The following is a 72,089-nucleotide window of genomic DNA, read 5'->3' as shown; positions in this document are numbered from 1 at the left end:
TGAGGGGTCAGTGTGATTGGAGGGAGCTTGGGTCTCATCTCAAGTCAGAAGGCAAACCCGTGGCAGACCTTGGGTGATGATTCAGGGTGCCTCACTTCCACCAGGCCAATCTTCCTACAAACTGACATGCTTCTCCCCATGGCAATCGAACACCAGTTCCAAAAACATCCCATGCTTTTATGGCTAGGCACAGCGGAACTACCCAAAAGGAAAGGACAGAGAATTTGCTCTTAGAGCACCATCCTACATGAGCCCACACCCAGTCATCCGCTGGAGAACGGCCTCCCCCGGCAACTCACCTTGGGGTCAGCTCACCAGAAATGTGCTTAGAGTCACAGCACAGCTGGCAGAAGATAACACCTCCCCTTGCCTTTGATCTGCGGGCATGGTGATTGTCAGACTGTGCATTGCAGCTGGTGATGAAAACACTAACAATACCCCAACCCCAACCCTTAACCCTGAACCACAGGTTGATAATGTTCTCTAGAGCAGGCATGGGTACGGTCTGGAGCCGGAGCCACAGCGTTTGAAGAAAAACCCAAATAGAGCCTCTCCAGTTTTTGGCCTGGCAGGATGTACCAGTGGTGCTGGGGATTTGCTCCTTTGCAGGCAGATGTCACATTCAAATGAAAGTTGTTTTATACACGGATCTGGAAAAAAAACCCCTAAGAATGTTTGCTATTAAACTCAGGCTGGCTGGCCCACCCCAAGCACTGAGACAATCTGCCTCTCAGATGCGAGGAAACTTGGAAGGATGTCTCCAGGCCTTGGCACAACACAGGCTTTCTGGGCCTTGGTGACATATAGGTGCTTTATAATGTAGCCCATTTGTTATGCTGTTTAAATATGTATATGCTGGGTACAGAAAGCTAATATCTGGAACAATAAGGTAATCCTATATGCTTTTCAATGAAAAACACGAGCAGAAGGCTACTTGCTGCCAGAATTCTGCCATTCTTACTTAATTCTGTCTTTCAGTTACATGATATCTCTGAAAGCATACTTTGCTAAAACTGCCTGGAGAAAATGAGCTACAAACAATATCCACTCTGCCTTTGAGAAGCAAGAGGTCAATGAGACATAGTTTTATTTGTGACTCAAAGAAACAACCAGAGACAAGTTGCAGCTGAAGCCTACTTCTGGGCTGCCTAGTCCCCACTCTCATTGACTGCTGTGCTTTGCCTAAAAGATGGTATATGTGGGGATGGGTGGGGAGAGAGGTGGGCGAGAAGAGGACGATGATGCTTTCCCACATACTTTGAAAAGAACTTCATAGCAGAGAGGCATCAAGGCTTTTTGGCCTGTGAGTGGCAGAAGCCTCCTCCTGGCCTAGGCCATATGTTACAGTCAGGGTTGGAACAAAGAGCTAAATCAAAACTGAAATTGGTGGGGGTAGGGCTGCAGGGAGAGGAGGTAGCGAGTCCGTAGATAAGCAGGTGCCCATCTGAGCTCTGATGATGAGAGGCTCACAATGGCCCTGACAGGCTCCCGCAGGCAGTGTGTGCTTGCTCACAGGTTCTCTTCTCCTGAGTGCTTTCTGTGCCTCCGAGATGAAACATACCCTGTGTGTACATTGGGGTGAGGTATTTATCCATCCTGACCTTGGTACCATTTTGAAAATTGAATAATGGTCTTGAGTATACAGGGTTGCTGTAAGAAATCAAAATAACTGACATAAAATTGCCACCTACAGTGTCTGATATAAACTGGGATGTCTACAAACAGGCAGCTGTCTCAAGATATATACTCTGAAGAAGTACTCCTCTAAAAACATGCAAGATGAAGCCCTACCAGGTACCTAAAAAACAGGACTCCGTTGACTTTTCTCCTTCCCTGAACATACCCAGTGGCCACAAAAGGATCTGGTTAGCTCGGCCTCACCTCCCGTACCAATCCCTCTGAGAAGCCTTCACCGATTCTCTAGGACAGAAAGCTTTGTGAGCCATTTCCCTGCTTTTAATATCACAGAATATGTTGCACTTTGTTGTGATCTCCTGTATCTTTGTTTCCTCCACCAGCCTGTTAGCTCACTGCAACTTATGTCTTATTTAACTCTGTGTCCCCCATGGCTAAAATAAAGAGACACGGAACAAGCACTTTAAACATATCTTATAAATAAATAAATGTATGAATAGATGAATAAATGAATAGGATTACATGAATAGCTATTTCCTCCATCTCCGAGCTGGAAGTTCAAACAGATTACTCAATCAGGAATAGGCTTCCCCAGTCTTGTCGCTAACCATGAAAACACAGGCAGGGAAGCCCTCAGCAAACCACATCTTAGAGAGATGACTTTGTGAGCTCTGTTCCTCCGGGTGACTCTCTACTCTGCGGAATCATGCCGTTGTGTAAACCACTGGCAGACTCAGAGGGGCCTGCTGCTGTAAGAGTGGGTGAGTTGAAATTGTTTCACAGCCAGAGTTAACTCACTGGAGCAAGTATCTTCCTTTCTCTGAATGTTTACAGCATCATTTAGCTGGGACTTTCATGGTCCAATTCTGTCTCAGAACAAAGCCTCGTTCAGGGCCACTCTCGTGCTTGTTGGCCCAGTTATACTCCCAAGAAGATATTTTTTTTTTTTTCAGAAGAAACATCAAAGCTCATCTATATTTGGAGGCAGCATAAAGCACACACCCAAATGACAAGTGTGCCTGATGTCTCCACAGGGCCATCTGTATCACCTTCTTTCTGGTCTCAGAAAAGTTCAGGAACAGATTAGCCATCTTGTTCTTGTGTTCACTTTATATTAAACACTCACCCCGTCTCTTGAGAGCAACTCTGATCTAAGGGATGTGGTAGACGGGGAAGACACACACCTACAATGGAGGTATAGACAGAAGAGGCAGCGGGTAAGAACATAGGAGTCATACCAAGAGTCATTTCAATCACAGAACATATTTTTGCCTTGTTAGACAAATAAACATCAGGAAAAGAAGAATCACAAGAAGTCTTTATACTTCTGTGCTATCTTTCATCTATCCACATTTACTGAGTCCTGACATGGTTTAAATGTCCATACATGGGTCTGGAGCTGCTTGCATCAGACCCTGGAGAATCAGGATTCCCTCATGTTCTGCAGGAGATTGACAGAGGGCTCAAAAAGTAAGTAAATGTTCTTTTCATCCTATGTTAATTCACGAGATACTTAGAGAAGGTAACTTTAGATTTTCAACTAAGTGGATTTGCAAATATTTTACCCCATTTTTAGACAAACTTAATGCCAATAATTTGCAATGATTAACAATTCTTTGAGTCCCTGAAGGGACAGAACCTTTTGCTCCAAGATTGCTCTCCAAACAATTGAGAGTGAACCAGGTACTTTCTCTTTAAGGAGGCAGGCTTCTAAAGAAGCACATGATGCTTAGTTCAGTGTCTTTTCCTAACTCGCAAATTGGGTAAGTCCTTCCTCCTCCAAAGAAGTGAAAACGGGTAGAGAGGACCGGACTGTTCCATGGACTAAAAGTCCCTCCATATGGAAATAGATAGACTCTATCATGTTGCTAATGCTCACACCTACCACCTTGGACTGAGAATGGCTTGCTCCTCTGCTAGTAAGGGTATAGCTAGTCCTACTTTGTTAGTTAGACCTTAGCAAAATCATGATGAAATAGCAGCCAGTGAAGATTACACCTGCTGTTGTAGTATATCCATAAAAAAACAAATAATCCAGCATTTAGGTAAATGTTCTTCTCTCTTAATGGGATCTTGTTCCCCTTATTCCACTCTAGGAGAAAAAAGTAATCACCAAAAAGCTGATTAATACCTGCTATTTATTCAGAATCATAACAGCAAGTTCTGGTCAGGGTCAACAAACACATATATTTGCCCAGTTTCTCAAAACTTCTGCAACTAAAATTATATGCCACAAATTTGATGGTCAAAATAATTATACTCTAGGAATGGGCCTCACACAGATTAAGGATATTTCTCAGAGACCACTTACTAAGACTGGATAATTAACAGACATTTCAGATATATGTTGAATGCTTAAGATGGAATTTATTATTTCTCACAAAGATTAATTTAAAAATTATTACTCAAAAATTTCCATTTTCCAAGCATTATTGCTAGCCTGGCTTTACTGCATTGACATTTAAAACAAATAAAATAGGGTCATGATTTCTGTCAGTTAAATAAATATATTCTGTTGAAGCTTAAATTATCATCCATCTTAGCAAAGGGTCATATATTATATTAGCAGTCAGTGACTGATTAGTTATTTATTCTCTTAAAGAGTAACTGAAGGAGATTAATATTCTGATAAGCTTGTCACTGATTTCTGGGGAGTGCCTGGCTTTCTTTCATCACATGAACTATAATGTGTCAGACATAAATTCCATTATAATTACAATTAGTGCTAATGCCTCCCAAATTATATTTAATGGAAAGGTCATTATTTTAACTACAAATAATTTCTTTCTTAAAAGTTTCAAATGGATTTACACACACACACACACACACACACACAAACACACAAAATCACAGTTAAATTAATGTCGAAGAAAGAACAGTAAGTAAATCAGAAGGAGATAGGTAAAAATAAACAAATAAATAAAAGACGGTGTATTTTGCTTATTTTTCCAGCTGGGTTTCATTTTTCACCCATGTTCCACCATGTTGGTTTTTCGATGATAGTGGAAGAGGAGTGGGAAGCAGGGGAAGAGAGGAAGAAAGAGAAGGTGGGCGCTCATATTGGCCAAGTACTGGGTATGCTGCCAACACAGGGCAAGATGCTTACAAATCCCTTCTTTTACTTCTTATAATACCCCCGTGAAGTAGATATGTGTCCTAGTTTACAGAGTAACTAAGTGATCTTCCTAGAGGTTAAATCCCTCAAGCAATTTTACGCCACCAGGGATATGAGGAAGTGAAAATTAAGCCAAGGCCTGTCCAGCTCCAGACTTCCCATTGCCATAGGCAATGGCTGTTGCTGCTCATTCTGTTGGGAATGACCACTGCTGGCAAGAACTCCACATTCCCAACTGGGTGGATGGGTAAAGACCGGACCTAGGTTATGCCAGGTTATGTGATGAAGAGACCACAAGGCTGCCACGTGGTAGTACTGAGTCCTTCTCTGATTCTTCTGTGAGCTGGGTTCCCCTGGGCATTTGTTACCAGATATTTCTAAAAGCATCAATGAATAGACAGAATACATGAGACAAACAATGACAATAACTGAGCCAGTGTCTTGGCAGCATGACTGTATTGCTTCTTAACATGAAAACAGCAAGTTATGAAATGACCATGTTGTGAAATGGCCATGAGATGTATAATTTTTTTTTTTTTTAATTTTTTTTTTCAACGTTTTTTATTTATTTTTGGGACAGAGAGAGACAGAGCATGAACGGGGGAGGGGCAGAGAGAGAGGGAGACACAGAATCGGAAACAGGCTCCAGGCTCTGAGCCGTCAGCCCAGAGCCTGACGCGGGGCTCGAACTCACGGACCGCGAGATCGTGACCTGGCTGAAGTCGGACGCTTAACCGACTGCGCCACCCAGGCGCCCCAAGAGATGTATAATTAAAAGAAGACCAAAAGAAGACCAAAGTTTGGGGCGCCTGGGTGGCGCAGTCGGTTAAGCGTCCGACTTCAGCCAGGTCACGATCTCGCGGTCCGTGAGTTCGAGCCCCGCGTCAGGCTCTGGGCTGACGGCTCAGAGCCTGGAGCCTGTTTCCGATTCTGTGTCTCCCTCTCTCTCTGCCCCTCCCCCGTTCATGCTCTGTCTCTCTCTCTGTCCCAAAAATAAATAAATAAAAAAACATTAAAAAAAAAAAAAAAAAAAAAAAACCAAAGTTTGAAGCCCTAAGGAGCTCAACGTAAATTAAAAACAAACAAAAAGGCCTATTCAGTATAGGTTTCAAAATATGCACATGCACCCACACATACACACACGTGACATAGAATTTACTTTGATAAACTATTTAGAAATAAGAACACATTGAGTGCCTCTAATTATACGACCTTGTACCAAGACACTTCTTGAGTCTGAGCCTCAGTTTCCTCGTCTACAAATAGAAAGATTGGGTCCTTTCAGTGAGAACAAGTGAGAACTTGTTAGAACTATGAATTCTTGGGCTCCACCCTAGAACACTAAAGTAGGTCATCTAACATGAGTCCCTATGAATCTCTAAAAGTGTCTACATCCAATAATAAAGGCAACCTCTTCACACTGTGCTTTGCAAATCATTTTAGTATAGAGTGCTTTATTTAGTGAGGACAACAAATGCTCGTTTAGCATCAACTATGTGTCAAGTGAAGGCATTCTTTGATATATGGCGCCTCAGCTGTCTATTGGGGAGGAAAAGGCAAGCCCACAGAAAATCAGGCACGACAAGTGCAATGTGAGAGGTAATCTCTGGGAAGACAGAAGAGGGACAAGTGACTGTAGGGAAGCACCTTAACTCTGGTAGGTGAAGCGGGAAGGAGAAGAAGGGAAGAACTCAGGTTATAATAGAAGGCTTCTGGGAGAGGGAAACTTTGAGGTCTGCACATTAAGTCCAATGAGAAAATTATCAATTTACATATTTTACAGGAGAAGCTGAAGATCATAGCAAAATGTCCAAGTTCACACAGCCATTGTATGAAAGAGATGAAATGTAAAGACAGATCTTTGGACTTAGAAAGTCCTATTTTATTTGATTTTGTTCTGATAGTAAAGCAACTATTAGGACACAATGGATCTGCAACCCCTCCCCCATCTCACGCTCCCGGAATAAAGAATAATCCCTATAGGTCTAGGGGGAGGGAAGTCCTTCAGTAGTCAGCGAGGCAGCAGTGGCAGAGAGCTGGGGCCAGGCAGTCACCAGTGAGCCTATTAAATGTATCAGATGTCATCGGTACCTCCTTTATCCTTCTCACTTTGGACCTCACAGGCTGATAAGAAGGGGAAAGCGTTATAACCCAGAAGTAAAACTGTTGCGTGATTATAACCCTGACAGCCTCCCTCTAATGAGCTTCCCTGCAGATAGGGACAGGGGAGAGTGCTTTGATCTCCATGAGCAGAAGGCTGAAAGGACCACTGTTTGGAGCAAAGCCGTCTGATGGGGTCCAGTCTTCCAGTAATCAAAGTCACAAGCTACCATCTGAGCCATTTGTGAACCACAGATAAGATTAGCTGCTCATTTGATAGATCAACCACCGCCATCAATGGAGGCTAATTGTATCTGAAATATGACCAGGGAAGTGTCAGCTCCTGGAGACAAGAGCTTCCTTTATCCTGGGTTTGAAGCAGAAACAACATTTTTCGCTTGAAAACTTGAGCAACATGTTAATGTGTGCAGCACTTTTTTTCCTTTTAGCCCCCGCCATAAGACAAGAGGAAATATGGGGGTTCGTGGAATGAGATATCAATCTGCACACATATTTTTACAAAGATCCTGCATTATGGTGTCAAAGAATATGTAATTTGGGGGTGAAAGGCTGTGGGTCCAGGAATACCTGTACCATGGAATTCTTACATAGTTTCCAAATAAAAAAAGGGAAGTGCCCAGACTTTGGAAAATCATGTCTAGGAATACTAGCTTTGAAATTCTAAAGTGTTTTAGGCTGTAGGAAAAGAAGAGATGACCCGGTCATTCTGAATTTGAAGGCTTTATATGGGTAGCATTTTGCTTTGGAAGCTGATGTGACTGACAGCTTTCCTTTTCTTCAAATTTATTCCCATGTCTGTAGAAGCTGAGGTCTAAATGAATCATGATCAGGCAACTTGGACAGCCCTTACACTCTAGCAAATGAAGAAAGCTCATTTTTCGACTCTAGACCCACTGAAGATGGTTCTTTGCTGCAGATCACCCACTCTTTGCATTCTCCAGGCGTATTTCGGTACATGCATGAGGAAATTTGGTTTCTCATCCTCTGAATGTTTCTGTGTATGATGGTAAGCCATTTTAGCCTTCCTCTTTTATTCCCCACTCCCATCTCTCACCACTGCAGTCGGGCCTCTATTTCCGGCCTAGTCCACTATAGCTCTTAAATTGCTATGTTGTTCCCGTGTCCAGGCGGCTAGTAAAGGCTGCCTGAAAATGGCAAGGTATGATGAGAAGCACCTCATTATGGCTCCCAAAATACATAGACCCAAAATAGCTCTGCACAGTTGGGGTAAGAAAAGAAGGAGGAGACCGAGAACAGAATGTCTCCCACCCTGCGTAAGAGCTAGAGGAAAGTTCTGTCACCTTCTCACAAAGATTCAAGCTATGATGACCTTGCAGGGCTCATTTTCATGGACCTTCGCCTGCTTGGTCTGACACCCTGTCCTGCGAGCATCTCACAATTCAGGTTTAGAAATTACCTTAACCTTGCAGAAGATGGTGATTATGGTAATAGCTCTCTAGTAGAACCACCAGGTCCCGCTCTCAGAGCCACAGAACATTACAGGAGGAACAGCTTTTATAATTAACAGCACCTTATAATGAAGCAGGTACTGTGCAAAGCATATTCCAGTCTATAACTCTTAATCCTCACCAACTTCTGCAGGAGTTAAAGTTATTATTTCTGCCTTAAAGAGGAAGAAACGAAGACTCAGAAAAGTTAATCATATTGCCCCAGGAACACAGCTAGTAAGTGACTGGTACGTGAAACCAGATTAAGAGCACAGCTAGGAACAACTCTGCAACACAGATGCGTAGCCACTTTTCCCAAGTTTCATAATCACTTAGGAGATAGCCGGAACTGGTACTCAGTACTCTCAACTCCCAGACCATTTCCCTGCTTACTCTGTGGTTGCTCCAAAGCATGGGGCAAATCCACTCTGCACTTAGGACACACTGGGACGCTGTCTGAAGGGATGGCAGGAGAAAGCCCTCCTATACCCAAGAGGACTACACAAAACATTGAGAACCGAGTGTTGATTACTGACCACTAATATAAAGCATGAGTTTACTTTTTAGAACACTCTATGACTCAGAGTTATAAATCCCCCATTCTAGGATTCTAGATAACTAATAATTGCACTACTTGACCCAGTTATTAACTTCACATACTACAATTCTGAGATTTGGGGATCTTAGTACCTCGCTAGGTCCTGTCTGAACCTTAGCAAACAAGCTCTGAAATCAAGAGACTAAACTGAGATGCAGTATAAGATAATCCATGACTGCCATATCCTGTGCCCTCAAATCTCAGGAATTAAGATGTGCAGAAAGTGCTCTGAGGTCAAGGGTAGATAGGTCCTTTCCTTCAGCATTGTGGGTGAAGAAAAGTATTTGCCACAGGATGGGGAACACTACCTACTGTTTGAAGAGCTTCTGCAGGCCTGCCGCCCGATAACTATGGCTCCCCTATAAGCATCTCAGGTTGCTACAAGGAATCTGGCTTTTTCTTTTTCCCTTGACCTTACTCACATTTTCTAAGTTCTTACCCCTCCATGCAGTTTTGTCTCATATCTGGCAAAAGCTCTTTAGCCATTCTCACCATTTTGGCTCTCTGGGGCAAAATTTAATTTAACTTAACAGTGCTTATAGAGCAGGCTCTGTGCCGGGGCTCAGGAAAACACGCAGGGCCTAGTCCTCCGGGCATCATGGGACCACATCTAGAGGTCAGACTTCCCCAGGAATTAAGTTTCCCCAGGATTCCAAATAGGACAGGAAGATAATTCCAACACTGCCTCCAAAGTCAAGAGGTCTGGGTTGGTGCTAATTCTATCTCAGTCAGCTGTCTCACTTTGGGCAAGTCCTGGTTTTCTTCTCTGGACCTCAGTTTGTGCATTTCAAAAAGAGGGGACCCTTTGGCTCTTACTCTAAGTCCATGTGATTCTAAATCTTTCCATATCATCTCCAGGGCACATTCTGAAAGAGGCTTATTCTCAAAAGACACTAAAAGATGAATATAGAGGGACATTCTACAAAACAGCTGACCACTAGCCTTCAGACATGTCAAGGCCATGAAAGACAAGAAGGGACCACGAAGCTGTCCTGGATTGGAGGAGACAAAGGAAACATGACATCTAAATGCAATTCGTGGGATCCTGATTGGATTCTGGAACAGAAAAGGGACACTGGTGGAAAAACTGGGTAAAGTCTGTAAGTCCACAGTTGAGTTAAGAATATTATGTCAATGCCAATTTATTTGTTTTGATATCATTGTTTTAGGTAAGATGTTAGCATTAGAGGAAGCTGGGTGAGAAGTATATGGGGACAGTCTACAGTATCTTTGCAAATCTTCTTTAAGACAAAGATTATCTCCAAATAAAAAAATTAAAAATAATAAAAACATGAATATCTATTTTCCCAAAAAGTGAGACTATAAATTTCTTAAGGGGTCTTCTTTTATCTTTCAGTATATTTCTTCAGGCCTAGCATAGAGGTGTCTTTCAGTAAGTTCCCAAACCATTATTAGAAGTAAGTGGGTCGAAAATTATTTACAACCACAATTTAACTGGAACAGAGCGACATGTAACCTTGTCATTGTTATAAAAAGTTAATATTGCAATTGTGGTATTTCTACAACTAGAACACACAAAAAAGTCTGGGAAAATGCCATTGTTTCCTGGTACCAAGGCAAAGAAATCTCTCCACGTTCAAGGCAGATAGCCAGTCTGATTTCGGAAAATAAAAAGGAAAGAAAGAAAAAGTAACAACACAAAAGATCAAGTGGCTCCTTTTAAAAAACCATCATCGTTGCTATTTGGACTAAGCCAGAAGCTCCAGATAACAGTAACCACTGAAGAAGAAAAGGAACAAAAACCCTCGGAGCTTTCAATTTGTTTTTCATAATAAATGAATTGCCCCCACCAAAATGCAGCCTTGAGGAGTTAATTAAACAGCTGCCCCCACGGCTGATTCTGAGATGTTAGAAGGCCCGTGACAGGCTGCTAAACAAATGGGGCAATAAAGGTGTGGGCTGTTTGGCTTGATTGAAGAGCCTGAGTTTTTCACCCCTAGTCTCTAAACCATCTGGAAGTGAGTTTGTGGAATGTGGGATGGCAGCCTCTCTTCCCTTATCTACTGATAAGATTCTCAGCCTCAAACACGTGTACTGGAAAGTCAGGGAGCAAATATTTCAGACCTTAAACAACTTGCAGATCCTCCCTCTAAAGTTCATGTTGTGCTATAGCACGGAAGGAAGGACACTCATCTCACATTTTCCCCCTCCAGATCTCGGGCTTTTGACGTCAAAATGAGCCAAGACTGCAAAGTTGACTTAGAGGAAAATTGCGTTTTGGTTCTGATTCATGAGTGTCACCCACCTTCTCTGAGTCCCACAGACGTTAGGCTACAAAAGTCAGCCTTCTGAGAGCTGTCCTTGGATGAGACTCCCATGCAAAGGAGGTTTAAGTGAGCAAAGAATTTGAGGATGAGGGCCAGTATCTATGTTTATGACTGCTGGTCTAGCTGGATCCTAAAAAACAAAATATCTGATGATGGCCCACAGGCTACAGCTACACTGACAAGGGGTTCAGGTTCCCGACATCAGAAAGGCTTGGCTGTTGGGAATGAAACAAATCTGGAAATTATCCTTATTGCTTTTAAAGCCTAAAAATGAGAGAGTGTATGGGGTGTGTATAGCTATGGTGGTGGGTATGAGGTATGAGGCTGTATATGGGAGTCAGGGTACAATTAAACTGGGCTGAACACAGTAAGAAAAAAAATCATAATTAGATGAAGCCATTAACATCATGGGTGAGACACACACACACATATATACATGCGCCACAGACACAGAAGAACTGAAGGGATGCTGTAGCTTGAAAAAAAGCTTTCAGAATTCTGTCATTTAATCTTTCATTCAATCCTCTATTTTCAAGTCCCTAGATGTTCCAGGCACTAAGTGCACCCCAGGAATATAAAATCAGATGATACATTTAAACCTTGTCCTTGAGGAGTATGCCATTCACTGGAAAAGGCAGAATAATCCAACAGTTACAGGACATAGTGATAAGGGCCACCATAAAAGCAAGTTAAGATTGTCCTGAGAGGCCAGAGGTGGAGTGACAGTGAACAGAAAATATCTACTGTGCCATCTCTTTTTCAAAACAGGAGATGATTCTCCCATTACTGGCTCATCCAACCTCAAACTGATCTTTAAACTCAAAGAAATAGTAAGACTTTCCTATTGGTTTGTGGAGCTGGAAACATGCAATGGCAAACTTGATCACAATTTTTCTCCTCTCTGGTCTTAAAAATCTCATGCTTAAGCTGCTTGAGTGACTAATAAAATTCTTTTTAAAACAACAGAAAATCACCAGTCAATTTCATTTATCACTCAAATGTTCTTTTAAAGTACCTACTCTGTGCCCAGTGCTGGCTCCTTCAATCTTAACTCTTTCAAAAGGGGACACTCTGGTCTTAACTTCTTATAAAACTCGGTGCGTCTCCTCCAGCACGATAATTTGAGAGCATAAAGAAGGATGATATTTTTAAAAAGACTTAATTGGTTTCATAGTGGAAAAGTGATCCTATTTCCCTTTCTTGACGAGAAGCAAAGTGATCATTTTATCTACACAATCTCGCTAGAGTCACCCGGGTTGTCTAATGGCATTATAACTAATTGCAAAGTAAAACAAAGATAAGGATAGTTTATTGGACAAAACAATTTCAAACAATCCCAGCTCTAGTGAAACCAAACCAATGGAGTTCCTTTACACACTGCTGTGATATTAATACAATGTTCTTGTGAAACGAACACCAGGCAAATAAACAGGCAAGCACAGCAGACATGAAAGATGATCTGTGATAAGCTTATGGTGAAATCAACGGCTCTCCTGAACCTATTACAGCTCTTTAAGGGCCCCATGTCTGTACTCTCTCACAAAACCCAACTAACTCTGTCCTCTGAGTTGATAACTTTTTTATATTATATTCGTACAATACCCTGAAAATGCCCAAAACAGGCATTCTAAGTTCCCTCTACAGATCTTCACATATGAACTCTGTTGATTTTCCCAATTGTGCTCCCGGGTTTAGTTTCTCTAGCTAAGTGAGGAAAAGGCTTCTGCTTCCAGAGGTCAAGCATTATCTTGATTTAGCAGGTTGGGCCCCTGAATCACTGCTATGCTCAGTAGCAAAGAATGCAGGCTGGGAAGGATTAATTACCAAAGCCAGTAATCCTGACTCCAACCTCCAAAAATATGGGGAAGTCCAAAAAAAATCTTGAAAGTGATTTGCAACATTCTGTTCAAATCAGCCTCATGAGTAATGTCACTTTGACACCTCTTACCCATGTAAACATAATTATCGCAGACACATCAGCTATTCCTCTGAACCTTCTCCTTTTCACCCTAAGGCTCAATTTCCCCTCCTCTGAAAGAAGATCAACATAGTTTTACTAATAGCTTCTTCCTCAGTCTATCTAGTGAAACAAATATACTCAAAGTGTGAGAATGCCAGTAGCCTGTTTTATGACAAATCATGTGTACTCCCACAGGCATGGGCAAAAAAAAAAAAAAAAAAAAAATTAATTATGTACTTTGGTCTCAAGCCCAGGGGACATAGATTCTCTTGGCAAATTCTGGAAAGTTGGACCAAACCTTGCAATTCCTGTCATTCCATATCAGTGAAATCTCAGTTTATTAGGAAGTAACCATAGAAGAAATTCCCAGTTGACCATTAAAATGCCTGAACAGGTACTACTTTCTTTCACTTACTTTGATCTGGGCTCAGTGAGCTCAAGTGTTGCCACAAGACCACATGTCTGCTGGTATCACAGGAGTAATTCTATGAATGAAAATATTTACAGCTGAGGTTATTCATCCATTAAGGTAAATAAAAGGCATCACTGATGTGATGTGTGTGTGTGTGTGTATATAATACACATATTACATACATACATACAATGTCCCGCTGCCTAAGCAAGGGTCCTAGGCTGAGAATGCTGAAAGTATCTTAATACATCCCCTCCATCCATACAAGTTAAATGAATTAGAAAAATTAATAAGAAATGTAGAAAAACAGTATCTCACAATAAATGGTACAAACATGGTTTACTTAACATTTGGAACCTAATACCATAGCTAGTGTCTGGGCATAAATATAATTAAATCTAAATAACTTAAGAAGAAGAAAATGTGTGAAAACAGCTGATATGGGAAAGAACGTAATTGTCAAGGGATGCTAAAATGTCAGTTTATTATGCACATGAACCCAATACGTGTCACATAAGGAATTCCTTTCCTTCACAATAAACCATCAGGGATTTCTAAAAATAATATTGTACCAAAGGAACGGCTTGATGAACTTCAGATTTAGAAACTTACATCCATGTCCACTGTGTCCAGCTCATGTTTTGGAAGGAGGCACATCCTGAGACTTCATGGAACGAAAGGTGATTCTAGTGGCTGTGTGCTCACTCTGTTGGTCCTTTAAACATATCTGGAAATTAACATTGAAGAATTGTTATTACAAGTACACGTTTTTTTCTCCTTTGAGCCTGCATCATATATATAAGATTATATTTTCATCCATCATTCCTTTGGACAAGGTCAAGTGGGAAGGCAGGTTTGTTCTATAGCCTCAAGGGAACCAGGGCATCAGAGTGGAGGGGGTGGTGGCAGGTGTGTTAGGTCACCTCACTCCTAAGTGTTATGCTCAAAGCTCGATGTTCCCTAAACACAGGTGAGGGGCTGTGTTACATGATTACCTGGAACTGGAACTCTCTTGTGAACTTACGTTCTCTAACACCTCATTTTGTGTCCAAGAGAGTCCCACTGCTCTTAGGATTGTGTTCAAATTCTTAATCAGTCATTCAAGGTGTTTAGCTCTAGCTAAACACTGCATCCTCTTCCCTCACAACTCACTCCTACTCCCCTCTATTCTCTCACTTTCCACAAAACATGCATTCATGTGTGTGCTTAGTTAGTACTCATGGCAGGCTTCTTATGTTCCAGCACTGATCCAGGCCTTGGGGCTACAATAATGAACAAGACACTCACGGAATGTCCTTCCACTCATGGAGTTTATATGGGGAGAAGGGCACAGTGAAAGACAATAAACACAAAAGCCAATAAGTAAGTGAATAGTTTTTAAGTAACAATAAGTGTTAGGGAGATAAAGAGGGAATTTCCATGAGGAGGCAGAGAGAACCTCTCTAACTAGAATGGTCAGAAAGACCTCATTGTGGACGTGATGTCTAGGCAAAACCTCTATACAAATAGAAGGAATCGCAAATGCAAAGGCCCTGAGCTAGGAATAAAGTTGGCTTGTTTAGGGTGCAGAAAGAAGCCCAGTTTGGCTGAAGTAGAGTAATTGAAAAGATTACAAAGGTTTTTGACAGTTGATGGCAGTAGAGGAATCCTAAGATGGCTCCCAAGATTTCTCACAGAAAATGACCTTTTCCACTATATTCCGTCATATTCCCTCTTGTCCATGATGTATGAGATAGCCAGAAGAAAGGTTATCTGGAGTTTTTTCTGCATATCCAAATATATTTAGTTTCATTTCAATTGTTTTATTTATGTTACTTTTTTTAATTTTTTATTTGCCTGTTTAAAAAATTTATACAGGTTTATGTTTCTTTTAATGAGATTTAGTTCTTCCCTCCCTTTTTGTACTTACTAAGTGGGCCATAATTCACAAGCTGGGTCTGAGAATGGGTTAATCCCTTTGCAGACTGGGTATAGCTGAGTTTCCGCCCTTGGTTCAAATGCTAAGTGAACCTGCATAACCAGCTTCAGGTGCAGTTTAATCTTTGGGCCACTGTTTATTTGTCAAAGGCCTTGCTGTGCACTCCTGTAGGTCAAAAGGCGCAGAAATGAGAGGTGGCAGAGAGGTCAGGCCCTGGGGAACTGTGGAAACAGCCAGGACTCCAGTAGGCTTGGCCGTTAGCTCCCTGTGTGGCCTGAGCCAGGCCCCACGGCTCTCTGAGCTTCAGTTTCTACTTTTGTGCATGAGAGAGCCACAGGCCAGAGAATCCCTAAGGATCTCCCCCTCCTCCTCCCCCTCAGTACCTTACCTAGAAGACAGTGAGCTCTGAGGGACAGGAGGAGGCCAATATAACTGTTAGAAACAATTACTATTGGCTTGATCGAACTCTCCATTTGCTGAAGGACAGTCCCTAATACTGGTTGAATGTTTATTGGGTGTGGATCTTTGTTAATTACCTCAAAACATTATCACATTTCATCTTTACACAACTCTCTGGAATATGTACTGTGATTCTGATAAATTTTAGATAATAAAATATAGACTGAGAGCGTTTAAGGAATTTCCTCAAATCACACAACTGGAAAGCGGCAAAGATAGATTACCTCAGTTTTTACATGTACCGTGTTTTAGTGTTTAAGCTCTTTTCCAGCTATTATGTGGTAAAATACGAATTAAAAGCAATGTCCAACTACACATGGGTCTTAAAATAATATAAATGGCATATGTGGTACCAAACAACACAATAGATGTTTTCCGTAATTTTTACTGCAAAGAATATATTTCTAGTCCTCATTTTTGATTAGAGAAACTAGGATTCGGAGAGTTTAAGCAATTTCTCCAAAGTCCCACATCCAAACAGTCATGAAGCAAACTTGCTGGTCTGTCTGCAAAGCTCATTTTCTTCTATGGCATTTTGTCGTTCTTATGTGACAGAGATCAGTGGGGAATGGGACCACGTGTTATACAGTGAAGTTAAGGCACATGGTAGGTAGAGCATCAAGGTCACAGAGCCTCCCACAGAGCGAAGTGTGGGTTTGCTATGAAGGGTAACCCAAAGGTATTCGAGAAGAACCGTCTACTGATGAGAGGCATCAGCAGGAGGCAGTGGAAGTGCACAGGGTGTAGGTAAGCAGAGTGGGCTGGCCAGACACAGAAAAATCTTTTTGCACCCAGGTCAGGCTCAGGGTATGACTCTCTCCCACTGCCACACCCAAAGCAATGCCTCCCCCTTGTTCCATACTCCAGCGACAGAGACCAGGTCCTGAAAAAGGAAAACAAAGGTGAACTCTCTTGCTGCCCTTTCCGATAGTTAATCTTTTATGCGTGTGACCCGGCACAGTCAGAAATGTATGTCCTGCCAGGAAATCAAAGATGGTCCAGACCCACTCCCAGAAAAGCCTTGGTCTTTGTCCAGTGCAAACTGGGCAATTCTACATAGAATAAAAGACACACATTCATAAGCTCTCTATCCTTGGGAGTGTGCTCTAGGTCTCTGCTACATGGCTACTATGCTGGCTGGAAGAATTTGCCACAGTTCTATACAAAGGGCAGTTATTATCCTCTAACTTAGAATTCAGTTCTTTTTGCAGGGTGGGGAAAGGAGTACATTTAAAATACTGAAATCAAGGCAATTTACTTAAATAGGAAGGCAGACGTATTAGCAAGATTTATGGCAAACTAGTTTTATAAATGATATAAGCCACTCAGGGTGCCAGGGTGACTCAGTCCGTTGAGCGTCTGACTTCAACTCAGGTCACAATCTCACGGTCCGTGGGTTCGAGCCCTGCATCGGGCTCTGTGATGACAGCTTAGAGCCTGGACCCTGCTTCGGATTCTGTGTCTCTGTCTCTCTCTGCCCCTCCCCTGCTAGTGCTTTGTCCCTCTCTCCCCCCCCCCCCACCTCTCTCTCTCTCTCTCTCTCTCTCTCTCTCAGAAGTAAATAAAAAGTAAAAAAATAATTAAAAAAATAATTGATATAGGTCACTAACATGTGTTTCTATTATTTAATTAGAATGCTATCACATGTTCTGGTCAACCACTATTCTCAGTGGGGCATTATGTATATTTTTGCAGAATAATAATTAGTAAATAGCTTTTAATGTGTAAAACAGCAACTACAGCAACTTTCCCTGTCCTGTAGCATTTTGCTTAAGGCCAGTCTTAATGGTGAAGTTCTTGGTATTTAATTAGAAGAAAAGACATAGGTGTTTTTACCATTAGTGTCCACCCAATTTGTACTAATTCATTATGTATTGTAAAACACCCAAGGATAAAGGGAACAGTATGCCAGCCCCCATATGTTCCTCAAAGCTCTCACTCATGATATAGTTGCCTGGCATTTGGCACCATGAACACTGGGAACATAAATAGTAATACCTAAAGGATTTACTCTGGCCACCAGGTTCCTGTCTTTCTGCAGAAGGCTGTTGGTGCAGGGATGCTAAAGTATAATTGCTTCCTTTCTTTCTGTCCATTGTTGAAAGCAGGGCACTGAATTCTCCTATGATTATTATAGTGTCTTTTTCTCCCTCCAGATCTTCTTGTATTTGCTCAATATATGCCAAAGAAAACGAAATTACTACCTCAAAGAGATATCTGCAACATCATTGGAGCATTATTCACAATTGCAGCATTACTCACTATAGTCAAGACATTGACACAATGTTAAACATCCATGAATGGATGAATGGATAAATAAAATGTGGTGTGTGATATAATAATTATATATATATATATTTATATTTATATATAATATATATATTTATATATATTTATATTTATATATACATATATATTCAGATATATATATAATATTATATATAATATATAATTATATATATAATATATAATATATAATATATATTATATATATTTTATTTATATATATTTTATTTATATATATATTTTATTTATATATATATTTATATATATATATAATTCATCCATAATAAAGAATGAAGTCCTGCTGCCATTTGTGACAATTATGGATGGGCTTTGAGGGCATTATGATAAGTGAAAAAGCTCAAGATAGAGAAATGCAAATACTGTATGATCTCACTTACATATGGAATCAAAAAAAGCCAAACTCATAAAAAAAAAAATAAAGTAGAATGGTGGTTTCCAGGGATTGAGTGGGGGTGGTGGTGTCAGGGGAAGGGAGGTACAGGAAGTGAAGCGATGTTAGTCAAAGAGTACAAACTTCCAGTTACAAGATGACGAAGCTCTGGATATATAACATACAGCATGGTGACTATAATTAGCAATATTGCACTATAAACTTGAAAGTTGCCAAGAGAGTACATCTTAAATATTCTCATCCTATACACAGATGCACAGACACACACACACACACACACACACACACACAGGCAATATACGCATATATCAAATCATCACATTGTATACTGTAAACTTACAGTGTTGTATGTCAATTATGTCTCAATGAAGATAGGGGAGAAGTTAATGCAGTACTAACATATTACTATGTCTGAAGTAAATACAAACTCAAGTTATTTCACCAAAAAATGAGATTGACAAATATACCTTTGGTATGTTTTAACAGACTTAATCATTTGCCTTTCTATCAAGAATATATGGAGTTTTTGAAAGAAGTTCGTCCTAAAGTGTTTTGGTCATTACATAACCTGGTGGTGATTAAAGAAAAAACAAAAGATAAGGAATTTTAAAAGATAATTTGCATGAACTCTGGAAAGGTTTAAATATTGGCAAATGCTCGTTCCCTCAAGGTAAGCCCCCCCTTCTCAGTGTGTCTTCAGACGAGTAATGGCATTGCCATCAAAGGGTAGCTTGTTAGAACTAGAGACTCTGTGGGGTGCCTGGGTGGTTCAGTCAGTTAAGTGTTCAACTTTGGCTCAGGTCATGGGGTTTGTGGGTTCGAGTCCCATGTCGGGCTCTGTGTTGATAGCTCAGAGCCTGGAGCCTGAATAATATATTATTCTGTATTTTTATCATGTTTAAAATATTATGATTAAAAAAGGACAATTTAGAGAAGTGGGAGATTTCTAACTAATAAAAGAAAACAAATAGCAATAACAACAAAAACACTGTAAAATTAAAATAACTATCCCTAGAATTACTTTATTTAAGAAAGTATGGTTTTTAATGAAATGAACTTTTCAGAAATATTTTTAACCTAATAATAATGACTTTTTCACCTGGAAAATGATCAAATTACCTCCTTGTGCTTGCCCCATGGTCTCATTTGCTCTGCAACTTGTATGACAGAATCAATACTGATATATGGAAACTTCTGTGAGTCCAAAAAGGCACCAGTGGTCCAGAACCACTGAATTCAACACAAATTTAACCAAAGTCAGAATTTTCTTTTTGACCCAGGTTGTAAGAAGGATATACGTCTCAGAATGGATTTTCATGAGGAACCAGATTTCATGCAGGCTGACAGCAGACCTCTAAACTGCAGTTCAGTCAACTGTGAGTTGTATGATATTGAATGAAATACTTAACCTCATTGAGTCTAGGTGGAAATAGCAGGTCATAGTGTTGTTATTAGTACGAAATGGTATATAAAATACTTAGTACTGTATTTAGCTCATAGTAAGTGTTTTATATATGATGGCTCACAGTAATAATGATGGTGGTAATAAAACTATGGCCAGGGGCGCCTGGGTGGCTCAGCTGGTTAAGCGGCTGACTTCGGCTCAGGTCATGATCTCGCGGTCCGTGAGTTCGAGCCCCGCATCGGGCTCTGTGCTGACAGCTCAGAGCCTGGAGCCTGTTTCAGATTCTGTGTCTCCCTCTCTCTCTGACCCTCCCCCGTTCATGCTCTGTCTCTCTCTGTCTCAAAAATAAATAAACGCTAAAAAAAAATTAAAAAAAAATAAACTATGGCCAGTCTATGCTTTATAAGTGTTTTTTTTTTTTTTTTTGTTTTTTGTTTTTTGTTTTTTTTACATTCAGGACTGTAATATTTCATGAGATATATGTACTTTATTTTGCAAGGCAAATGAACAAATCACCAAAATAAAACACTGCATTGATCTGGCTTTGGTTCAGATATAAAGATGTGCCCAAGAAGACTACTAGCTCTTTCTAACTCACTCTCCCTTCTATTCTATATTTTCTTCTTTCTCTACCCCAAGTGTAGGTTCACTTGGATTCTAATAAAATCTGCCCAACTGACCTGCTATTAGTATATGAACCAATAGATGAAAATGCAAATCCTAAGGTAAGAGTTTTAATTTTTATTTGATATTTTATTCAAATAATTTTTTTTAAAAACTTGAACTCTGATTGATTTTTTAACATGATGTTTTCATACATAAATTAAGAAGAAACAACCGAAGGTTTTGCCCAAGGACACATTGTCTTGGGTGCAAAGTTTTAAATAAGAAATGTATGATGTCATGACCTTTGTTAACCAACACCTACACATCAGCTTTTTTCGGTGACCGCAGGATAAGCTTATCCTTGGCCTGAGCCAGCCCTGTAGCAAACAATGGAGCTGTGGGTATGAACAGAGTTGGAAAACCAAGGGCAAGATCATGGTGTCAGTTGGCCTAGAACTTCTGTGTACAGGGCGTGGGGTGGGGTCCTCTCCACTTGTCCTTCATGGATTAATGGCCACGTATTATGCTATCTGCCACCCACTTTCCTGCCTCACCACCAAATGGTAGCTTTGTTTCTTAAATGAATGAATGAGACTTTTCCCATCTTTTCTTCAGAATAGAAAGAAGCCCTAGAGATGACAACGTGATATAATATCTCAAGGCTTCCCTTTGAAAATATAAAGCAGAGCATTCCTTTTCCAGAAACCAAATGGAGTTTGGAAACGGCAAAGGACAACATTGTTAAAAGATCAAAAGCTAATCTCTACAACCAAGTCCTGATGCTTTCATGGCCCCACTCAACATGCAGCTAAAATCATTTGTGAAGCTTCTGTAACCCAAGGATGTCAGGCAGCTCAGATATACAAGAACAATATGTGCCTGGCAGGACAGAGGAGCTCTGGCCAGGAGAAAGCACTTGTGACATTGACTCCTCTCTACTATATTTTGTAAAAAGAGATCTGAAAATGAAGGGCTCCTTCTGTTTGCAAAGCTGTCCCAAAATGTGGCTAATTGATGTTTTCTTAAGAAAATAACCATGGAGAAAGACCAAATCCCCCTCACTATGAAGTTGGGCATAGCTCACTGAAAGAGAAGGGAAGTGAAAGTGAATAGCAATCAGGGTCCAAAAGCCAAAGGCTTCTCACTTGCAGCAGCAAATTTAACAACGGGCATGGTAGTGCACAGGGGGAAGGAAGAAGACAGTGAGGATGGGGGTGAGAGGACGGATGTGAATGCTCGTTAGTTCTAGTCCCAAGACTGGTTATAGGAAGGTGACTTATTTTAGGACTGAGGAAGAAAGGTGGGAAAGGAGAATTGTGCTTGAGGGCACAGGGGTATGAAGAGACATAGAGATATTTATTGAGACATTAATGAATTCCTATATTGGGAAACATTCTATCCATTTTTTGTTCTTCCAAAAAAAAGTAAGCAGTTGCCAAGGATAGGGTGTCAAGCAGATTTCCTATAAAAAGCTTTCCTAATAAATTATGTACTTGGTAAGAGGAATTGCATTTTACATGCTATGGCCTTACTTCACAGTTTTACAGATTTCTTTAATCCTGACTATATTTTCCCTGGTTTTATATGAGCTGCTGACACTGGGTACTAGTGGTGGCTGGTAAAATTGTACTTTTTCCAGGGTTTTAAATCTAGAAATGGTAGCTAGAGAAGGAGGAATGGAACTGCAAAATGGCTGTGGCTACAGCTTTTATGATTCCAAGGAAAAATGAACATGTCTTATAATATTCAAAGTTTCCTTTTCCTCATAATTTTTAGAATGATCTCATCAAGAAATGTGTTATCACTTTAAATTTTCAGAAGAAATGGGAGCAAATTATGATTATCTGAAAATTCAGGAGAGACTAGTAAAGCGAGTTTGAAGAAGTCCCTTCAACATACGTTAAGCACTCTTTGATTAAAGCCATCAGTACTGCCTCCACAGTGCCAGATCTTTCCTAAGATGTCTTGGAAAACTTCTGGATGTCATTCCTGAATTCTGAAAAGGTCAATGATAGAATATGAAATAAAATTTTTTCTACGTTAGAAATACTGAATATGATGTTTCAGTTAGAAGGCACATATGGAAAAGCACAGAAGTGAAATTCACTGCACCTTCATGGTGATTTAGGAACAGTTTTCCAGCAAGGGCTAAATGGTCACCAGGAAGCAAGAGCAAAAATGAGCACCTCAGGCACAGGATCATGCCTGGGTAGTTTACTGGGCTGTAGACCAATATAAGCTGAGGGATCAATTGCCAATCTCGATGGCTTCTACGAGAGCTGAGTATTTAAATCAAAACTCCACATTTAGCATGTGTGAATGTGTAAGATTTTTTTGTGGAAAACTTTAAGCACTTGCTACCACAAGGACTCTTCCAGACTGTCTTCCCTGGGACAATGGAAGGTCAGTGGAATAGAGTCAAGAAACCTCAAATCCAAGTTCATCTCTGCATTCAATTGATGTGTGGTTTTGAACAAGTCATTTCCCTTTCCTCCTCCTTTTCCCTGTCTGAAAATTAGAGATGTGTCATGCACGCTACCTAAGTTCCTCCTAATTCTAATGTCACATGGCTGAAGATAATGTGTTTATTTTGAATTTCAGGTCAATATAGTTCCATCTTCCCTAGGAATTAAAGAGTCTTTGGAAATTAAAACTATAAAGAACCTGAGAAGTAGTCAAACTCAAATCCCCTCATCCTACTCACAAAGAAACCGACCACTTGTGTTTGTTGGCTTTACTCCCAGATGCCAGTGAAAATATTTGGTTGTTTCAAGTAAGTGCAGCAACGAAACTCCTTTTGAATCTGAAAAATTCAGTTTCACATTCTCTCACACAGGAATAATGTCATTTCACTGTCAGAAAAGAATACAAGTTCAAATTATACTAGAAACAAAATATCCATCTCAAACGAAGATGGGGTTTTCAGCATCATAGAATTAAATATCCCTACATCTGTCCCAATGGTGAAACTTGGAAAGAAGCTGCATAATGCATCAGCTATTCAGCTTATCTATGGCACAGTCTTGGGGTCTGGACCCAGTTGGTGGAGCCATGTCTGATAAGGAATACCCACAGTCAAAACAAAAGTACCTGAACCTTCCCATATGTTTAAGGAGAACTCTGGAGCCCCAAACAAGGACATGTGGGGACAGAAGGAAGAATAAAAAGCAACTAGGAACAAAGCAGAAAGTATAAGACCATTACTAGAAGGAGCAAAGGGCCCAAGCTTTTCTTCCAATTAGGAGCCAGCCCAGTGGGCCATGTACAGAGAAGCTTTAAAATTCAAGGTCAAGGCAGGCAAGAGTGATTATGGTAGATGGCTGCCCCCACCAAATTATTCATTTGTTTTTATTATCATGCTTGTAGAAAGTAATTGCCATAACTTGGTACCGTGTTATGATATTGTCTTTGAATCTTCTAGTGGCAGATAAGTTTGCAGATGCCTGTGTCTTGTTTCACTAGCTGAAATATTAGCTCTTTGAGGATCTTATTAATTACTGTATTCCCACAGGTAGAGGCCTGTTATAAAGTAGGTGCTTTCTAAATGTTTGGCTCGTTCCATAGCTATCAAACGCTCTGTTTAGTTGAGAGTTATATCATCAGGCATTTTATTATATTATTAATGAAAGTTATTTCACAAAGTATGCATTTTGTATATTTTTCTAAGGGTTTATAAGTCTTTACAGGAGTATTGTAGTCACTTGCCAGTTCCAGAGATCTCTGGGTATGGAACATGGGGTAATCCAAATTTATGTGCATTTATGTATTTAATAGTTGGCTTAAAAATGTTGGGTATTCAGATGAACAGAAAAACTGCCCATCTTTGTTCATTACCATAATTTTGTGGAATTCATGGTTCATTTATTTGAATGGTATTCTGAATTTTATTTACATGACTAATGTATATAGCCACCTCCATACACACAAGACTACTATTTCATTTATATCCTTAAACTTTGAATACCTATGCAGAGAAGAGATTCATTCTGTACTGCCCTAGTCTTTTGCTATTCAGAATGTGGAGAACCTCACAGGAATTGCTTATCCTACCCAAGACCCACTGAATAGTTATCTGATCTGTTTAAAAGAGAAAGATGTATACTCTTTTCCTTCAGTAGGGTTGCCCCTCCATTTATCCATTCACTCCCCCTTCAGACATCCTTTGCTCAATGTCTTTTACATGGAAGATATAAAGGAATGAATTAGGCACACAAAAAGAAGCTAGAAAAAGAATCCTTTGATTTCAAGGCATTGATATTCTAGAGATTAGATAGATAAACACATGATCACATGTCCCTTGCTATCCTCTACTTGATATCCCCACTTATACAATCCTGGGTGCTAGTAGGCACTTACAAATCATTCACTACCCAAATGGGCCAATAAATGTAATTATGAGAGCTGGACACAGTGGGCACATATGTGGCCAATAAGCCACTATCGGACACATTTTGAGATTTGAAGGAGGCATCTTTTAGATAAAATAAAATCATACCCTGAATGGTATCCATTCATGGTATTCATGTGTTTATAAAATACGGAGTTTGTTTTCTCAAGAATGGTTTGATGTTCATGTAGAATCAATCCACAGTGGATGTAAAAGGAAATCCCTAGCATTTAAAATTAATGTAGGAGAGGTTAACCTTGCAGATTCACTTCTAGGAGGAGTCCTGCCAGAGCAGAATCTTGGGTGGGTAGGCAGATCATGGTGTTTGCCCAGCTGACCATCGCCCCATTATTTAGCTGTGTGCTAAGCAGGTCCTATGCTCTCTTCATAGAACAGAAAGTGGCTGACATCTCCTGTGTTTCCTGTCCCTTAGCACATAAAATCACAGTGATACAGAAGAGGAGCTCAAGACATGAGTACTTGCCTTTCAACCATCCAAAATCTACACCTACCCTGTGTGACCTTCCCTGGGATGGCTTCTCCAGTCTGCCCTACGTGAGAAAGTGTGAAAAAAAAAAACAGGCTTTGCTGAGGGTACCAACAATCCATGAAATGGTGGTGCAGTCTGCAAATTCTGTAACAGTACCCGTTTTGCAGGAAAGGTGGTGAGACATTGACAACCTGCTAATATAATACAGTGTAGGACTCAGGAAGCCCAGCCTTCCCCCAAAGTTTCTCCCAACAGAACAGAAGGACCAGGTGACAGCAGAGGTAGAAATCAAGCTGCTGAGCCAGCACCAAGTCCATGCAAAAGGGATTGTCCAGCTTATTTAGGCTTTAAAACATTCCTGAGCTGAATGTAACCCAGTTAATCTTTCCATCAGGCTCAGTGCTGCACTTCAAGATAAAAGTGTCACTCATAAGTCATCAGGCACTGGGGTCTGGCAAGAAGCCAGATAACACTTCTGTGAAACACTGGTTCCAAGCTTTGCCATCTACTTCATCCCCTACACATTCTAACCCAAGGCTGGGAGGTTTAAGTAATTCATAGCTGAACCAAATACAATTTATTCAGAGGATACACTGTGTCTCTTGACTTGGGAATGGAGTAGTCATGGAGAGACAGACCATGGAAATTAGCATTTTGTTGGAATAAACGTACCCTGGGTCACCCTTATCCTGTACCATGGAAGCAAAGACCACATCACTCTCAAGAGACAAAACCAGAACCGTGAGACCACAGCACTCTCCAGAGATGACACACTACTTCCCTCAGCAACTTCCAGGTTCCTGAAGCTTCATATTTTAGTGGGTTTTCTTCTCCCACTCAGTGTCCCATGAGGTGTCCACCATTGGAGCAATCATTGCCAATCTCTTTACCCCAGGGAGTTGAGCTGGCAGAGACCATTTGAATGTTTATTTTTGAAGTGTGACATGACACAAATGCCATCAATGATGTCTCTACCTCATCGTTCTCCTAAATCCTTAAAAATTTTAAATCTATGCCTCGGTGTGAATATTTTTGACTTGCTCCTGTGACTGTGTAGTGTATGTCAAGCATTGTTTATTTATATGTGTGTGTGTATATAAATTATATATTACATATATAAATTATATAAAATATGTTTATATATAATTTTATATACATAAATTATATATAAACATATTTTATATAATTTATGTATAAATTATATTATATATAATATTTATATAAGTATATAATTTATGTATATATAAATATATATCACTCCTTTGGAGATATATATATGTGTGTGTGTGTGTGTGTAGAGAGAGATATATATATCTCTATATATCTATATCTATATCTATCACTTCAAAGGACTTCTGAATATTTTTTACAGGTAACAAAATCGAATGTCAGGAAGGTAAACTTGTCTAGAATTATAAAAGTAGTTGGTAGCAGAGCTAAGTTATGAATCCAGGATTTTCTATCAGTAGAGCTGGACTTTTTTTTTTTTTTTTTTTTTTGCTAAAAGCTGCCTTCCTTTTTCTCCGTGAGGCAAGATGAAGGAAGGATGACATCTTGACTGCTGTGGCCTGCAGAAAGAGTGAAGAAAGAAACATGCTAAAAACATGGTAGAAATGTTCAGGACAAGGAAATCTCAAGATAAATTTAGCCTAAAGTACAACTTTGAGTGGACATGGCCCACCGAGTGGAGCAAGTCTGCTTCTGAACCATTATGGGGGAAATAGGTGTGTTTCCATAGAATTAGTGTGGGACCTAGACTCCAAGTGTGCTCTTAAAGGTGTATATTTTAGAAGCAGCCTCTAATTATTTATCTACTCGTGTCGTAAAATAAAACATCCCTAGGATCCATCTCTGCTTTTATCAAATCCTTTTTACTTGGACAAATCTCCTAACTCGTTTTCCTGAACAAATTTTATTCCTTGCAAACTTTGCAGCTAACACCAAGGAGATTTGCTAAAATGTGAATCATACTGTGCAGTGGCTCTGTTTAGAATCCTTTGAAAGCTCTGGGGAACCCGAAGGAAAATTACCAAACTCCTTAGCATAACACACTCCACTAGGCAGCCATGCTGATTTTCTTGTGATGCCAGGAACTTTCATGATGCTGTGCTCTGCCACAAGCACTCCCTCTACCTGCATACCTTCCCCTCACCATCTGCCTCAGTTTGCATGACGCTTCCTTAGGAATCCCCTGAATGGTAAAAAAAAAAAAAAAAAAAAGGAAGGAAGGAAGGAAGGAAGGAAGAAAGAAAGAAAGAAAGAAAGAAAGAAAGAAAGAAAGAAAGAAAGAAAGAAAGAAAGTTACAAATGGTATCCACCTGGAACACCACCTTCTATCTTGGGGATCCTACTTTCTGAGGACATTGTTTGAGAGGTTAGAGAAACATTTCCCTGGAAACTAGTTGATGGAACTGATGAGCTAAGCAGGAAAAAAATGAAAATTAAAGACAAGAAAACTGATAAAGAAATATCACAGGAAGAAGCAGGTTATTGAGGAGGTTTGTTGAGTATGGCCCAGGAGTCAGAACCAGGATCTGGTGTGGAAGTAGTCTAAAGTCAGATTTAACATATTTTTCGAAAGGCTTTCTTGAGATTAAAGATTTATAACTAATTAAAGATTATAACCAAATATAATTAAAGATTATAAACAATACTCCTGTAGAAAACTCTGGGTTCCAGGTTTCAAGAGAAGGCTAGATGATGCCATAGAAGACATTGCTACAGGAGTTAGGAGAATAAATGCTCAGCTTTTCTCACAGGCATTGACCATCAGGAATGACAAAGAGAAATGGGACAGCAATGGAGTGGAGAGGAAACCAGCTAACCTATTGGAGCCTACAACCTCCCATTAACTCCTCCATGTACAGAGTCACTAATGAATTTAACCACAGCATACAGCCTCCACATAAGCCCTGAGGATATTACCTTCTCCAATCTTATAACTGTTTAAAATATATATATTATTAACAAGAACTCCATGACCTCTACTCTCCAATATTTGTGGGTAAGGAATTTACAAGCAACATTATTGGGGACATGCATGGATATTTGGGTATACAGACACATCCAGTAGAGAAATGTTTTTATGTAAAGGCATATTTTAATGTTGGCATATAAATTTGTGCGTAATTTACCCTCTAGTAGTCAGCATGGTTATTGCTATATTCATTTAGGCTAGAGCACAGTGATGGTGCAAGACTTAAATATTACCTTGCAAAAAAGTAGTTTGTATACCTCAGTGTCATAATGCATCCCGTGCCCAGTGTACTGGTGGGATGCACTACAAGTAGTTTGTTATTAATGGTAGGTAAAGTCTGAAATTTGTGAATGATGTAATTTTAGAACACTATAAATCAGATACAAGATTATTCCCCATATAATGTAATTCTCACTCACTTGCTTACAATATACTTTCTGAAAGAGAGAGAAATGGGTGGAGTTTTAATTAGTACTTAGGAAATTGCACATAGCCTCTGGTGCATCCCATGGAAATGTGTGATACATGTCTTCTGTTATATGTGTTGTGACTGATAAGTTGAGAACTTTCTTCTGAAACACTGAGTATAAGGTAACACACTGTTCACCTGTCATCCCAAAACTCTACATTTGCATGACCTTTAAACTACATGTGATGGACAGAGGAGCACACGCTGAAAAATGCTTTTAAGGTAAATCTTTCCATTCTCAATTTCACACAGTGGTAGCTAAATAGAAACACATAATGTATATTAAAAACACAAAAATAATGCATTGACTTTTGGAAGAAACTATAAAACCCTTATCGCTTTGTAGTATGTGCACACATTTGTAACCTGACTATCCCAGTTGTCCAAAAAGATAGAACAGATTGAATGACAGCTCATGGCCAAATTTCGGTAGGAAATAGGAAGATGATTATATGTTTGCTTTTAGTACTGTTAGGTTATGCAATGCCTTTGTTCATTTAGTTAGCCACTATATTAAGAGCGCTAGTATTCCTCTGCACAAAAAAACAAAAAATAAGCACTACTCTCTAAGAAAGCAAGAGACAGATGCAAATGATGCTAGGGAGGCAAGTAGGGACTAGACCAGGTAAAATCTCGAAATCCTTATATTTTATCTTTCTCCTAAACTCATTCATTGAAACATTGAAATACATTAAGCAGGGTTTAACATGATAAAATTTTCACTTCAAAAATATACTGTGGATGTAGTTAAGAATAGATGTGGGTTATTAGTTTAGGAAACTTTCACATAAGTCCAGGCAACAGACACTAGAATAGAATGGTGGAAATAGAGAAAAGTGGTTGAAATGAAAATACATTTAGGAGATAAGGCTGAAAGTCCCTAGTAAGGCATCAGCGATGTGGAGGGAGGAGGGAGGGCTTAAGGATTACTCTTAAGTGTCTGGTTTGCACAACTGTGGAGGAATTGCAAATGAAGGAGCTGGAGAACAGAATGAAAGGATCAGGTTTAGGGAAAAAGATAACGGATTGGATTTCAGATATATCGACCTTAGGATGTCTTTAAGACCTTCAAGAAGAGATGTAAAATAGTTATTAACATATATTGTGGAGCTCAAAGGAGAGGTCTGAGTTGGAGATGAGTATCAAGTTCCACAGTCCCATTTGTTTATCCTTACTCCAGGCTCACTCTGTTCTGATCACTATGGCTTTACAGGAAGCCCTGACATCAGATACTCTAGGTACCTCAATGTTGGTCTCCTATTAAAAAATCATTTTCAGTATTCGAGATCCTTTCCATATTTGTATGAATTTTAGAACCAAGTCCTCAATACCTTCAAAGACAGAAAATCTTGCTGGGAGTTTTGCTGAGATTGCATTGAATGTATAGCTCATCTTGAGGAAATTTTACATCTGCCAATTCGAATCTTCCAATTCAGTATAATGTTATATCTTGTCATTTACTCAGGTCTTCTTTCCTTTGGCAATGATTTGTAGCTTTCAGTGTAGAGGTCTTACACATATTTTGTTAAACTTATACCTAAGTATTTCATGTTTTTGATACTATTGTGAGTGGTATTTTTAATTTTTAATTTCCCAATTAGTTTTCTAGTATACATAAATAAAACTATTTTTATATGTTGCTTCTGTATCCTGAGATGTTGCTTATTTGTTTGAGTAGGGTGTTTGGTTTTTTTGTTTGTTTGTTTATTTGTTTTGGGGAGATCCTTTAAAATCTTTTAAATACATGATCATATTTTCTGTGAAAGAAATACAGTTTTGCTTTTTCCTTTTCCTTATATTTGCCTCTTATTTATCTCCCTTGACTTAATTATACTAGCTAGGGTCACCAGTAAAATTCTGAGTAGACCAAGTTGATCACTGGAGACACCCTTACCTCCCTTACCTTATATCTGGTTGTAGGAAGGAAGTGTTCAGTGTTTCACAATTAAACATGATGTTAGCTATAGGTTTCTCACGGATTTCCTAAACAAGATCCCAGATATCACATATCAGGACATCTACACTGAAAGCTACAAATCATTTCCAGAAGAAAGAAGGCCTGAGTAAACGACAAGATATAACATTATACTGAATTGGAAGATTCGACTTAGCAGATGTAAAATTTCAAGATGAGCTATGCATTCAATGCAATCTCAACCAAAATCTCAGCAAGATTTTCTTTATTTGGAGATATTGAGGACATGATTCTAAAATTCATATAAATATGAAAAGGATCTAGAATACTGAAAATGATTTTTTAATAGGAGACCAACATTGAGGTACTTAGAGTATCTGATGTCAGGACTTCCAAATATCACCATGTTGGGAGTGTGGGCTTCAACATAGGAGTTTTGGGGTAAACCAGTTTAGTCAATAGGAGTTTGCTCGTTTAGCCTTTCCCATTTCTGGCAATCTGCTCCACAAATTCCAGCCACCTCAGTCTCTCCAAGCTATTTTATTTTCCTTTTCATCTCAGTGAGACCACCATGCTGTGTTTGAGTTTATCCTCCATGCACCAAGTTCTCATATCAACTGGATAATCTTGAATGAATCATAGTATTGCATTTCCTGTGTGCATTGTCTGAAACAGTCATTTCAAACATTTAGAACAGTTCTTATAGTGTTTATAGCAAGAATTCCCATCCAGTAACTCTAATTAGGCTGAAGTAGAAACCTAAGCTATGGATTTTTGAAAGTTGGGGATCACATAAACTGGTGGAACCAATGAATTTAATGGTATGGTGCAAAATTAGTTGATGTACAGGACAGAAAAAAGCATATGAGAACTCATGATTTTGGAGATGGTGCAGCTATTAGCAGTGACACAGTGTCACAATGTGATAGGGTAACTTCCTCTCCTTCTTTATTTGACAGACAAATGGTATGAAAGAAGAAAAAAAATCAATCACCTAATTGGTAGTATCATGCATACATATTTACATATTCACTCACTAAGCATTACGTACATTCAATTATTTATTCATTTTTTTTTCAGCAAACATTCCTAGTTGTCACTCAGGATTAAGACAAAAATGTATAAAAATTCAGATAAAGTTTAGCCTGTGGCTAAGATGAGAGCCTAGGAAGGAAATTAGTCTTAGAAGAAGACATCAAAACTAAGCAGAATAGAATTTTGGGAGTGAAAGTAAGATGTCCTACTTAATGCAGTTGATGATTTTTAACAGAAATATTCTAGATACAAATACTTTACTATATTTATAAACTTTTATATCCGTAGGCAGTCATCAAATTGCATCCTATTGAGGAAAATAAACCAGTCCATCCATCTATTTCTCTGTCAATGCCTCGTAAAATAGCTGGTTTATGTTTCAGACATAAGACAAAACAAAAGTCCATGGAGTATTTTCCTTCCCAACATGTTCCAGAAATTTACAAGTTATATTCTTTGGAATTGCCTCTCATATTATCAAAGGATTGCAGTTAACCAAGCATAAGCCAGAAAGGTGATATTACTTAGTGAGTCAGATGGAATGGATTCCAATCCTGGCTCTGTATCCGAATAGCTCAGTAACCTTGGGCAAGATGCTAACTAGGGGAAAGAAATAAGATACAGATTCAAGAGATATGGAGGGAAAACGGAAAGGAATAGGGTCTGTCTGGCTATAAAGAGAGAAGAGTCAAAAGTGATTTCTTGTTTCTGGTTGAAGGATGTGAGAATATTGGTATCATAAACAGACATAGAAGAAGAAGGTCTTAAGGGAAACGACTAATATCAATTTAAGATATGCAGAATTTGAACTCCTGGTAGAACTTAATGTTGAGCTTCTAGGTGGAGCTCTCTACTAGAAATTAAATGGCTTGATGTTAAATCCTGGAGCTCAAAAGAAAGTCATTTATACATTTTTTTTCAACCAACAACAGTTATATACTTAATTTTCCAGTTACTGCGCTGGTTGCTAGGGATTCAGAAATAAGAGACTAAGCGACTGCCCCCAAGGAGCTTACCTCAGTGGAACCAAAGTTTATAAGACAGTTAGATCATGCGATCCTAAGTGCCAAGTTTTGGGGGCTAAGGTAGAGGTAGGGGCACAGTGCTGTGCAGATTGCCCGCCTAGGAAGCAGGAGGTGAGTAATCAGAGAAGGCCTCCAGAGGACCTGAGCTAAGTCTTAAAGGAAGAGTAGGAATTTGTCAGTCAGAGAAATTGAGGAAGGACTTTCAGGCAGTGGAGGCAGGGTATGTAGAAGTACAGAAGTTTTCACCTGTAGGACTGACTTTGAAAACCTCAAGAAGTGCGTACATAATTTCCAGTAATACCACCTTTCTCATTTTATTCCTACATCATTGTCTATTCCTTTTTATTATCCTTTTTACCATCTTCTCTGCTCAGCCCCTAAATGATAGCACTCTTTCCTGGGCTGCTTCTCTCTTCTGTCTATATTCTCTCCCTAAATGTTCACACCTATGGCTTCACGTATCATTTTCATGCCAATGGTTCTTCTCTGAGCTCCTGACTCTTATAATCCTTTGACATCTCCACCTTACAACACTCACCCAGAAAAAAAAAAAACAAACAAATTTGTCCACTCAATTTCCGTATATTTTTCCCAAACCTGCTCCGAGTACCCTCTTCTCTATTAACAACAATATCATCTACCAATTATCAAACCAAAACCTTGGAAACCATCTATTATTCTTCCCTTTACCTCACCTCCTACATCAGATCATTCAGGGAATAGTCAATTTTTTGTCTAAAATATCCTCAAAAATAACCTGATATTTTCCATCTTCATTACTAGCACTCCAGTGCTAGCTACCAACTTCTCTCACTTGGACTATTGCAACAGATTCCAGGATGATTACCTACTTTCTTGTTCTTGTACAGTCATTTTCCCATTTAACTGTGACCTTCGATAGGGGAGTTTCAGAGGCAGTGGAAAAACTTGACCATAAGGATTTTAGAAGTGAGTAATGAAGACTTTTTATTTGCTCATTAATTCATTTACTCATTCATCTAATTTGAGAGAAACCTAGGCATTCTTTGAGAAAGATGTCAAAGTAATAGTGGAAAGGGAAAAAAATGAACATGCAAGAGAATCATGCATAGAACTGAAAATCTAACGCATTGAAGAGAAGCAGGATAGCACAGAAGTTGGGAAGATATGATGTGGAGGTAGATTATTTTGTTCATATTCTAGCAATATGACATTGGGCAAATTATTAAGCTTGCTGGGCCTCAATTTTCTTGTAAGTGACAGGGAGAGGACATGTGGTCATTGTAGATAGTGAATGAGCTTCATGCATAAAGGGCTTAGAACAGAGCCTGGTGCAAAGGAAGTACCCACCAAATATTCAACACTCTTCAAAATTGATTCGATATATGAAAATGTTTTGAGGTGAAAAAAAAAGTAGACTTCAATCTCCTTTGTAAAGTAAAAGTCATAGTCATTTGTAAGGAGTTAAATGGAGGTCTTGGAGATTGAATAATAATAACAATAATAATAATATATTACCCTTTATTGATGTGTAAGGCATAATGCTAAGTACCTTACATACAGTTATTTTTGTCCTCCTAATAACCCTGTGAGTTCAATTCCAACATTACTCCCACTTATAGATTGTGAAATTAAGGTTTAAGGAGGTAAAATAATTTATCCAAGTTCACACAGATAACGAGTCAGGATTTGAACCAAGTCTACGATATTTTGTGTTTTAAACTGCCGCACTGGGGCGCCTGGGTGGCGCAGTCGGTTAAGCGTCCGACTTCAGCCAGGTCACGATCTCGCGGTCCGTGGGTTTGAGCCCCGCGTCAGGCTCTGGGCTGATGGCTCGGAGCCTGGAGCCTGTTTCCGATTCTGTGTCTCCCTCTCTCTCTGCCCCTCCCCCGTTCATGCTCTGTCTCTCTCTGTCCCAAAATAAATAAAAAACGTTGAAAAAAAAAATTTTAACTGCCGCACTATGTTGCCTGTCAATTTCTTACTCTGCATATTTGAACAGAAATGCCCCCCAAAATATTAAAATCACTGCCCTTTCAATAAAATCAGAATAGAATACTATTTTATACTGCATATGTTGATACTCCCTCTTTATTGAAATATACTTCATACAACTAATCAAATAAAAACAGTCTGACTGTCCTCCAGAATTCCTTTTGAATCTGGTTTAGTCTTCCACAGAAAGGAACAAATTTCACAGAGCAAAAGACAAAAGCACCCACTATCAAACTGCACCACCGCTGGTGGCTCACAGAGAAAGCTGTCCCGGGGCAATGATCCCATGAAGATGACAATAACATTTTAATAGGGAGTTCTAACATCAAAACTGTGTTTTCAAAAGTTTCTTTCATCTCTAAAGCATGTTCTAAATATTTGCTATTCAGGCTTCTGTAATAGACCTACCATGCCTTTGCACACAATACACAAAAATAACCTTAGACTGACCTGGAGGGCCTGGGCCTGGCGAGTGATAAATCTGTTAGCCCCAATTTGGAGAGCAAAGTATTTTCTAGAGGTCACAACACTACCATTCACACAGGACTACAAATGCTTTCAGAGGTGCTCCCTAGTAAAATCATGATGAGTGCTTTGATCTTGGGGTCTCTTTCTTTTTGTAACATGTCCGAATACCTAGGATTAGGAGGCAGGCAGAAGTCAGAGAGAAATTAAACAAACAGTGGAGAGTGACCAGCCAGGGTGGCTTCTAGTACTGAGGCCATGTGTTTGCCTCTTTACTTGCAGATCAAGGTGAAAAGTGCATCCTGAGCTCCAGCCAAATATGGTATATAAACAAACATGAAAGAAGGATTAACTCTCTTCCCTGAGACTAATGGGGGCCTCAAAAATCAATAGCTGATTTGTGACAACGAGACTAAGTCAATATTGGGACAAAAGATGCTAGCTATATCCAACTCACCCTTAATCTCAGGTAAACTTGTAGTAAATTCAACATTATTCATTTCCCTGGCTGCAATTCTTCCTGCCTCAGAAGAAATACTGATGTAGGAGACACACACAAAAGCCACCACTTGTTTCTTCTAATCAGATCCCTTTCTTCTCCGACTCATGACAGATGGCTGTTTGCAGACATTTTTTTTCGTCCTAATTCTAGTTCAGCCAGCGGGAACTCTGTGTGGAGAGAGAAAGCAGCCGACTAGCTGCCCACTGTTCTGCCTGCATCCTGCATTCCTAATACAGGCAGAGAACCATCATGAGCAGCGTTCTCCCTAAGGGAAAAGACTCCCCTTCATCCAGAAGCTCAGAACCCCAGGATACATGTGAGACAACATTTGTAGGTATTAGGAGCAATGCTCTCACAGAATTTCCTAAGGATTTTCATCTGCATCACAGATTCAAGACCCCCATAGGCATCAAGGGTTTTATGAGTTTGAGGTGGAAAGTGGCTAAGTCCCATGGCCTAACGTTTCCACTCCTGAGTTTACATGATGTATGACTCCCAGACCAGCTTCTCTAATATACATATATTCAGATTATTTGGGTTTCTTGGCCAACCTATACACAGAGAATTTTCCAGAAACTACCTAAGGAAAAAGGGAGTTAAACCCTCAGCCATGCTCACTATCACCATCCACATTTTGCAGATGAAAACTGCCTGAGAGCACAGAATGAATTAAAGGTGGATCTAGCATGCACACCCAGACTCTGACTCCAGGGTCAGCAACCAACATTTGAGCTCTACTTTTACATGACCTTAGCATGCATTTTTATCAGTCTGAACCTTGGCTCTCCCATCAATAAAAAGCATGTTTTAATACACATCTGGCAGGGGGCGCCTGGGTGGCGCCGTCGGTTAAGCGTCCGACTTCAGCCAGGTCACGATCTCGCGGTCCGTGAGTTCGAGCCCCACGTCGGGCTCTGGGCTGATGGCTCGGAGCCTGGAGCCTGTTTCCGATTCTGTGTCTCCCTCTCTCTCTGCCCCTCCCCCGTTCATGCTCTGTCTCTCTCTGTCCCAAAAAAATAAATAAAAAACGGTGAAAAAAAAAATTACAAAAAAAATACACATCTGGCAGTGTCATAATGAGCAGTCAATAGGAAATGTACATCAGATACTTAGTAATGGCTTGGAACATAGAGATCAATAAATGGCCAATTCTTCCATATCATTTTCTTCGATAAAGGAACAGGAAATATATGCAGCACTGATTCTCTGGGCCACTTCTTGTCACTGCTCATTGCCTCATATATTTTTCCATCTAGGTTCTTCTTCAAATTGAGATTTTTTTTTAATTTATATTTTCACTGACATGCTATCGTCCTAGAATTGGGCTATTCCTTAGGAACATATATCTATGTCGATGCTTCATTGTTAGGAAAGGAGTTCATCTTTCCTCTCTTTTTCTAATGGCTTCAGGTTTTTCACTTATGTGAGAATCTAGCTCTTAGCATTTTGATGAAAAATAAAGAGCTAGCAGTCTTCCTAGGAGCACGGCCTCCTGGATCTGCACTGTACCCATAGTGCTGAGTGGAGGGAACACTGAGAATGCTTGATGAGAATAGAGTTCAGGGTTAGCGGTTCTGGCATCTAAACCATCCCCTTGTCTTTCATGCCAGCAAATCATGCCAGGAAGAGAAATAAACTTGCCCAAGATCTGCAATATATCAGTGGACAGCCTCCTGTATGTTGTGATGTCTAGGGTACCAGAAAAACCTCCCTTTATCTTCACAACCAGTAATAATAAAATATTCAGCCATGGAGTGCTTGTTTTTTTCAGGCAATTGACTACACATTAATTCTAAAGGTACTACACGTTCTTCAGGATGCACAAATTTTGGCCTAGTGCTGAATGGCTCATTGTTAAAGCCAGTATGTGGCTAGAAACTAAGGCAGAGACTGAGTATTACTATCATAGACTGTACTTTTGAAAAACAAGAATATATCTGAAGTTTTATCAAAAGTAAATATTACTGCAACTTTATCTTCAACATTATATGCTCAAAGTTTAAAAGATTAGCACAGTGTAGGAAAAATCATTTCTTAGTACCATCAGTTGACAATTACTCTGGCATTCACTATACTGTACAATTGCAACAGTAAAGAGATGCTCATTTTCAGCCAAGGTCAATGGAGGAGCAAGGTAGTTTTGGGTAGGCAGTGCTGAAGTTCATGTTGTTACCAAGTTGTTGAGGTTTCCCTGAGGCCCCTCAAAATGCAACTGACTGAAGTAAATGGTGACCTTTTCTTCATCTTCCCTGAAGATACAGTCACTGATGCCATCTCATAAACCAAAAGCTTTGAACTTGCTTGAAGAAGATACTTTCAAGATGAAGAATACTTGAGGAATATTTTCAGAAACAAGGCTGAGGTCAATAGTCTTACCCATCATCACACACACTTAAACAAAAACTTAGTTGATACTTCAACAACCCTTTGAGCATGTATCATATCTCTGTTTTACCAGAGAGAAATTAAAGGTTCCAAAGATTAAATGACTTATCTAATTAGCAGTTAAATAGGATTTTAACCCAAGCTGTCTCATGGCTATGTACAGAGCTAAATAATGCTCCAAATAAGCAGACAACTCTCTGTTCAATGCCTGCCATGTATCTGGACTGACGTATACATAAATTCATTAATTCTACACAATTTGACATAGCCATTCTTATACCTACTTTACAAATGGCCTGGGACCTAACCTAATGACTAATCAGTGGCGCAACCAGGATTTGAACCCAACTACCTAATTATTAAGTATACGCTACTACCTACTGCGTGACGACCCTGCTTCTCACCATTCTTTCCATCACCAGGGATTCTCTCAACAATATTCAGCTACTATTAGTGAGCTCTGACCACACGCCAATTGCTCGTAACGTCTAAGATCTAACGTTCTGGAGAGAAGTCACTAAATTTTATTCCATAGGGAGAATCTGACTTGCATCGTCACTCAGGAGAAAAGATACACGGTGAGGCAGCATGTTTTGAAAAAAAGTATAGAAAACGGTAGATTTGGAGGCAGCATAATGAAATGAAAGAAAAGCTGCTTTGTTCCTTGCCATCTTGCCCAGGGTTTCTCTAATGCGAGTGATATCAGATTAGAAGACAGAAAGAACAGCTTCACGATGGTAGCTGCCAGCAAGGCAACCTCTTTTCCACGTGCCCTGTCCCCACACTTTCCCCCTGGGAGAGGCCAAAAGGCATCAGTGCAACACAGGTTTGTTGCTGGGAATAGGCTGGAGCTAATCCCTTCCTGGGGATGTTTGTTTTTACTGAAATACTTTCCCCCACTTCAGTTAGCCCGTCCTCCATTATGTGAGTCAATCTGACAATTTAAACCAACAGAAATATTACTTTTTTTCCCTGTAAAGTGTAGGTTAAATGCAACGTTTAACATAATGAGCCCAAGGGGGGAAAAGTTCACAGTAAAGATGAATACTCTTTAAAAAAAAATTAGACCCAATTAATAATTAGATGGTATATGTTTGCAAACAATGAAAAGGGGAAGCAGTGTTTCTTCTTCTTTTGTTAATTAAATCACAAAGTCTATTGTTTTGTTTTAAAGCCTGAATACCAATATATTTCATACATTATGGCTCTTTTCTGAAAGGAAAAAATATAAAACTATTTTATTAACCACGATCCCCCCATATTTACTGTAAGGTAAACAGCAGCCCTAGGTAACAGCTCTTTTTCTCCTAAATTACTACTTCCCCTTGCTCCCTGGAGACCTAACTTAACTCCAGTTTGACAAAGATTGATCCTCAGTCGCGACTGGGGAAGGCGTGCTTCTCACAATACACTCCTCACTTTGCAGTTGACGGTGGTTGCGTTCCAAATCCTACCCAAACCGCTTGGGGTTCATACTCTCTCACTTTTCCCAGCAAAATCAAAACTTGTTTCTTAAGAGCGTTCTTGCTAACATTGCTTGTTAAGATGAGTTCCTGAATATTGCCTTTTTCTTAGCTAACAGCGAGCTGAGGATTTAAGTCTAAATGAATCAGAAACATATGGCATGCATTTCTCTTAATAATACGTGGGCTTGATAATTAAAGGAGACCAGTACTAGAGGCAAAGTGTGCTTTGAGAAGCTATTGAAAGGGGAACGTTGAGTGGGATTGAGGATGGTCCACAGATGCAAAAGAAAGGCCCACTTGGCCTTGAATTTTGCAATCTTGGGCTACTAGGGAAGACACCATGCCCTTAATGGAAATTCCTAAGAGAATATTCCATTTGCACTCTTTCTCTTTATTTATTAAATTTTCTGTTTCATTGCCTACTCCCTTCTCCCTATCTCCCCCACCTACCACTTTTGGTTCCTTTACTAAGATCTTCCTGCTTATTAAAGTTCATACACTACGTTTGTTTAGAAGCCTCTATATATGCTAAGACCTACACAAAACGAAGGTAGATGGTGAATTATTGAGTGTGTAACCAAAGCCTGGGCCCGGGATTATATTCAATTAAGCCTCATTTTTAAGCAATCCTAATGTCAATCTCACTGAAAATCCATGGGGGCTTGATGTTGGCTTATAAGGATTTTCATCATCTCTCTTTATCAATACTGTGTGTTCAGTGTTGTTTATGTGAGAGCAGGAGAAGACAGGATCTGAGACAGCTGGGTCCCAAACTGTCAGCTACAATGTGCCTTGGACAAGTCACTTTATTTTCCTGAATCTCAGATTTTAACACACACAAAGTGGGAATGAAAATACCGCTATATTACTGGTCTGTGGTAAGAATGCAATAATAGATTAACAACTGCTCTGTAAGTTGTATTCAAATTAATGTCGAATACATTGCTTTTACCTCTTGTCTTTAAATATTTAAAAGACTCTCTTAGACATTTTCAATTTGTTAATGTCTCTATATTTTCCCCTAAATTCACTATACCATATGGGAACATTATTTTTCCTCAAACAGAAATGGGATAAACCAAGTGTCCCCTTGGCATACTATAGCCAAAATTGCCAAAAGGCATTTTTTTTAAGAATTACACCTTTTTCAAGCTTTGGTCCTTCTGAGAGTCTGTAAACTATCCAGCCTATTCTTAGAAATAGCCAGATAAAGTGACTCTGGGCTAAAATGATTACCTAAACCAGAGTTGGACACCTCAACCTTCCAGTTCTCTAGTCTGCCACCTTGTCTTTTGGAATCGGTCTCAAATCTCCTAGAAAGGACACAATCTTCCATTTATCAAGAGTCTCCCGTGCTTGTGTGTAGGCCACCTTGTATGTGCTATGTCACTTAATTTTATCTCCACGCAGCATATGTTGGGTGAGTAGGAGTTGCATCACCTTCCCCCACCCAACGAAACCAGGGATTCTGAGAGGACCATGCAGAACTGACTGGCCTTAAAACCAAAAATAAATCAAGTAGTACATTGACTGGGAAGCAAGAACCACATGGTGGGGCCCTATCTGCTGTCTGGGGACCTGCAGGCTTCCCTTCCACACAGCTGCTACAGCTGTTCACTGAAGCACTATTCTTCATGTGGCCACTTGAATGGCTTCTGGTCAGCACTCGGGGAAGGTCTGGTGCTGAACAGGTTAAGCCCTCTGAGATGTAAGCCCATTTCAAGTATTTTAGGCCAAGGGCAGCAAACAGAATGGCAAAGACCAGGCACAGGGGTGTTCCTTTGAGAAGAGGTACAGCATAGTGCCCTGCAGTAAGCTGTGGGGCAGGCACTGGAAGCCTAGACTCCTATCTTAGCACCCCTTTGTCCTAGCTAAGTGACCTTGTCCAGGTCACCACTTGGGGCCGCATTTTCTTCATTTGTGAAACGGGAATGATAATTCCAGCTCTTCCCACCTCACATGGAAATGGTGGAGTCTAAATAACAATAAAAAAGAAACTACCTGTAAATTGCTGATGTCCAGTGTTGAGTCACATAGATGTTATCAATGAGCATTTGTGATGTGCCAAGGATGCAGCCATTGCTCTCCTTCCTGGGGTGGTGGGTGAGGGACATTTCCAGAGAAAACTCTCACAGGCTTTCCTCTTTCTGATCCTTTCTAGGACATCACAGTAAGAGCTCTGGGCCCTCAGTGCCTTTCCTGACTGATTCAGGGCCTTCATCCTTGGCCTCTGCTGAAAGCTTTGCCAGGGTGGAGCCAAATGAGAGTCTGACAGTCCTTCAGAAACTTCTCTCCAAGGAGCAGCAGGGCATTGCCTTTTCTCCCAGCTGGACTAAATCCTCACAGGAACAGGACTCAGCAGAGGGACAGAGCCATCAGCTGGAAGCACTAGGAATCAGGAGAAATGGAAGTGAAATGCAGCCAGGTGTGGTCAAAGCAATGATTGAAGGCATCTCATGGGAAGAAACATGGCTCACTGCAGAGAGGGACTGCAGGAAAGCTCTCTTCTGCAAGTTGTGTCAGCCAACGCTGTTTGATGCAATTTAAAATTACAAAACATTCACTATAGCCAAGTTCAGGCCTTCCATGATATTATTCCAGAGGGGATACTATGAGCAAGCAGAGGAGAGGGGCAGGATGAGAGAAAGAGAAGGGGGAAAAAAGGAGAAAGAACCAATTTGGGAGCAGAGGAAAACAAGACAGTAGAGAATAGAGAGGACAATTGATCCCTGAGAGGATGAGGTCATCCTTTTCATATAGAACAAAAGTTAAGCTGTGTCCAATATTCACAGAAAATGAAGTATGGTAGCACAGACCATTTATTCCCCCCAATTTTTTTTTAACATTCATTTATTTTTGAGACAGAGAGAGAGCATGAACAGGGAGGGTCAGAGAAAGAGGGAGACATAGAATCTGAAACAGGCTCCAGGCTCTGAGCTGTCAGCACAGAGCCCGACGCGGGGCTCGAACCCACGGACCGCGAAATCATGACCTGAGCCGAAGTCGGACACTTAACCGACTGAGCCACCCAGCGCCCCTATTCCCCCCAATTTACCTTCCTCCAGCTTCAGCAATATTTGAAGAACTCTTGAGTTCAATCAAGTCTCTATGATCTCAGTCTACACTCCTCTGAAGAATAATATAGGAAAAAAATAAGCATATGTACGTGTATGTGCGCTTGTGTTATGTGTTGTGTACGTGTGCTATTTGTACACACACATGCATTGCTTGTGTGCAGGCATTTGTATGCATGTGCACACTGTTTGCATGTGTGTGCATCTGTGTGCATGCACACGTGTGTTGGTCATGTGATTGTGTGTGCCTGTGTGTGCACGTCTGCACGCTGGGGCCGAGGCAGAGCTGCTCCCTTCCCAGGGTCTGGGCACATTTTGCTGCAGGATCCTTTTCAGTAAGAAGGCTGAGACAGCAAGCCCAGCTCAGGTTTCATGAGGCTTCATCCTGTCTGAAGGCTGGTCATAGAGCAAAGTCGGGTGTATTTCAGGGGCTGATTAAAGCTCTCACAAATGCCAACTTACATCATTTCAATGACTATTACTTTAAAGAAAACATTTGCCTGGAAATAAAGAAAAACATTGCAAACCATTCCTGTTTTATCACCGAGGGTCCTTACTCTCAGTAGATCCTTCTCTCTGTCACGAAGCAGGCAAGTCTGACCTGGGCAAAGTTATCAAGGTAGAGCAATTACAGAAACACGGGCCAGATTCTTCCAATTAGGTGAGTGTGCACAGACCTTTGCCATAGTGATGGCAAAAAAAAAACAACAAAAAAACTACTGTTGCGTCCCCCATTCCCACTGTTCAAGTGATAAATGACCCCCAGCCTGCTCTCCCCAGAGCTGAGTGAGGCCTGTCTCTGGACAAAGGCCAGGGAAAACACAACAAGATTTATAAGAGCCAAAGGCAGGGTGAAGAAGACCCGCAGGGCAAAGGGGGAAAGACCACATGAGAAAATGTGGCACGTTTTAGTAGCTGCATGTTATTTTATGATGATGGGGTGGGAGCAGAAGGGAAGATGGGGGGCTGGCAAAGGATAAGTGGCCACAGTCAAATAGCCTAGAGTATCTGAAAGGCCGGGGGCTTCTCCTCAGTTGGCTCAGCTCTCTGCAAAGAGGGAGCACTGGCTCCGAAATCCTCGTCTGGCTCCTCCATTCACCCCAGCTCCTTCTAAACAGACACTGTTAAAAGAATGTATTTAAAACTAAGGAGACAAATGGAGACAGAGAGAGAACAGTCATGTGCTGCTGAGATTAGAAGGCATGATGGTACAATTAAAGATATTTACCAGAGAAATTCGAACCCCATTACACGCTGGAGTACAGTATGCAAGGAAGAGCTGTTTTATATCATTAAAGACAAAAACCAGGTCTATAGGTAAGCTTTAAGAACAATAAACATCCTGAATTCAAGAATAAGGCTGTCAAATGAAGGGATATTGATTTTGGAACAAGGAATATTATGTCAAACAACATTAGTTTAATTGATCTGAATTTAGTTTAAGTACTAAAAGCATTTATATACAAACAGCAAATGAAAATTAACTGCAGCTGAGCCCCACTGCTGGTTCTCAGGGGCTTCTCAGGGCAGAGGCGGAGAGGAGAGCCTGGCACCCAACAGGCCTGGTTGGAGTCATGAACACACGGCAGAGCTGGGGTTTCATCCCCTGTACAATGATGGGTAAGGCAATGTGCTTTCTCTCAGAGCATAGGAACATTTAACACTGGCCTTTGACTTTTCAAAATACACAAATGCTGTTTCTTGTTCTGAAGGAATTCATGAGAAACATGGGATAGGCCAGGAGCAAGGAGTTGAGTGGGTACCCAAGTCAGTGAAAAGCTTCTGGTCCGGAAGTGAATGAGGCAAGCCCCTGATCTGCCTCTGACCACTTGGCCCCAGCTGAACCAATGCCTGACTGCAGCTGCCAGGCCCTGGGAGCCCAGGCAGAGGCTCCAGGAAAGCACCTGGGCATGGAGCCTGGGGCAGCACAGGTTGTCAAGAAACAGCATAGGCCTCAGTCCTTCCTTAATGACAAAATGGAGAGAGATTTCAAAAGTGTCCAAACCCATCTCCTCCTTGTGCCCTTGCCTCCTCCTGAAAGAGACCATAAATCGACCACTCTTTCTTTCTTAACCCCTACCCACAGCTATCCCGGGGTACCCACCCCAGAGCAGGAGAATAGACAGGAAATGCACAGTGGAAAAGCCAGGGTAGAGATGCACATTCCTCTTTAGTTACCAAAGTCTTGTATGGAAGAATAATAGTGATTCCACTGAAAGATTATTCAAGAGAATTACAGCAGGAACCTATGGACTGCCCACCCCGTCTGCTTGCCGAGGGCTCATCGTCCAACCGCCACAGACCCCCGTGAAGGGGTGAAGGTGTGAGCTGCTCAGTTATGTGTCAGACTCATTATTTAAGGTCCGGTCAGCCCAGGAGCCAACCATGTTTCCACTTTGTTTTCAGAAGGCCTGACAAAGGCCCCAGAATGTTGTTTTGTTTATATCTTGCCACCTGTGCACTCTCTCCCTGAGAGCTGAATCTCCACTCTGAGATCAAAGGGCAGTTAAGTGGAGCTGAAAGAAAGCTCTCTCCACCCCCAGCCCTGAGCTTTCACTCTAAGGACAGTGCTACATGTTGTCAGATTTATAGCTTCATGTGTGAATATGGTGTCAAGAAACAACAAAAATAGCCCCACGTCATGATTTTCTATCCATTTAGACACTTTGCCACATACATGAGGGTTAGTCTCAGTCTAGCCATGAAGGGACACTTATATGAGCTCTCAAGATACCAGTTACCCCTTCTTGACTTCTCCTCTTGAAACATTTTTCTCTCCCATATGCTTGAAACATTTTTGGATCAAAATATTTTCCCTTCTGATATTCCCAGTCAGCCTAGTCAGTGGGGGATAGAGTGACTAAGGACCAGGAGAGCAGTGTTCTGGAAAGACAGGTATAACTTGCTGAGGACAATGTAATAAGAAAGAAGTCTTAGGTAAGGCCTGTGATGGAACATTCTGGAAACATTCTCTGTGTGCAGTAGGGTCTCATAGAGTTCAAAGAGCCAATATTCCTGGACTAATATTCATATTATATCTGCTCATCAAGTATGTATTGAATACTTTGGTGGGCCAGATCTTAAGCAAAGCATGCATGAACATTGCATACTATTTCTTAGTCAAGAACAGATGATCCAAGCACAGTCTGACTTATATCTGCTGAAACAGAGGTACAAACTACCCACTAAAATAATCCTAAAGGTAGAAGCAATTGTTCTTTCAAGAAAAAAGAGTGCTATCATTTGAATGTTTATGCTTCTCAAAATTTAGGTGTTAAAATCCTTTAAGGTGATGGTAGTAGGAAGTGGAATCTGGTGATTAAATCATGTAGGCAGAGCTCTCTTAAATGGGATTAGTATCCTTATAAAAGAGACTCTAGAGAGATCTGGACCCTTTTCACCACGTGAGGACACAACAAGAAGTTGGCTGTCTTCAACCTGGAAGAGGACCTTTATGTGACCATACAAGTGCCCTGATCTTGGGTTTCCACACTCCAGAATGCAGCCTGAACTAACTAAGACAGCAGGCATGGCAAGGAAAGTGTTTGGGAAGTCTTAACTCAGGAGTCTGCCAGCTGGTACAGGTGAATGGGAAAAAAAAGAGATTCCAAGAAGAGGGAACCACAACCACACAAGTACAGGGGGTACAGGTGATATCTGTACAATGCTGCCTAGTCCAGTGTGGCTGGATCCCAGAGGATTGTGGTGAGGCTCTGGAAAGGATCCTAAACAAGAGCACTCGTGGTTTCCTAACCACCTTATTTCTATCCTTTCCCTTTGAGAAGCTGTAATGGACTCAGGCAGATGGTCTCTGGATTGAGCCAGTCTCCTCCATTTCTTAGACATGTGACCATGGACAAGTCACTTAACCTCTCCAGACCACAGCTTCTTCCTCTGAAATATGCAGAAAATAAGTTCCATCCAGAGAAAAGTGGAGGGAGGCTTAAATAGAGGCAACTATTTAAGCGTCATAAGTGAAAAAGCCCTTACGCACAGTATAGGACTAGGTCTACCAGGACCCTCAGTCACGTGATCCAGAGGGCCCCACACTTTGCAGTGTAAAGGGATCAGGCTGTCTCTGCCCTGAATTTAGAAAAACTCCCAGTAGTTCTACCCATGTGATTTTGAGCACATTGCCACATTTCCCCAGGCCTTATTTTTTTCCTCATCTACGAAACAGGAGTGGAAGGGCCAGGATTGATTTCTAAGGTCTCTTCCGGTTTAGATTTCCAAGGACAGAGTTTAAAACTCACTGCACAAAAGCTTCAGATTCTTGAAGACCTTGTTTAAATCCACCTCCTGGAGTGTAACTGTTATATGTCTGAACATTACAAATTATGAAATATGAAATAAATATATGCATATATACATAAACACATGTGAGTATATATAGACATGCATGTATATATGTAACTCAATTGTTCCAACCAGGGACATTGGTCCAATGCCTGGAGTTTCTCTTTTTCTTTCAGGATTCAACATTTGGCTCAATTCCAATGTATTCCCAAGTTTCTGAATCCTGTTCCCACAAAGATCTGTCTTCTTTCTCTGGTTAAAAGAAATGTATGCTGGGCATTCTGCCAAGCACTTGGGGGCCCTGTAGCATTCTGCTGTGACCCCTGGGGTGTGCCCCTTCCCTGTCACTGATTGTAGGAGTGAGGACAGGCCTACCATGGCCCTGCTGGAGCTACACATTGAATTCTGAGGCATAGAAGGTTTATCCAGGCCCAAAAGTGGACTACCCAGATCTGTGTCTCAAGTATCCCAGCCAACTATGTTCTGATGCACTAGCAGTGCCTTATGGAGTGACCCTCAAGAAGAAAAGGAGAGGCCCACCTGTTCTCTCAGGGTCACCATCACTAATGCTATCTCTCACACTAAAACAGCTCCTCATTATTTACAAAACACAGTTACATCCTTGACCTGATGTAAGTCAAATCAGGTTGATAGCATGCAAACAAGTACTCAGTTTATAATGCATAGGCACATGGAGTCCTAGGGGTCATCTTTTGAAGAAGTGTCCTCTTACTGACCTCTATTTATCCTCAAAGGGCCTGGATATACCATTCCTGAGGTTGGGTATTCTTAAACTTAAAGGATGGAAGGGACAAAGTTTGGCTTTTGGCAATATGGAGAAAAACTGAAAGATGTGGAGACTCTATTCTCCCCTTTTATGCCCTGCCCTCATCAAAGTATCTTTTCTACTTCTCCCACAGCCTTCCTCTTCCTCCTGGAAACAACTTCTTTTATAATAAAATTTACTAGTAGTCTCTAAAGGCCCTTAAAACTCTGACATTTTATGGTTCTATCTGAATTTCATCCAATTTCTTTTCATGAGATGAAGGTTTGCTATTAAGGAGTTTCAGAAATTCTGGGGTCATTTGGGAGGAGAGGTAGGGGTTTCCCTACCTAAGCAGATTTTATGGTGGATGTCTTCATGGAAACAGGCGGCATCATGGAGCCTGACCACAGAGCCTGATGAGAGGGATGCTCATATATAATAAAAGTTTGTCCAGGCCAAGAGAAAACCCTAAGAAACTGAGATTTTTCTACTGATGAACTTCAGCGCAGCAAAACAGATATGGACAGGAACTATGAAGTTAAATACCCCATGCCTCTTGGATTAAGGAGTTCATTCTCTACTGGTAGAAATATATACATGAATAGATAATTTCAATAAAATATCCTAAGTGATAAAACAGATGTAAGCAAGAGTATTGTGAGAGCACAGAGAAGGGACATTCAGCCAATCTAGGAATTCAGAAAATATTTCTTGGTAGGAATGAAGTCTATTCATGTTACATTTTAAGAGTGCTTTTTGTTTTTACGTCATGCCCTTGTCCTCCCTTTCACAATAACCTCACTCCATTCTTGTGAAGGAGTCAAAGAAAGGAGCATTACCTCAATTGATGGATGGAGACACCAAGGGACAGGTGAAAAAAACAGTTACACAGCTAGTTAATGGCAAGGAAAAAATATTTCTATGCACTTGAGACTGAATGGAATAATGGTAATCTCTAGAGCATTTAGACTTAGAGCAAGGAAAAATGAAGAAGGAGATATGATAGACTGATACGTTACAGCAGTATTTGATTTGCTTCAACCAAAGCTATCCTTTATAGAAATATATACTCTATAATTCAAAAGCACTATCCCTGAGGGGTGGGAGAAATGGATGAAGGAGTTTAAAAGGTAAAATCAAAACAAAAAGAAATAAAACCAAAAAACATAATGCCATTTACAATTATTCCAAAAAAATGAAATACTTATAGATTAATCTTATATAGGATCTCCATGCTGCGATACTAAATTCTCAAGAAAGAAATCAAAGAAATCCTACATAAATGAAGAGACATACATACTATGTTCATGGATGGGAAGTCTCAACACAGTAAAGATGTCAATTCTTCCCAAATTTGTTCATAGGTTTAAACCAATCCTTATCAAAATCCTGTAAGGCTTTTTGTAGATATAGACAACCTTATTCTAAAATTTATGTGAAAAAAGAATTCTGTGTAAATTGTGTCTTTATGCCTATTGGGTTTAATGTTAGCTAACTTTGGAACAGGCATTATTTTCCATTTTCTTCTGAAAGGCATATGAAAAAATTCAATAGTGTAAATAAAGACATAATTTTTCACCTGTTAATTCTCTCTGTTCCTCCCCTGATCATGTTCTTTCTCTCTTTCAAAATAAATAAACTTAAAAATAAAGAACAAAACTCAAACATCAGTGGGCTCTGTTCCCTTGGGCCCTGCATTACACACACCTTGGATCTCCTTCTAAGATGACTACTTGCTCTTTTGTCTGGTTGTTTCTTTTCCCTATCAGATAGTGAAGTTCATGAGAACAGGATGTTATTCTACTTATTTGCCCAGAATCCAAATGGTAGTTGCTTAGTAAGTGAACAAATGAATGGATAAATAGAGAAATAAACAACAGTGAGGAATTAATCTTAAAAAAAACCAAAAACCAAAAACAAACAAAGAAAAAAAGAAAACAGTGTCAGTGGATTGTCTCCAGCCTCAGCTCCAGGGTATAAGGAGCTGGAAAAAGAAAAGCAGCGTTCCCACACTAATAATGAAAAAGAGTCAGACTAAGTTCAGGTTTACAGCATTTTTCAAATCCACCAGATGATGGAGGTTACAGAGACCTGGCTCAGAATCTAAGGAGGGAGAGTGACTGAAAGGAAAGGGAAGATATAAACATGTACTCACCTGGGATAGGCAGAACCAGACATCAACAAACACAATTCATCTACAATAGCTAACAAATTGGTAAAGGCTAAGGCGGAGCTAGTGGGACAGAGACCACCTCTGAGAGGGTGGGGTCACAGAAATTAGAGGAGGTCACAATATCTATCATACTTGTTCTCCATGAACCCACAGGATGTCCACACCTGGATCACGAGGACCTATCATGGTACAGATCTAAATGAGAGAAATGGTAGCTGTGTAAGAGGGACAAGAACCTCTGTTGGATCTTTCCCTTATACCTGCACCATGGAACACTGAGGGAGAAGGGCGACACCACTGGCCTTAGGGCACAGGTTAACATACACTGAAGCTGGGGAAAGGGAAGAGTGGGAGAAAATCCTAGTCCTGGGAAGAGAACAGAGTTAGATGCTGAGCCCACAATTTAGCCAGGGGAGGAGTGGAGAACAAAAGGCCACCTTGCTAGGACACAAGGACATGCAAGCCCAAGCTTTAACTGGAAAAACAGAGACCACACTCCACCACTACTACTAGCAAGCTACAAAGTTTAGAAGAACAAGTAATGAGAGAACACTGCTAGAGAGGGACAGATGAGGAACAAGAGTTTGCAAAGAGACTACTCTCTGAGTAGGTATGGAGGACCTAAGACTTGAATCATAGATGTTGCTCTGGTTAACCAACCATATGCCACCCTAGCACAAAGCATCTCTAGAGGAATGTGAAGAATGTGGTACACCGACTGTAACCAAAGCAAAAACAGTAGCACTCAAAAACAGTCAAATATATATTCTTTTCTAGAGAAGATAAAACATTCACCAAGGTAAGCACAGAGAGTTCAACTGCCAAATCTACTAAACATTTAAGGAAGAAAAAACAGCCATTCTACACAACTTCTTCCACGATATAAAAGCAGAAAGAATATTTTCCAAATCATTTTATGAGGCCAGGATTATCCTACTCTGAAAGTGAAATGAAGACATTGTAAGAGAAGAAAGCTACAGAAAAATATCCCCCATTAATATAAAGGCATATCCTCAAAAGAAAACAACTATAGAATCCCTGCCATAAATCTAAATTTTTCCAAAATAAAAAAGTTCTAAAAGTGGCATCAGTGTGCTTAGAATTTCCCCATTAAACAGAACTTTCTTAAATCTTGCAGTGGAATTCCTAAACTATTATCTGGATTTAACCCTTTAGCCAGGGTTACGCAGGTAAAGGAATAAAGGAAGAAGAAATCTGGCAGGTAAACTTTTAACAAGTGATCAAAACCAATATCATCAGATGTTACACATTTTAATTCTCGCCACCTGATAGGATACAAATAGAAGATTGAAGTGTCACTTCTGTAACATTTGTGCCAAAAATGCATGGTCTGAATCTACTCAAACCCAAACTCAAAGTCATTCTTCAAAATAACTGACTTGTAGTCTTTGAAACTATCAAAGTCATGATGGTCAAGGAAAGGTTGAAGAACATATTGAAGAAAACTAAAATCAATGTGCAGTTCTGGACAGAACCCTTTTCTGACAGGAATGAATTTGGCCAGTTGATGAAACTTGAGTATAGTTATAGGAATATGTTGAGGGAATAATAGCGCATCATGTTAGCAATGTGCTCTCTGATGGCTAAAAATGTTCTTTTTTACTGTCCTTGAAACTTATGGATCAGTTTAATTGTGATTTAAAGATATACACACAAGTTTATTCCTAGCAACACTATACATAATTGCAAAATATTGAAATCAGCCTATGAACTCATACATGGGAGACTGGTTGGATAATCCATGGCACAGCACAGAATGGAGTCTCATGCAACTGCAAGAAAAATTGGGGAAGATGTCTGTGAAATGATATGGCGTGGTTTTCACAATGTATTGTTGATAAGAAAGGGGAAATCACGAGGCACCTCGGTGGCTCAGTGCGTTAAGCATCCAACTCTTGATTTTGGCTCAGGTCATGATTTCATAGTTCATGAGTTCAAGCCTCATGTTGGGCTCTGCACTGACAGTGCTGAACCTGCTTGGGATTCTCTCTTTCTCCCTCTCTCTGCCCCTCCCCTGCTTGGTGTTCTCTCTCTCTCTCTCTCTCTCTCTCTCTCTCTCTCAAAATAAAGAAACACTTTAAAAAGTTTTTTTTAAAGGAAAGGGGCAATTGCAAATGATATTTATAACATGCCATTTTTCAAGTAGGGAAGAAAAGGACATAATGGAATATACACACATTTGCTAATTTGTGCAAAAGGAAATACAGGAAAGTTCAACCAGAAACTAGTGAGGTTAATTACCTGTAGAGGGTGGATAGAAAGGAGGTAGAAAGAATTGCAGAATGGGAAAGGAGTAGTAGGGATGAGGAGGAAGTTATACTTGCCTGAGCTTATCATCTGTATGGTTTGGACTGTTAAAACCACTGCAATGTTTGACCTACCCCCAAAATAAGTAAATAATTACTATCATCCAAGGTGTGTGTGTGTGTGTGTGTGTGTGTGTGTGTGTGAGAGAGAGAGAGAGAGAGAGAGAGAGAGAGAGAGATGGGGGGGGATTCAAAGTAGATCCAAAACAATTGCAAACAGACCTACCTATATTATAAAGAAATAAAATAATCACAGAGAAGACTATGAGGAAGGAAATAACATGCACTGGAAAGCATTACTTTGATTGTATGATATACGGCTAAATAAGGGGCAAAACTTGTTTGCAAATGTACTATTTTTCTACAGGGCTGTAGGTTAACAATTCTAAAGCTACTTTTTGTGTACACAATTATTAAAAAATAGGGGCGCCTGGGTGGCTCAGTTGGTTAAACATCCAACTCTTTGTTTCAGTCAAGTCATGATCTCAGGGTTTGTGAGTTTGAGTCCTGTGTCAGGCTCTACACTGACAGTGTGGAGCCTGCTTGGGATTCTCTGTCTCTCTCTCTCTCTCTGCCCCTCCCCTGCTCTCTCTCTCTCTCTCTCTCTTTCAAAATAAATAAATAAACATTTAAAAATATTAAAAAAAATAAATGAATATATTAAGGAAATTGAGAGCCAGGTTTCTCACTGTTAAAGATGCTACACACAAAGAAATATAAAATAAGCCTCATGGTATTGGATTAGAATCAAAGGTATGAGCATGAACTCATAGCTGCTATATAGAAATAAATATACCTGTGTAGGTATGTGTGTGCTCATATACATACATGTATTTCCTGGCTCTTAATGCTGGGAGGCTCTAGAAGCAATGGTACCCCAGGGCCAGTGGACATCCAGTACCCAGACCTTGATTTCTAAATTCTATTAATAAATGCAAGAAACAGAGAGTCAGAGAAATGAATACTTTTAGGTCTGGATCAGGGAATGTACATGAAGAGCCTGGAAGATCCGGTGGTGCCAGAAATTAAGTAAATGCTCAAAAATAAATAAGGTCATGTCAAAAGGTCATAGTAGTCAACTTAAAGGAGCTCACAATAGCCAATCTGGATAATTTGAACAATGAAGTAAATAATGATAGTAATAGAGTATAACCTGTAGGATAAAATAAATACTCAGGACTCCATGCTTAGATAAATAAATAGGCAGATAAATAGAGGAAATGGACATTTTTTAGAGTTCCACTGAATACATGTAGGAAGAATGATGGAAATATAAAATCAACATTTGGCAAACAGGAAGTAATAATTAATTAAAGAAAATGGAATTATTACATGATACAGAAGATTATTTATCACTCTCGGACCACAACTTGTACTTACCTTAAATTTAATTTTTGAACATTGTAGTTTAATACAATATGTCAAATATTGGTATCTACTTGGGAGTTGCTACTTTTATTCATTCATTTATAAGCAAAACCAAATTTCAAAAGAAGAAGCTCAGAGTTTAGAGATTCTCTTGAAAATTGCTGAAATATGCATTTCCATAAAGAAATCAAAACTGGAAAATAAATATTTTTGAAAGTAATAAACTAGAAATCCTTTTAGTAAATGCTGAAACTGACATATTGTGTTTCATGTAATGCTCCTGAGATAGTCCTTTTGTTAAGAAAAAACTGTAGGAAATATAAAGGAAACACAAAATAATAAAAACATTATTGATATAGTACTTCAACAAAATAACTATGGATGCCTGGAGTGCAGATTTTACTACACATAGACTGCGGTGATCTACAGAACATGTACAGTCTAGAAATCCTAACACTCATATTAGAATATTAGAATCACAACTATCTTTGAATACTTTCTATGTGCTTTTGTGTATTGTGTTAAGTATTCTCTGTAGGTTGTTCTTATTTAATAATTACAACAACTCAAGTTCACTCATCTCCAATTTAGTAGTGAAGAAACCACATCTTCGCAAATTTCATTATCTTGTCCAAAGCTACATGTGTTGCATGTGGCCAAACCAATATTTATAACCCGATCTGTCCAGCACCAAAGCTTTGGGTCAAAAACAGAACAAAGAAAAACCAATACATCCACATGCTAAAGATCCACTAGCAATGCTAAAACATCAGTCACACAGGTTTATTCCTGTAAAAATGGTAATCTTTATTTAAGAACTCATAATTTTAGCAGTAGGAAATTACACATAAAATTTGAGCCAAATCTGGACTTTATTAGGAGAGTGTGTCATCAGAGAAGCTAACAATCCCCTCTACAAGCAAGCTGTCTTTATGTTTAGTATAGAGATGCTGGAGACAAGAGAGCATGTCACAGTCTCGCTGTTTATGCTTCTTCAAATGAATTCCCTGCATTTTTCTGCAGTGTGACAAAGTCATGAAAATAGAGTGTTATGATTTGGTTAGGAAATGGATGATATCTCTACTGTCTGTTTTCCTTCCTGTCCATCTTTTTGGATTCAAATTAAACAACAACCTCATGACTGTAGCCCAAATGTGTGAAAACAATGGTCAAGGTGAGTGAAACTTCCTGGTGCTGAAAATATCACAAAAGGAAAGCAAATAGAGAAAGCAATGGATGCAGATAGGACATAAAAGGTCATCCAACCTGGTACAGCTGTGTCATCTTCAGGTGGAGTCTGCAGCAGCCCAAAGATTTTAATGGTAATTGTGTGCAAAGAGGATATCCTGATGAATGAATGTGAAGCCTGGAAATTTCCACAAAGGAGTTGAGAAGACTTTATATCCAGCCAGTTGAGGCTTCTATTTGACCTCGTTTGCTCTGACTTCCAACAGCGTGGCCTATTTGGTTTTCAGAGCTATTTGTTGATTGTGGAGCTGAAATATAACTTGCTCTAGAGTTGGAAGGAAACACATAGGAAACCAAGGTCAGTGTACTGTCTCTCTCCCTAGATTTATTTGTCTGGATCTCAGTCAATGGCAGCTAAGAACTGGGCCACAGAGAGAAGTTTTGACAGGGCAGAGAACACCATGAGAAATTCATCATGCAGATGGTGGGTATAATTTTAAAGAGTTTTCAGCAGAAGTTACAAACTACTTTATAGCTTTAGAAAATGATATATCCCGTTCTGTTTGTTTTTCAGTCATTAAAACCTTTGGCATATTTCAGTGGGGGGCGGGGAGGTTAGAGTATGCAGTGTTCTACCTAAAAGATACCAGGACTACAATCATTATATCTACCCTAAATGCCTTAAGAAAGATAACCAGGAGAATATTTCAATTTATTGTAATTTTAACCACAAAGAAACTGTAAAACTGAAATCTGAACACAAAGCATTGATATCAAAAAAGGCAGTACAAGTTTTCATTATTGTACCTGGCATGGCTGCAAGCCTTAGCAAGTCCTAGACTTCGCTCACACCATATTAATAATTACACTCCCCTATGGAGAGAACCACATCAAATTCTTTGCATGATAATGGTGGCAGTGAAATCATTGAGAAAGGCATTTGATAAAGAATGGCTGTAGATCCTAGTGGCTCAGTAGACTTTAAAAGACATCAAAACATTCGATTTTTCTCATAAGACATTACTTTTCAAGGTAACAGGTATGTGGCTGACACCATGAGTTTATTTTTAATTAACATTTTCTCTCATTTCCTTTTCCACCTTCCCTGCTCCACTCTTCACCTGAGCCAAGGGGTAAATATACGCTAATGACACCCGTTAGCTTTGTCTTTACAAACATCAAATTGATGAGCAGACACCCCAAATCCTTCATTAGGTGGGTCATAAACTGAAAGAGCTCTTTGATTATAATATGATGAAAGATTTATTAACAAACATGTATTCAGCTAAATCATAGTATTGGCAGGTTTATGAGATTGTCTCTCCCCAGCTGACAGGTGGGGACTGAGGGCTGGTGTGGGAATGAAAACACTCAATCTGTTAGTGTACTACATAATGATCTAATTACCTCCCAACAGAGGGCCGCACAAGGGTCCAGAAGTTCAGAAAGTTTCTTTGGGTTTGCTAGGTCCTAACACCAAAAAAGAAACATGACCATAGTTCAGGGCACAAAACTAAAATATGTTAAATGGAATGAACAAGGGTTTCACAGAAGGCATGTAGTCAAGTGACTTATCTAAAAATAGTAAGAAAGGAAAGAAAGAAGGAGGGGCTCTACAAAGTGCCAAGTCAATTGCAAAGGGCCTTAATTCTCCACATTCCTCTAGCAGAGATTTCTTGCAGACTTTTTCAATATGTAGTGATAGTTAGTAATTTAAAATACATAATAAATATGCCAAACAGTACACTTAAGTAATATCATGGTAAAAGAAATAATATAAGGGATATATTATTAGCTCATTGAAAATTAAATATTTGTGCATACCTTGAAAAAAAGGATGGACAAAAATCATGTTTATAATATACCACTGGACCAGAGGAAGTTTTTTCCCACTGGATGCTCAGAATTTTAGAGTTTTAACATAAGGTCATATATACGTATAGAGGTATAAGCCTGCAACATGGTGTCTGAGAAACTCTCTGAAAATGGCTTTCAAATTACCAACATTTTCTAACTCACCCCCCCCACACACACACACAAATACTGAATTGTTTTGTATAGTGAAGTCAAACTATTTTGAATAATCAGAATAATTTTTGATGGGTTTGGGTTTTTTACAAGTATTTTTCTTAAGGTGATTTTTTTTTAATATAAAAGCTTATTTTCTGTTTCTGTTTGTATACTTTCAACCATACATGTCTTTTCCCATTTAATACTATTAGCTATTGAATTGTCAAACAAACAAATTTTCTAAACTAATAATTATAGGTGAAATTAACAATACATGTCTTAGCTTAAAATGAGGCTTTGGCCATAATGTTTGCCATTTAAAGAAAATTTATATGCTTCTGGGTTGATGTTAAAACTGAAGAGTGATATGTAGCATAAAGGGGATTATGTTCTTAACCTCTGTATTTCATGAAGATTGAATGTAGAAAGGAAATTTCTTAGACTCTTAGGACTGAAAGGGACTTTAACAATCTTCTATTCCAACCCTCTCACTCTAGATAGAGTTATATAAGTTCAGATAACTTCTTCAGGCATAGTATCCATAAACATAGCATCCATTTTCCAACACATGTACGCAGATGTGAAACCACAATAGCCTCTTAAAGATGTATCAGTCTTCTGATACTAATAAGATCTCTGTCATCATAAACTTCTATAGGAAACTGAGCCACTAAAGCAGTACTTGACATCAAATAATAGAAAAATATTCTTTAGAGTGTGCGTGTAACAAAAATTTCATTTTCAAGTATAAATACAATCATAATGGCTTTCATGTTTTGAGTACCAGTCACTGTACTAAGCAGTGTGCTGGGTACTTTTCACACAACAGTATCATATGCTAAGAAGATACATGTTGTTTTAAGAACAAAATTCACTTAGCCATTTTATTGCTTTTATCAATTCAGATTCCCAGAAGGAAATATTTACAGGCATATAGATACTTCCCTAGCAGGATTTTAGTAAGAAAGCAGAGGTACTCTGCTGCTTATCATCAAAACAGCAATACTAATAATTATATTAGTGTTAGGCCTTGCTCTGAGGATAAAACAAGACAAGAAATGCAGCTTCTAAGCCAGTAATGATATATAGGTTGCTGACCAATTGTTACTCTCATTATGGTCCCTGATCATAAGATTTTCCACGTTGAATTTGGGGCCTCTCATCATACTCTAACCTTTTATAACACCTCCTCTGGTCCACCTACCAGAGAACTGGAAACCCAGGTATTTAAATGAAGCAAGTACCATGCTTTTAGCTGCCTTATACCTTCATTGATTAATGAAGAAGTATGTTGCCTCCCTAAGAAGATGTGGTTCTCCCTGAGGACAGAGAAGACATCCCTCTCCCCCTGTCTCTTCAGATCTCCAAATCTCCAGAACACGGTGGGAGATGGGAAGTATATTCAATGAACACTTAGCAGCTCATACAGCTGTGGAAATTATGAAACTGCCACTCTACAAGGCGGGTTTCCTAAAACAAAGAATTCAAGATTATTTCTGAGTCATTAAAATATGTTTTATTGGAAACTTTGTGGGAAATGGCCCTTTCTGAGCTATCCTAGGCTCTATCTCTGAGATTTCATTCATCTACAGGAGTTTCGATATCTACACTTTATTTTTTCAAAATTAGATTATGGAATCCCTGTAGTGATAGAATGCTTGGACACTCTACTTCATGGAGGACACTGCGGTCCTTATACCTAAGGAAAAGCAATTGAGATTTCATATAGATGACTGCTACAGGGTCTGAGGCATAATACAATTCAGTGAGTGATTGCCGATAAGGTTTCATGAACATCAGGATGAACTCTATGCAATGATGGAACAGTCAGTAGCCAGATTAATAAGGAGGTTATTATAAGGTAGGCAATGGTATTGAGAGTACAAGATCATCCACAAATATTTATTATTTATTAGGTAAGGTATTTGCTAGTTCTGGGGATTAAAAGATGAAAGTAAAACAACTTATAATCTAGTAGGGAATAGATAAAATAACATTTAAAAATGCAACACAGTAAAATCAAAGTGCTACTCTGAGAAAACTGGGTTCTGTGGGAATGTGAAGGAGGGTGCTATACTGTGGCACCCTGAGGAGGGAGGAGGTGGGCTCCCTAAGCCTTACTCAGAATAAGGCAAAAGAATGCAGAATGAATGGTCTAAGCAAGGGGAAGGCCTTAAGATGAGCAGTGAGAGGTACTTTAATAGATTGAGAAGAGGAAAAAAAGACTATGTTTCACTATGGCTAAGCAGTGTACCAGAGAGAGATAGCAAGAGATGACATTAATGAAGGGTCTTTTGAAATATGTTAAGGAGTCTGTACCTCATTGTCTGAAGACAATGGGAAATCAACTGAAAAACTGTTAGTAAGAGAATGACATGATCAGCTTTTGTTTCCTAAACATCATTTTGCTTGCAATGAGAAGAATGACTGGAGGGGTCCAAACAGGAGGCATAAAAAACAGTTAGTTAAGAGACTACTGGTAACAATCTGTGGGGACCCTCTTACACTGTTGGTGGGAATGCAAACTGGTGCGGCCACTCTGGAAAACATTATGGAGGCTACTCAAAAAGTTACAAATAGAACTGTTATGATTCAGTAATTGCACTACTAGGTATTTACCCAAAGGATACAAAAATATAGATTCGAAGGGACACATGCACCTTGATGTTTATAAAAGCATTATCAACAATCACCAACTTATGGAAAGAGCCCAAATGGCCATCAAATGATGAATGGATAAAGAAGTTGGGGTGTGTGTGTACCCACACACAATGGGGTATTGCTCAGCCATCAAAAAGAATGGTATCTTACCATTTGCAACAACATGGATGGAGCTGTAGTGTATTATGCTAAACAAAACAAGTCAGTCAAAGAAAGACAAATACCATATGATTTCACTCATATGTGGAACTTAAGAAACAAAATAGATGAACATAGAGGAGCGGGGTGGGGGGGAAAGCAGAGGCAAACCATAAGAGACTCTTAACTATAGAGAACAAACTGAGGGTTGCTGGAGGGAAGGTGGGTGGGGGGATGGACTAGATGGGTGATGGGCATTAAGGAGGGCACTTGTTGTGATGAGCACTGAGTATTGTATATAAATGATGAATCACTAAATTCTACTCCTGAAACCAATATTGCACTGTATGTTAACTAACTGCAGTTTAAATAGAAACTTGAAATAAAAATAAACAAATAAATAAGTAAATAAGGCAATTAAAAAATAAGTAAATTAAAAATAAACTAAAATAAAAAAAATCAATGGGAGTGATTATAATAGGCTAACCTGGGACCATAAGAATAAGAGCAAATAAACTGAGAACAAACTGAGGGTTGATGGGGGGTGGGAGGAAGGGGAGGGTGGGTGATGGGTATTGAGGAGGGCACCTTTTGGGATGAGCACTGGGTGTTTTATGGAAACCAATTTGACAATAAATTTCATATATTGAAAAAAAAAGAAAAAAAGAATAAGAGCAAATACATGAGGACATCATAGCCTCTATCTATATACCTGTATCATCATCATCATCATCATCATCATCTAGCTCTAGATAGGTAAACAGTTTTATTTGATTTTTTTAATTTAGAAATTTATTTAGTTTTTATGTCTGACCAGATATGGGGAAAGAATAATCAAGGACGACAGCAGATTATGAATTTAAGAAGCTGATTATGATAGTACCGTTGTCTGAGTTGAACAGCTAGGAAAAGGTGAATTTAAGAGTAAAAATAACGGTATCAAGTGAAACATATTAACTTTAACATGCTTGTGGGATGACAAAGTGTTTCCAATCATCAGAAAATTGAAAATATGGATCTGAAGCATACGGTGGAGAGATAGCTTGAACATGGACATTTAGGAATGATCAATGTCTAGGAAGTGATTAAGTAGTTGACCGTGTAAATGATAAGCTGAGGAAAAGAACAGTTTAGTGAAGGAACAAAGGAATCGGTTCACACAGGGAGAATGAGGAAACCCAGAGGAAACTGAGGAGAGTATCATGTCATGAAAGCCAAGGAAAAATATTTTAAGAAGGGGTTAGTTAGGGGCGCCTGGGTGGCTAAGTCAGCTAATCATCCGAATTTGGCTCAGGCCATGATCTCACAGTTCATGAGTTTGAACCAGCATCGGGCTCTGTGCTGACAGCTCAGAGACTGGAGCCTGCTTTGGATTCTGTGTCTCCCTCTCTCTCTGCCCCTCCCCTGCTCATGTTCTGTCTTTCTCCATCTCTCAAAAATGAACATTAAAAAAATTTTTTTTAAAAGAAGGGGGTTAGTTAACTGTATCAAATGTTGCTGAGAAGTCATGACTAACACGAGTGTTCATTGGATATGTTTTTTTAATGTTTGTTTTTGAGAGAGAAAGACTGTGAGTGGGGGAGGGGCAGAGAGAGAGGGAGACACAGAATCCAAAGCAGGCTCCAGGTTCTGAGCTATTAGCACAGGGCCTGACATGGGGCTCGAACTCACAAACTATGAGATCATGACCTGAGTCAAACTCAGACGTTTAACCAACTGAGCCACGCAGGCTCCCCTAAAAGTGTTCATTAGATTTGATAGCAAGGAGATAGGTGGTAACTTAAAGGGGACAATTTCATGAGATGGCGAGAAAGGGACTAAAGGGAATGAGCTTGGCATTTTACAAAGATGGGGAGTATTCATTACAAAGATGGGGAGTATGCTGCATTTGAAGAATGAATGGAGCTTCTCCTGAGAGAGACATAGTAGAGACTTCTGGAAGAAGAACTAAGATAGGGGTTGTGCCTATTAGCAGGGGGACCTGTGAGGTGTCTAATGTGGCCTGAAGATAGCATTCCTGGAAGGATGTTGAATAGACTAATTCAAGGAAGAACATTCTAGTCTTTGAATAGCCAGAGTGAGACATTTGGACATTGTCCTGTGGGACACGAAGAAGCCACTGACAGCCTACAAATAGGCTATAAGTTTAGAACTAAATTTTAAAAAAATATTCTAGGCATAGAATAAACAATGAATAGGAGAATAATTACCATTACTCAATGAATGATAAAAACTAATAGCAATATCCTTTCTCAGTACTGAAGCTGAACAACATCAATACAGTTGCTATGATCATCCATCCATCGGGTAATAAACCATAATTTGATGGTGCTGTGGCCTCACAATGGTTGTGACTTTATGAAGTGCCTGTATATATGGTAAGGATATGTTAAGAGAATTTTGTTTCAATTGTTTCTTTGATGCATTACTTTAAAGCAAGACTATTTTATTCCTAATAAATAGTCAGACGTTCTATATCCAAATGAATGTAGAAAGCAATCCCTTCCAGATTCTATACTTAGTCTATTTTGGAACGTGCCATGAGAACTGGCTTGCAAATCTCTCAAGATAATCTGACTTTTTTTCTTTTCTTTTCTTTTCTTTTCTTTTCTTTTCTTTTCTTTTCTTTTCTTTTCTTTTCTTTTCTTTTCTTAAGTTGCATTTCTTTTTGCTGAGAATGATTATTTGCCGACAATTACCACCGTACCCACTAGCCTGGATTCCTGATGACTCAGACTGCCTCTAAAAGTCACCTTCAAGAGTCAGGTTGGAAACACTGCCTTTTTTAAAATCTTATAAAATAACTTTCAAACAATTTGAAAGTATATTTGAAAAGATGATGCAAAAAGATCTGGCACAACAGTAGCCTGGTTTGAGATGTGCCGGCTGTACTTTGTTTCACAGTTACAACTCTCACTTGCCTAGAAAGGAAAAAAGCCTGCTAGGCAGAGTTCCTCTGGCATGACTTTTAAGTCCCTAAACTAGCTAGAGCCCTATTAACCAATTAACACAGTTGGGTGCCATTTAACAGCCCACACTCTTACTCAGGACCTACATCCTCTATTTGACCTTAGAACAAGAACCATCTTCCATCAAATGCTTGATGCCAACAATTCAGGCATGGGGACACTGATAAGGGAACAGAAGAATTTTCATTTCTGAAAGCAGGACGCCTGAGTCAATTTGTCCCAATTGTATCTGCACAAGGCCTATTATATGGACTGTGATTTCCAGGGATGAAAGCTGTGAACTCCCAGGTCACTTGTAAACTGATCACTCCCCAGTCTTTCCTCCTCCTGCTTTTAAGTGGTTTGAGGCTGGTAAATTGAAACCTGAAGAAACACAGAGCTCTGATCCCTGAGACCTCCAGAGCAAACCTGGACTTTGGCTGATTTGCTGTAGGAAGTAACTGCTTACTTACCTCATAATTAACACCACAAGCTGATCCTTGGGAGATAAAAGTACAGAAGGTCAGGCACAAGATCATCTAGAGAAGGATTTCACTTAAAGTACTACTTTTAGTAGCTCTCGTGGCTACTTCACTCGAGAAACAACCGGGTGTAATTTCTAAAAATATTACTGTTCATAGAAACGGAGGAAAGGGTGAATTACCTATCAGTGAATATGATCTCAGAAAATCCCCCCTTGATTAATGAAGCCAAAGCACACATCAACCTGGCACTGTATCGAGATACAAAACATGCAGTTTGTACAGTGGCAAGTTGTAACAACTGATGTAACGACATTTCACTGTCCTATATACAAAATGACCTTCCTCCCCTGGTTGGAAGTGTTTACTGGCTTAGCATCCTCCATCAAATAAAGTCCCCTTTGAGCCTGCAGGCTTCTGTGGTCTGGTGGCCTGGCAGACTTTTGTAGCAGCCCTGCTCCCCTCCTTACCACCACCCTCTCACCCTTATAGTCGGGGGAATACAGCTGAGGTTCCTGCCTCTGTACTTCTGCACAAAATGCCCCTTCACTTGAAATGCCCTCACTGCTTTGTCTATGAGTCAGATTACTCCTCCTCCTCAACACCCAGCTAAAGAATTACTTGTCGGGGCGCCTGGGTGGCGCAGTCGGTTAAGCGTCCGACTTCAGCCAGGTCACGATCTCGCGGTCCGCGAGTTCGAGCCCCGCGTCGGGCTCTGGGCTGATGGCTCGGAGCCTAGAGCCTGTTTCCGATTCTATGTCTCCCTCTCTCTCTGCCCCTCCCCCGTTCACGCTCTGTCTCTCTCTGTCCCAAAAATAAATAAAAAACGTTGAAAAAAAAATTTAAAAAAAAAAAAAAAAAAAAAAAAGAATTACTTGTCCACAAAGCCTTCTCCACCTATATCTGCAACATACTCCTTTTCTGATATATTGCAGCTTATAGATATTGCATTGCTATCGTGGGAAATATCAATCTCTCCTATAATTTGTTTGTTGATAGATATCAAAATTATAGGAATTGAATGAAGCGATATGCCAATAGAATACACTGGTTTCTAGGGGCATCTGGGGGCCTCAGTTGGTTAAGTGTCTAACTCTTGATTTCAGCTCAGGTCATGATCACACGATTCATGGAATCGAAGGACCACGTTGTGCTCCGTGCTAACGACAGGGAGCCTGCTTGGGATTCTCTCTCTCCCTCTCTCTCTCTCTGCCCCTCTCCTGCTCATGCTTGCTCTCATTCTCTCACAATAAACTTTTAAAAGAAGAGAGAGAATACATTAGTTTCTAGTATCTTTGCTTCGTAAATAATTTGTAATCAAGGTCTATCTTCACCCATGTTAATCAGTCTCTGGAAGTCAACGAAATCTGGGAGACAAGTTTTTTAACGAAGCAAAGAGCATTAAAGTTCAACCCAGTTCAAATGTAATAACTATTCATTCTTAGTATTCAGGTAAAAATCTCTTATCTGGGAATCAAGAGGCTTAGATTTCAGCTGTGCACTGGCATTACCCAAGGGGAAGTTCCTCCCTTCTTCATTAACATTGTCTCATTTGCAGGGGCACCTGGATGACTCAGTCGGTTGAGCATCTGACTTTGGCTCAGGTCATGATCTCACGGCTCGTGAGTTCAAGCCCCGCATCTCTATGCTGACAGCTCAGAGCCTGGAGCCCACTTCAGATTCTGTGTCTCCCTCTCTCTATAACCCTCCCCTGCTCTCTCTCTCTCTCTCAAAAATAAATAAACACTAAAACAATTTTAAAAATGAAAAAAAAAATGTCTCATTTGCACAATAGAGAAGTCAGAATGTTGGAATGTTTCTAAGGGTATTTTATAGCTCCAAGATTTTATGACTCTATGAAATATTCAGGTAGACTATGTAACTGCAATATATATTTATAAAGTCTACACTCTAGCAGTATAGAAAATTGACCTCAATTAGCTTAATTGTTATAAGTCTGCTGTTAATATAGTCAAAGTTTGTGGCCCACATGGGCAAGTTAGCATGATCAAGGCAAAGCCTCTGCTTCCTCAGTAAAGAACCATATATTTTAGCTCACTCAATCTCGAAATGTATTCTACTGATCCTAGGAGAGCCCAAGAGTGAGAGTTCCCCAATCATATTCATCAAGACGATTCAGGAGTCACTGGTAGCATGTATGTTGTGCTGACCCCAGGTCAACATCATTACTCTCATATACAAATGTTTATCCCTCTTCACTCAGTGCTTCTAGTTTTGGACATCTATTATAAGAAAACAATCTGTAAAATTTGATATAACTTTAAATTCAACAATATTCTTTGTAGCATTATACATACTATTAGAAAAAAAGAAAATAAGCTAAGTATCCAAAAATAAGGACATTGATAGATTGGTTTATCTGGTATAGAAGCATGATGGACTATTGCAAAGCCATTAAAATTATTAATAAGGATATTTTTGTGGACATACATTAAATATTAGGTTAAAAAGGGGTGCCTGGGTGGCTCAGTCAGTTAAGTGTCCGACTACGGCTCAGGTCATGATCTCATGGTTCGTGGGTTCGAGCCCGCATCGGGCTCTGTGTTGACAGCTCAGAGCCTGGGGCCTGCTTTGGATTCTGTGTCTCCCTCTCTCTCTCTCTGCCCCTCCCCTGCTCGTGCTCTCTCTCTTTCTCTCTGTCTTTCAAAAATAAATAAACATTAAAAAATTTTAATGTTAGGTGTAAAAAAATGAATTTTTTTTTCTCTTATAGAAGATTCACATTAACATGCAGAGGAAAAACAAATGGAAACCTACAGTAAAATAATATGTGTTGTATGACTTTAATGAGACACATATGATTTTTTAAAATCTGCCTAATTTTCAATATTTTCCAGAATTTGTATAATGAATGTATATTAATTCAAAAACCAGACAAAATTTAAATGTGTTTTAAAGGGCAGCATTTATTTTTTTTTTGTTTTATTTGTTTTTATTTGTTTTTTTTTTAATATATGAAATTTATTGTCAAATTGGTTTCCATACAACACCCAGTGCTCATCCCAACAGGTGCCCTCCTCAATACCCATCCCCCACCCTCCCCTCCCTCCCAAAAGGGCAGCATTTAAAAATACATTTATAATTCAACAAATCAAAACTTATAAACCATATTAAATGTACTGGTCAAATTTAAAAACTATTGCACTTATTCAATAAACTGAAAAAAAAAACTCACCAGGAAATCTAAAGGTAATTTCATCAAATTAATAAACAATCGTGATAAAGTTCAAATGAGCTACAGGAAACATTTTAAAACACCTCTCAGAATGTGTTTCTTAATGCACAATGTAAATGCGTTTGTAACCAACAACCCATGTTTCATGTTTTAAAAATCCATGATATATATATTTATATTATAAATAGAAAGCACTTTCAAAGAATTGGACTTACAGGGATTTAGGTAACTAACAGTGCATGCAAGGCACTGTCTAGTGATGCGGCTGAACAAGTTCTTACCTCTATGAAAACTCAAAATCAGCAAAATCACGGCACTACCCAAGGTATCCCATAAGTTCCCATCTAGCTCCAAAATACTGGTTCTCTAAGGCTGTCATGCAGCAAATGGAAATGAAAGGGTAAATGGGTTCTTAGGGATATGCCCAGGAAAGAAATTTAGCTTTCAAGCAGGTAAAAATTTCCAAAAGGAAAGGGATAAAAGAGAAAAGAAAGAAAGAAAGAAAGAAAGAAAGAAAGAAAGAAAGAAAGAAAGAAAGAAAGAAAAAAAGAAGTGAGGGAGGGAGGGAAGGAGGGAGGGAGGAAGGAAGGAAGGAAGGAAGGAAGGAAGGAAGGAAGGAAGGAAAGTGAAAGGGGTTGAGTGGGAGTAGGAGGGAGAAGGGAAGGGGGAGGGGGAGAGGGAGAGAGAGAGAGAGCCATCAAAGAGAGAATATTTTATGGGAGAAAAGTATTAGTGAAATATCTCTTAGGGATGTTCCAGGATGAGAAAGTAGAAGGCATTTGAGATTTAAGTCCATGACGCAACCTGGAGTGCCAAAGTCTCATATTTACTCCTACTCTGAAGCAGCTCAATAAATGACATCTCATCTTTTATCAGCTATATCACAGCTTGAGGCACACCATTACCTATGGAATGGAAATAAACTAGGGACCCTAATGACCACTATGCACAGGATGAATAAATAGGTCATTCAATACAGATAAGAGATAATATTTGAACCATTTGAGCCATATCTCCAAGTGCAAATCCCCCCTTGGATGATCCAAAGGACCCTCAATGTCACTATTACCAAACTGGAGCTCATCTTAATGCTCAAGGCTTGCTTCTCCCAGAAATTTCACTTCAAGGACTGGCATGTTTTTATGCTTAAGCTGTAAAGCCAGAGGTCTGGGTATCATTCCAGATGCTCTTTCTAACTTATACCTAAAGTCTCATGAATGCTCAGTGTAGTCATTGATTCCTAAATTTCTTTAGTGTCAATTTCTTACCAGCCCCCCTAAAATCTAGTTTACACCAGCAGGTTTCTAACTGGTGTCTCCTCCAGTATCACCTCTAGACAGTCCACCTGCCCCACCTCTGCTGGGTATCTTTCTAAAATGGAACTCAATAATACCATCTCATAACTTTAAATACTGAATGATTCCTCTTTATTGTATTTCTTCCAAAATTAACCTAAACTCTTTGGAATGGCCTAAGAAGCTGACCAGAATCTGGCCTCACCTGACTCATCTGGACTCTGCATTATGGTAAGTCACCCAAGGTCTTCCACATGTGGGGTTTCTGCAAGTGCTCTACTCTTCACTCTTCAACAGCTACCTTAGAAGTCATTTTATCTAAAAAAAAAACTTTCCTAACTCCCCCAGACGATGTTTCCTTCCTCTGTGCCTGCATAGATCTTAACGCTTTCCTTAACTGATATTTGCCTAGCTCTGATCACGCTGGGCTGTGATCATGTGTGTTCATAATCTATTCTCTCACTGAAATGTCAATCCTTATCAGCAAGGACCTGAGTTGTAGAAATTCTTGTACCTCCTGTATTTCATCGTCTTGTAAATAATCAATAATCGGTAAATACTCACTGACTGCTTTCAATGAATAAAAGAATATCCTTTAAGGATATATGGATACAAATTTAGAAATCAGTGAGTAATGTGTGCTGTTATTTCAACAGTTTTATTTTAATCTAAAAAAATGTACTGCAAATACCACTCCATTTTCTGGGTCAAGGTTAGTCATTTGTACTATACAAGGAAAGTTCAGTATCTCAAATCATTTGATGGTATCTGACAAAATGTACATGTGGTGCCTTGAAGAAATAAACTAGCCTTTGAGTCTCTGGGCATGCAAAGTCACTCATAAGAAACCATGATAATATTAAAATAATCAGAAACAATGCATAAACTTTGAAATTCTGACCTAGATTAATTTAATCAAGAATTGAACAGAAGGGAAATAAACATAATGAAATACCACTAGATGTTTTCTTTGGCCCTATTCCCTCTCCCTCTCTCTCTCTCTCTCTCTCTTAAATGATTTTAACCACCACCTGTATGTAAGAAATACTGGGTATCAATATATTCTTATATCACAAGTTCCAACATATTCTTTCCACCCTCCTAGAAATCTCTACCTGGATCGGGAAACTCAAATCCAACATTACTGACTGTACTCATTATTTTAATAATCTCATCAACTAATTCCTTTTGTTTTTCCACTAAATTCTATGAATGGTACTACTTCCCACCCAGCCACTCAGGGTTTTAGAGTACCCATCTCCCTCCCTTCATGCCTAACAGACAATTAGTTAATAGAATCCCCTGTGTATATCTAATGTGTGTCACATGTCTCCTCAGCTCTCCACACATTATCATTCTTCTAGTTCAGCCTCCAGTTACCTTTTACCTGGATTACTTTGAGAACATCTTATCAGTTACACTGCTTCTTTTTCATCTCTGCATCTCTGCTTCCCAAACTCCATAAATTCTTTTTTATACTGGTGTCAGAGTCTAAAATCTAGTGTAATACTGTCCATTAGAAATTCCAGAGTGGATAAAAATGCTTTTTACTGTCCAATATGGTAGGCATTAGGCCACATCAGGCTGTGGAGCACTTGGAATACATCTAGTGCATCTAGAGAACTGAGTTTCAATTTATTTTAATTAAGTTAATTGAGCTACACATGTTTAGTAGCTACCATATTGGATAATGCATTTCTTTTTTTTAATGTTTTATTTTTTTATTTTTGAGAGAGAGAGAGTGTGTGTGCATGCGTGTGGGGGAGGGGGAGAGAGAGAGAGAGAGGGAGACAGAGGATCTGAAGCTGGCTCTGTGCTGACAGTAGAGCTCCAAATCACAAGTTGCGAGTTCGTGACCGAAGCCAAAGATGAACGCTTAACCAAATGAGCCACCCAGGTGTCCACGGACAATGCATCTCTAGATCTAAACATTCAGTCCCTGATTTGAAAACATTCAGTGACTCAATTTTATCCTAATGGTGAGAATGAAATAAACTAAAAACTCATCAACTTGCCACTTGAGGTTCTTCAGGATCTCGTCCAACCTGAATGTCCATTCGTGTATACTGCTGCACTTTATCATGATAAACACCTTATGATATAAACCTATCGGAATGCCCATAATTTTCCAAAAGTCTGTTGCAGTCTCCCTTCTGGGACTTCATTAAATCTCTTTTGTTTGGAAGCCCCATCATGTTCATTTTATAAAAGCTTGTCTATTCTCAAGACCTTGGAGGCTCTAAAGTGCTATCTCCTCATTGAGAAACTGCACAGGGTCCCTCAGTTGAGGGACTTCAAAGACTCACAATACACCGTTCCAGTGACACTTATATATGTGCTGTGTTTTTATTTTTCTTCTTTCTTATTAGAATCTTCTCCATTTGATTCTAAGGTCCTAGGGTTATGCTGTATCTGATTTCCATTTTTTAAGTTCATGACATCACACTTGATGTCCTATTTTAATAACCATATATTGAATGGGATATTATGACTCTGTAGACCAGAGACTGTCTTTCCTGGTAAACTTTAGTCATTGGATCCTTAGAATAATATCCCCAACATGAGGTGTTTTAGACAACCAAAACTGGGTATATTCGTACACTGTAACTACAAATACAGCATTAATGAGCAAACACTTGAAATACATTTCATATTAAGAACCATAAACTAAACAAAGTTCATAAGACTTCTGCATTTACAACTTAACTAGAAGCTCATCTCTCAGGACTATGCCTGTTCCTCTCAAGAGGAGAGTTTCCTGTAAGCAGGAATTGAATATGAATGGAGAATTAACTCCACAAAATTCACAAAATACTCACTGCATGGTCAGTCCTAGGTCAGGCATCAAAAGGGAGTAAAAAAGCATAAGAAATAATTTCTACCTCAGGTGCTAAAAGTTAAGTTGGGTACAAATATCATGTATGTAACAAAGTAAGAGCAATACAGAACAATCTAGTAGAAAAGGTCCTGTTGCTCCTGTGAATGGGCTAATTTTTTAGCTCTGATGGTCTGTGAATATCTGGAATGGGCCATGAAGGACAAGCCTGGCCACTTCGGACAAAAAGACAGAGAGGCATAAACAAAAAACTCAAATGTACAAGTAAGTCACAGAAGATAGGTGAACCAACCTGTATGAAATTAAGGTGCTATGAAATGTGGAATATTGTGGATAAATAAGGAAAAAATGAAGAAGCTGGATTCTAGAGAACATTATCTCCCAGAATAATGTGGACTCAAAGCAGTGGGTAATCCTTGGGAGCATCTGAGTAGGAGAGTGATGGAATAAAAGTTAAAAGTACACAGAAGTGATTTCTCTCACGTAGCTTTAATCTTTTTTTAATTTTTTAATGTTTATTTATTTTTGCGAGAGAGAGAGACAGAGCAGGGGCAGAGAGAAAAGGGGAGGGGCAGAGAGAGAGAGGGAGACACAGAATCTGAAGCAGGCTCCAGGCTCTGAGCTACCAGCACAGAGCCCAACGTGGGGCTCAAACTCACAAACCACGAGATCATGACTTGAGCCAAAGTCAGATGCTCAATCAACTGAGCCACCCAGATGCCCCTCACATAGCTTTAATCTAAAAATGAATTCTTTCAGGACCTCCAGAAGGAAAGAATAAGGAGCTTAGCACACCACCCCCCATCCAAACAATTTAAATGGTGAAAAGTATTTTTTTTAATCATTTAATGTCTCTAGAAATTTTCCTAAAGGCATACAGGAAATGGAAAAACATTGATTCAAGAAAATTTACTTAATGGTAGCTACACTTGTACATTACACAGTGTAATGTACAGACTTGTTGAATCACCATGTGTGCAGTTGAAACTAATGTAACATTGTATGTCAACTGACCTCCAATTAAAAAAAAGAAGAAGAGGAGTGCCTGAATGGCTCAGTTGGTTAAGTGTCTGACTTGGGCTCAGGTCATGATATAAGTTTCCTGGGTTCCGGCACCTCATCGGGCTCTCTGCTATCAGCTTCAGATCCTGTATCCCTCTCTCTCTGCCACTCCCCCACTGATATATGCTCTCTTTCTCTCTCAAAAATAAATAAATGTTAAAAAAGAGAAGAGAAAATCTACTTAATTTTAGTAAAAATACTGAAAGTCTGTGGCATTTAGCCACAGTCTATACCATGAATCCCTTCTGCCCCACCACTGGGTATTCCAGAAGCTCCCTAGCTCCTCATCTGACAAGAAAGTACTCATACGAGGAACAGTGTCTGTGCAATTCCAATGAGAGAGTATCCCTTGTCTGAGTGCACATGGGGCACAGTGAAGATGGGCCTTTACCACTCCTTTTGGGTTTTGTCTGTTCCACCCAGGCTACCCTAAATCTGTCAAGTTTGAAGGAGTGAGACTAGAAATGTAAACATCACTCTCACATCAAGGAAGTTCCAGGCAAAAAGTGAGCATTT

General features: G+C 39.6%; 1 long non-coding RNA gene across 1 annotated transcript; it reads right to left on the bottom strand.

Annotated features, from left to right (window-relative positions):
- Positions 1 to 13,578: 13,578 nt before the first annotated feature.
- On the bottom strand, positions 13,579 to 55,264 carry LOC131486165 (uncharacterized). Its single transcript, XR_009249213.1, has 3 exons — positions 55,024 to 55,264; positions 14,190 to 14,304; positions 13,579 to 13,650 (listed from the first exon to the last, which is right to left on the bottom strand). It is a non-coding gene; the product is annotated as an uncharacterized LOC131486165 (long non-coding RNA).
- Between the last annotated feature and the right edge of the window lie 16,825 nt (positions 55,265 to 72,089).

The sequence above is a fragment of the Neofelis nebulosa genome, chromosome 9 (assembly GCF_028018385.1).
Source record: "Neofelis nebulosa isolate mNeoNeb1 chromosome 9, mNeoNeb1.pri, whole genome shotgun sequence".
NCBI lineage: Eukaryota > Metazoa > Chordata > Mammalia > Carnivora > Felidae > Neofelis > Neofelis nebulosa.
This window is presented reverse-complemented; position numbering and strand designations above follow the sequence as displayed.